We start from the raw sequence: 72,089 nt of genomic DNA on the forward strand, positions 1-72,089 counted from the left end.
GGGTTTAAAGTTTATGATTTAGGGTTTATAATATATTATGAAGGTGATGCAATATTTGTTTCGTAATTGATTTACATGGAATATGTAAGAAACTTTTATTAATGAAGTCAACAAGAGGTTAACTACTGTTAGCGGCTTAATCTTACACATACTACATACTAGTACTTATTATCTTCAACTGAATATTAACTCCTAAATTTTGTACTACAATACTAAATTCAAGTTCAAATAATTGATAGGACGTAACAAAGTTGTCATATATAATCGAGATTTTAAGTTTTATTCTGCATGACACAAGTATAGACGTGTATCGTCAAATGGTAGTTTGCAGGTAAGCTTATTATTTTTTCCATTATATCTTTTGTTGCTTGAATGTTGATTATATGTGCTTGAATATTTTGTTGGTAATCGATAGTTTAATATGCTTTCTAAATTGTAGAATTCAGTTATGTTTGATGGTCGATAAAACAATTTTTGACAAATGATTTTAGTTGTTTTACTAATTTTAAATATTTTTTATTTTTTAAATAAATTTTAAAATTGATCAAACCGAATAAAACCCGATCGAACCGATGATTAAATCGAACTGATCAATAAACTAAAACCGACGGTATGTGATTAGAAAAATCGACCCAACGGTTTGGTGGTGCATTTTGGTTTATAAACTGACCGAACCGAACCACTTACATGCTTAGATTGTATTATCAATTTATAATTTTTTTTACAAATACTATACGATTGATTACCGTTCTAAATCTCACTCTCTCGCCTCTACTTTAGTCTAGTTTGAAACTATAGTTATGTTTATTTATGTTAATTCTAATTTTTGAAATAAATTTTGTTTTTAACATTTATTAGTCTTTAGAAACGTTGGATTCTTATGAATAATATTTCTTTTTGATAATCTTTAATTTTTAGTTTTGTCTAACGTTTATGTATTAACTACACTGAACTGTTTTTTTATGTATAATACGAGACTTAGAAGATGGGTTTCTATCACTATAATTTTCTGGTGGATTATCTGGTTGGAAAGAAATCGGAAAACTTTTAACAACGAAAGTAGGCCGTTAAAGATTATTCACAATGTCATTATCATGATGATGTCGGAGATTAGACCTGGAAAACCTACGGATTCGTGTTGAGATCTTATTGCCCTTCTTAAAGATCTTAGAGTCAATTAATTATTCTAATGTAATCAATTTGTACATCATTTTTTCATGTCATGCTTTTATCATTGTGCTTAAACAATTTTTTAATAAATGGATCATTTTCAAAAAAAGAAAATACCGATACCGTACCAAAATCACGATATATCGTTAATATTTGTATAATCGGTATGTTACTTGTATCATACCAAAATTTCGGTATACCAAAATATCGGTACGATAAAGATATAATTTTTGTTACATCGGAACTTTCGGTAATATGAACAAAAAAAATTACGGTATACCGGACAAATTTATCTTAAGGCGGAGGTGGGCTTAACACCAACGATTTTTATTTTTTATATATAGAATATGACATTATCCTTAATTTCTTAATTTTTTAAATTTAATTCACTATATACTTTATTTAATTTCCAACACGAAGTAGAGATCCATATTAGTCGACTCATCTATAGTTTTTTCTTTATTATTTTCAAACTAAACTAAATTCACTCTGTAAATAATTTTGTTTCATGCCTTATTACTATTAAAAAAAATGAAATGAAACAAAAACAAAACAAAATGGAATGTATATAGTATTATATCATGTAGACAAAGTATAGATAGATCTTGATGATGAGATTTGGATGCCAAACATGAGAATTTCCGGAAGTGGAAACTTTTCTGATCAGCCTATTAGATATACAAGAGAATCTTAATGGTTGAGTTTGGTTGTATGTCTGGCGACAGTGGACGACGTTTGGGGATCAATAATGTAATACATTTGAGCAACAATAACATTAGTTTATGATTTAGTCATTTAATTAAAAACTAATTTACAAAGTGAGGTTGATTTTAATATAATTCAAATTAAGAAAAGTATATTTTCAAAGTTGAAACATTGTCCTCTTGAAGTATAAGATCTTCTTAGAGCTTGTTTGAGAAATATTTTTTAATTTTCTCAAGTTAAAAAAAAATATCTTATTTGATAAAAAAAATTATAATTCTTCCTACCATTTTCACTTATTCCTTTATAGTTCTTTGTTTTGTGTATCAATAATATCTTCATAAAAAATAAAAATAAAAGGCACATCAAATAAGCTCCATGTAATCAATGTACAAAATGGTAAAATAAAAACTTTCTTAGCCCAATATTTGTTTAGAAGAGAGGATGACGACTATAAATATACAATAAGAAAATATAGAAAGTTAGAGATAACATAAACAAAAGTAAATGTTGGATATTAAAAATTTTGACTAGGTGATCGGTAATCGAATAATATCGGTTTTGGCTTGAAACACATGTGTTAAAATCCTCACGATATTCTTTACAATCTAACTAGTTTAGATCTTTGTTTGAACTTCTCTAAGATATTTGTTTGAGTATTCTACTTCAGTGAGATCTTTTATTGTTGTTATTATTTTTGTAATATAGTATTAACGGTTGTACGTCTTTTTTCTCGCTCTCTCATTTTTCGATTTAAAAACATTTTTATCACATCTTTAAGAGTGTTTCGTGCTATCCGAAATTGGTCGGCCTCATGTCTTACCTTGCTCTCGATTCCCGAGTGGGATGTAGAACCGAAATGGTAAGCTTGACATGTGCACTTTTAGAAAATATTTTAGTCGATTACTTTGCTAAGTCTCGTGGCTTACCTTTCTCTCGAATCTTGTAAAATTAAATGAGAGATTAACTCTCTTAGGAGTCGTCTCATCTTAAATTAAGATGATGAACCGAAATAGAACTTAACAATAGTTATACACATTAAAGCACCACTATTATTTAGTATTGAAATACCAATATCAATGGTTAGAGAAAAGAGCTTACCGTCGTCTATATAGTGACGTATAAAGCACCACTATTGTTTAGTATTGAAATACTTCTTGATAAGTAGCTCAATATAAAAATTGTGATCAAAACACATAACACATTAACACCAAAACATGCTCACATTTTTATTAGTGCAATTATAAGAGATTTATAAATATCTCTACCTCAAGAACATGGACATTTTCCTTTACCAATTTAGCAAGTATAGAAACAAGTGCACTTGGTGTTTTTGGTGACATCGGGTGGAGCGAAGCCCAAGTAAGTTCCGTCAAACAACCATTTGCAATTATTCTCACATGCATCTACAGGCCATGGTGCAACGATCCTTGAACATCTTGTCTGTGCGCTACTCCTCTCTGCCATGATCATCATTCCTGCTAAAATTGTTAGAATAAGGATGCAAAATGAGAAGATGTTTGATTTTGCCATATTAATTAGAAGGATGGGTAAATTGTTTTTTTACTCTAAAAGATAACGAAGAATGGTGAAAATATACCCCAAGATAGGGGTGAGCATTGGGTGGATTAATCTGAAATCGAATCCAATCCGAATCTTAAATACTAATTTGGATTGGATATTTCGGATTGGATTGAGATCGGATCGGATTGAATTAAATCGGATTGGATTAGGATTATCCAAATTATCCAAACTATCTAAATAAAAACATATTTTTTAATTTATTTTTCTTTGAATTAAATTTAATCTCAATATAATATATATTTACTTATCATAACTTTGACAACAATATTTATTTTTATTTTTTTTATTATTATTATTTTTTTTTTTCAGATTCAAATTTAATAATAATAAAAAATTCGAAACTTTTAAAAAAAAATTATTGACTTTTTTTTATTTTTTTCAGATTCAAATTTAATAATAATAAAAAATTCGAAACTTAAAAAAAAAAATAAATAAAATTGTTGACTAATTTAAGTTGATATATCTAAATATTTTTTAGTTTGGATTATTCAAACAATTTTCAATCCAATCCGTATTGATCTGTATTAATTAGTAAAATAGTTTGGATTACGGATTGGATAAATTTAGTTTGAATTTAATACGGATTGGACAAAACGGATTGGTTTTACCCATTTGCTCACCCCTACCCCAAGATATGTCCCTTTTTATATTTTTTTTAGAATACAGAGAGAATATTGTATTAAATGATATATAAGTTACATAAATCAAATTTACAAAGAAACTAATAATAACATTGATATGACACAATATTATAATACCGTGATAATATATTACAAATAAATTATTCTATATTATAACATATATTCATATTAAATATGTTATAATTAAATTTTCAAACTTAAAAGATTTAATAAAAATACAAATTCGACTAAAGATAATTTAAATTACCGCTCAAAGATTTTAGTAGATATTCTTTTGTCACACACTCATAATTTTATTAGTTTGTTGGGTTTATTTTACTTAACACTCGTCATTTAAGAACTCAAATAAGTTCGTTTTTGAAGTAACCCTTAACAATTTGCATCATTGTAGATATTTTCTATTGAGAATTTCAGTTTTTTTTAAATTATTAATAAATTTGTATTGATTTTGTTGATATAAAGTTTACATAACTCATATCTTAATAATAAAACCACTAATAAATAAATATTTATAATTTACATATAATTTGTATTATTCAGATGTTAATGTTAAAATAATTAGTTCTAAATTAACGGTTTTTTTAAATCGTCTGTTTTTACGTTTTTATTTTGTGTTTTTTCCATAAAATATTAAAAATGAGTGTGATATTAACGTTTATTCAATTCGGACAATTTTAATTATTATTTGAAAAAAATAGAAAAGAAGTACAACACAAGGACTTCTCATGGGTCACATGTCCTACATGTCCTACTGTATTGGAATCCTTTGAGTTATGACTTATAGTCTAATGTAGATGTGGAGTAAGTGTAGAAACAACTGCAATGATGGAGTTATGGCCAAGTTATTTTTATAGGTAACTAGTTTATTTTCATTTCCAATTTGAAATAACTCAAATAATGGAGTGTGGACCAAGTTACGAATTTTTGAATTTTGCCTTTTATGAGTTTCGATTTTAGTATACTTGTTTTTAACCGAGACTTTGAATGGCTATAACATTCAACTCAAACCATCATTGATGTTGAGCCTAGATGCGTTAGAAAGGTACTTCATTTAGCTACAACATTCGTCTTGCTTTCGAAGTCGAAAACATATTGCAGGTTCATGCAATTTCCGATGGATTGTTAGTGTTCCAAAATTGGGATGTCTGGTTTGCGAGCGACTTAGCATGGAATATAGGTCGAACCACGAGTGTTATTTAATGTCAATGAAAATCTTATTCAAATTTATTTTAAATGGTATCTCACTTCCTCAAAATGATTGAGTAGATCAAAAGATATGATATTTCGAAGTTACACCTAACTTTAGTTCACTCTAGGAACGCAACTAGTGCACTTGCATTGTGTTGTCGGAACGTGTATACCACCTTAACCATCAAATGGCGGATTAAAATAGGTTCCATTAAAATGGGTTGTGTCTTATGTTTCCAATCGTGGGTAGAAGTCCATTTCTTAGGCTATGTGGTTAAAGTTTTGAATTTTAAACCAAAGGCATGTTTGGTTTGGTCATATCCTAGACACTTTGTCTTAATCGACAATTCTTTGCGATCAAGAGATTTAATCAAAATAGGGCAAACTTTGTAGATGACTCTTCCAGCTTTCCAAAACAACCAAAATCATCTAAAATCATCCATTGTAGAAGACTAGAAGTCTTAGTGATTCTTTGAAGTTTGTTGAAGTTATTGGTCTTTCTTTAGTTGTTCCACCTAAATGAAGAACACAAATTGAGTTTTTTTATTATATATTTTAGACATTTGTGAAGATGACGATGTTTCATCGTATAATTAGTCCATTTTGACTGCAATGATTGACTTTGATGAGTATTGACTTGCGTTGCTAAGTAAGTTGACTTAGTTGACTTTTTTTCGAAAACTTTGGTTTTGCTTCTTTCATTTTACATAGTTTACAAAAAAAAAAAAAAAAAGTAAACTATAATTTATAAAATTATATTATATTAAATTGATTTTACATTATTAAATTCCTTTTTCTAATCTTGTTGTCAGGATATTAAACTACGTTAATAAATTATTTGATTGTGAGTCATATTAATTTGAAAATAAAACAATTTGATAATAAAAGTAATAAGTTAATTTATTGTGATAAAAACGTTAAGAAAACGCTTCTCACCAATATCAGAGAAAAGAGCTTACCGTCGTCTATATAGTGATCTTAAAGAAAACGCTTCTCACCAATATCAGAGAAAAGAGCTTACCGTCGTCTATATAGACTATAGTGATCGTATAAAGCACCACTATTGTTTAGTATTGAAATACTTCTTGATTAGTAGCTTAATATAAAAATTGTGATCAAAACACATAACACATTAACACCAAAACATGCTCACATTTTTATTAGTGCAATAATAAGAGATTTATAAATATCTCTACCTCAAGAACATGGAAATTTTCCTTTACCAATTTAGCAAGAATAGAAACAAGTGCACTTGGTGTTTTTGGTGACATCGGGTGGAGCGAAGCCCAAGTAAGTTCCGTCAAACAACCATTTGCAATTATTCTCACATGCATCTGCAGGCCATGGTGCAACGATCCTTGAACATCTTGTCTGTGCGCTACTCCTCTCTGCCATGATCATCATTCCTGCTAAAATTGTTAGAATAAGGATGCAAAATGAGAAGATGTTTGATTTTGCCATATTAATTAGAAGGATGGGTAAATTGTTTTTTTACTCTAAAAGATAATGAAGAATGGTGAAAATATAACCCAAGATATGTCCCTTTTTATATTTTTTTAGAATATAGAGAATATGGTATTAAATGATATATAAGTTATGTAAATCAAATTTACAAGGAAACTAATAATAATATTGATATGATACAATATTATAATATCGTGATAATATATTACAAATAAATTATTCTATATTATAACATATATTCATATTAAATATGTTATAATTAAATTTTCAAACTTAAAAGATTTAAAAAAAATACAAATTCGACTAAAGATAATTTAAATTACCGCTCAAAGATTTTAGTAGATATTCTTTTGTCACACACTCACAGTTTTATTAGTTTGTTAGGTTTATTTTACTTAACACTCGTCCTCAAATTCGTTTTTGAAGTAACCTTTAACAAGTTGCATCATTGTAGATATTTTATATTGAGAATTTTAGTTTTTTTTAAATTATTAATAAATTTGTATTGATTTTGTTGATATAAAGTTTACATAACTCATATCTTAATGCTAAAACCACTAATAAATAAATATTTATAATTTACATATAATTTGTATTATATAATTTGTATTATTCAATTAATGTATTTTTTTTTAAAACAGTACTTTTCACACAACTGTTTTATGTTTTTTTCATAAAAACAATAAAACTACTTCTAATTAATCTGTTTTTACGCTATTTTGCATGTTATATATATATATATATATATATATATATATATATATATATATATATATATATATATATATATATATATATATATAAATAAATATAATAAATAAAATAATTAGTTAGAAATTAACATTTTTTAAGAATTGTCAATTTTAACGCTTTTATTTTGTATTTTTTATAAAACATTAAAACAAATAATGTGACATTAACGTTTATTCAATTTAGTCCATTTTAATCGTTATTTTAAAAAAATAAATAAAAAGGAGTGAGGCACAAGGACTAGAGGAGTAAACGAGCTGAGTCAAGCTCGAACTAGCTCTGGCTCGAGTTCGGCTCGACTCGTTTTTTATTGGCTTGGCTTGAGCTCGATCGAACTTTTAATATTAAGCTTGAACTCGGCTTGATCATATAACCATAGGCCCGAGTTCGGCTCGAAATGCTCAAATTTAATTATATTTAAATATTACTTTTTTATATTAAAAAAACATAATGCAAGTCGAGAGTCCAATCATCGGACCGTACAACCCTCCTTGTATTTTTTTGTTTTACGCCCCGTAACTCTTCCTCAGTCAAGACTTGGTTCATGTAAGAATAGAAGTATTGGTTCGCGTAAAAATACACGTAAAATATCTAAGGGAGTTATTCATGTTCAAACAAGTTTGAGAAGAATAATTTCAAGTCGTGTATTATATTTGAGATGATGTTGAAAACATATTAGACTATACTATGTTTATTTTAAAATATAAAACACTTTATAGTGAAATAAAAATAATTTTATGTCTTATAAAATATAATATATTGAGATTACATATATTAATTAATTTTATAGTTTAATTATATTTTGATTTGATTTTCAAAAATTATGTTTATGAAATTAAATAAATATCAAATCCATTTATTTCCTTCTAACTTATAAGTATTATATAATATATTTTTTATTTTATAAATATTATTTTAGTATATCTTAATAATAATACTTTATAGTGAAAAAAAATTATATCTTATAAAATATAATTTATTGAGATGACATATATTAAATAATATTACAATCTAATTATATTTTGATTTGATTTTCAAAAATTATGTTTCTATAATTAAATTAATATAAAATTTAATTATTTCCTTATAAATATTATAATATATATTTTAATTTATAAATATATTTTAGGGAGACCCATAAACAATAAGCCCATAGATAGTCTTATGGGTATGTTTCAAATTTTGAATAAAAAATAAAATTTAATAAAAACAATTATATGATTAGGCTCGAAAAAGCTCGATGAGCCATCAAGCGAGTCTTAACTAAGCTCAAATTCGGCTCGAATCTTAAACGAGCTGACTCGAGCTCGACTCAAATTCTATTTTATTTGAACTCGAATTAAACTTTGACCGAGCCACTCACGAGTAGCTCATCTCATTTACACCCCTAGAGAGGACTTCCTAGGGGTCAACCATTCTAGTACTACTCTCTCCCAAGCACACTTACTACGAAATTCTGATGGGATCTGGTGCATTAGTGCTGATATGATAAACAATTTATTCATTTGATACATCCTAATTGAAAAAAAGAGAATTTTCTACGAATTTCAAAATAGACAAGTTTGAAACGCTCGAAAACCGTTTACAACCATAGTTTCTTTAAATTGATTCATTTTCACGCTATTTTTTTAAGTTTTTCATTAAACATCAAAAATCAAATAATAAGTTCGAAAATAACGTTTTTTTAAAAAAAATAGTACATTTTCATACTATTTTTATATTTTTTCAAAATTATAAATCTTCTAATTGATCCGTTTTCACGCTATTTTATATATTTTTTTTATATAAAAACATCAAAAATAAAACAATAAATTCAAAATTAACGGTTTTTTTAATCATCTATTTTCACGTTTTTATTTTGTGTTTTTTCAGAAAAATATAAAAAAAATGAGTGTCAAAAACATATAAAAAGGAGTGCAACACGAGAACCTTATAGGGGGTCACCCATCATAGTACTACTCTTGCCCAAGCACGCATAACTAAGGTGTTCAGATGGGATCTGATACATTAGTACTGGTATGATAGCACCCATTATAGAATGAATAAATTATTCATTTGATACATCATAATTAAAAATAATTAAATTTTCTTCGAATTTTGAAATAAACGAGTTTTAAACCGTCGAAAGTTGTTTAAGACCACGGTTTCTTCAAATTGATCCATTTTCAAGCAATTTTTTTTATTAAAACATTAAGAAATCAATTACAAAGTTCAAAATCAATGTGTGTTTTTTCGAAATCGTACGTTTTTACGCTATTATTTTATATTTTTTCGTAAAAATATTAAAATATATTCTAATTGATCCATTTTCACACTATTTTGCATATTATTTTTATATAAAAGATTAAAAATTAAATTATTAGTTTGAAATTAAGGATTTTTTTAATAATCCATTTTCACGCTTTTTATTTTATAAAACATTAAAAAATGAGGGTGACATTAACGTTTATTCAATTTAGTTTATTTTAATCGTTATTTTAAAATATATAAAAGAAGTGTGACACGAGAACTTCTCAGGGGTCAACCATTCTAGTACTACTCTCACCCAAGCACACTTAACTACGGAGTTTTGATGGGATCCTGTGTATTAGTGCTGATATGATCGCACCCGTTATATGATAAACAATTTATTCATTTAATTTGATACATCCTAATTAAAGAGAGAGAATTTTCTACGAATTTCAAATAGACAAGTTTGAAACGCTCGAAGGCCATTTATGACTGCGGTTTCTTCAAATTGATTTGTTTTCACGTTATTTTTAAAGTTTTTTTTTAACATTTAAAATCAAATAATAAGTTCAAAATTAACTTGTTTTGTTTTATAAAAAATCGTACATTTTATACTATTATTTTATTTTATTCATAAAAATATTAAAAATCCACTAATTGATCCGTTTTCACACTATTTTAATGTTTTTTTTATATAAAATCATTAAAAATAAAATAATAAGTTCAAAATTAACGTTTTTTGATAATCCATTTTAAGATTTTTTATTTTGTGATTTTTTATAAAAATATGAAAAAATGAGTGTCAAAAACATATAAAAAGGAGTGCAACGCGAGAATTTCTCAAGGGTCACCCATCATATTACTACTCTTGCCCAATCACGCTTAACTAAGGTGTTCTGATGAGATTCGATACATTAGTACTAGTATGATCGCACCCGTTATAGAATGAATAATTTATTCATTTGACACATCACAATTAAAAAAAATTGAATTTTCTACGAATTTTGAAATAAATGAGTTTTAAACCGCCGAAGGCTATTAGTTTATGTTTTTCATAAAAACATTAAAATTCTTCTAATGGATCTGTTTCACAATATTTTGTATGTTTTTTTATATAAAAACATCAAAAATAAAATATTTAGTTCGAAATTAACATTTTTCAAAAAATTCGTTTTCACGCTTTTATTTTGTGTTTTTTTTCATAAAAATATTTTAAAAATGAGTGTGACATTAACGTTTATTCAATTTGATTCATTTTAATCGTTATTTTAAAAAAATAAAAAATAAAAAGAAGTGTAACACGAGGACTTCATAAAATAATTAAAAAAATGAGTGTGACATTAACGTTCATTCAATTTGGTCTATTTTAATTGTTATTTTAAATATATATATATAAAATGGAGTGCGACGAGAGGACTTCTTAGGGGGTCACTCGTCCTAGTACTACTCCTGCCCAAGCAAGCTTAGTTGCGGTATTTTAATGGGATTCGGTGCATTAGTGCTTGTATAATCGCACACGTCATTTGATGAACAATTTTTTCATTTGATACATCGTAATTTTAAAAAAAAATGAATTTTCTACGAATTTCGAAATAGATGAGTTTTAAACGGATGAAGGTCGTTAAGGACCACGGTTTCTTCAAATTGATCCGTTTTTAGTCTATTTTTTCATCAAAAGTCAATTAAAATATTCAAAATTAACGTATTTTTTGAAATCATAGGTTTTCACGCTATTTTGTATGTTTTTTTATATAAAACATCAAAAATCAATTAAAAAGTTCGAAATTAACATGTTTTTTTTTTAAAATTATACGTTTTCAAGCAATTTTTATATGTTTTTTTTATATATAAAACATCAAAAATAAAATAAATAGTTTGAAATTAACATTTTTTTAAATTGTCAATTTTCGCCCTTTTATTTTGTGTTTTTTTCATATAAACATTAAAAATGAGTGTGACATTAACGTTTATTTAATTTGATTCATTTTAATTGTTATTTGAATATATATATATATATATATATATATATATATATATATATATATATATATATATATATATATATATATATAAAGGAATGTGACATGAAGACTTCCTAGAGGGTTACCCATCATCGTACTTCTCTCGTCCAAGCATGCCTTACTACGAAGTTCTGATGGGATTCGGTGCATTAGTGCTGGTAAGATCGCTCATGTAATGAACAATTTTTTCCTTTGATACATCATAAATTAAAAAAAAAATGAATTTTCTACGAATTTCAAAATAGACGAGTTTTAAACCTCTGAAGGCCGTTTAAGACCATGGTTTCTTCAAATTGATCTATTTCACTCTATTATTTTCATTAAAACATCAAAATTAATTAAAGAGTTCGAAATTAACGTGCGTATGTTTTTTAAAAATGTATGTTTTTACGCTAGTGATTCGTTTCCACACTATTTTGTATATTTTTTTTATATATAAAAATATCAAAAATAAATTAATTAGTTAGAAATTAACATTTTCTAAATCTTCCGTTTTTACGTTTTTATTTTGTATTTTTTATATAAAAATGTGCGTGAATTTAACTTTTATTCAATTTGGACCATATTAATCGTTATTTTTAAAAATATATATAAAAATAAGTGTGATAAGACAACTTCATTAAAACATTAAAAAATAAGTGTGTCATTAACGTTTAATCGTTATTTTAAAAAACATATATAAAATGGTGTGCGATATGAAGATTTCCTAAGAGTCACTCATCCTAGTACTACTCTCGTTCAAACACGTTTAACTATAAAGTTTTGATGGGATCCAGTGCATTAGTGCTGGTATGATCCCAACCGTCATACGATAAACAATTTATTCATTTAATAAATCATAATTAAAAAACAAAATTGAATTTTCTACGAAATAGACAAGTTTTAAACTGCCGAAGGCCGTTTAGGACAACTGTTTCTCAGATTGATTCATTTTTACGCTATTGTTTTTATTAAAACATCAAAAATCAATTAAAAAGTTCGAAATTAACGTGTATTTTTTAAATCGTACATTTTCACTCTATTATTTTATGTTTTTTCATAAAAACATTAAAAAAATCTTTTAATTGATCCGTTTTCACGCTATATTGTATTTATTATATAAAAACATCAAATATCAATTAAAAGTTCAAAATTAATGTGTTTTATCGAAATCGCACATTTTCATGCTACTGTTTTATGTTTTTTTAAAATAAAAAATAAAATAATTATTTAGAAATTAATGTTTTTTTAAAAGGTTCATTTTCACGTTTTTATTTTGTTTTTTTTTCATAAAAACATTAAAAATAAGTGTGACATTAAAATTTATTCAGTTTAGTCCATTTTAATCGTTATTTTAAAATATATATATATATATATATATATATATATATATATATATAAAATAGTGCAACACGAGGACTTCTCAAGCGGTCATTCATCCTAGTACTATTCTTGCCCAATCACGCTTGACTGCGAAGTTCTAATCCGATTCGGTGCATTAGTACTAGTATGATCGCACCCATGATATGCTAAACAATTTATTCATTTGATACATCATAATTATAAAAAATTGAATTATCAACGAATTTCAAAATACACAAGTTTTAAACTATCGAATGTCGTTTAGGATCACGGTATCTCAAATTGATCCATTTTTACGCTATTTTTTTCATTAAAATATCAAAAATCAATTAAAATGTTCAAAATTAACGTGTATTTTTTAAATCGTACGTTTTCACGTTATTTTTTTTTATGTTTTTTCATAAAAACATTAATAAAAATATTCTAATGGATCCCTTTTTAAGTTTTTTGAATGTTTTTTTATATAAAGCATCAAAAATCAATTAAAAAATCAAAATCAAAATGTTTTTTTCAAAATTGTACGTTTTCACGCTATTATTTTATATTTTTAATATATAAAAACATGAAAAATAAAATAATTAGTTCGAAATTAATGTTTTTTTAAATTGTCCGTTTTTACATTTTTATATTGTGTTTTTTTCATAAAAACATTAAAAACATAGTGTGATATTAATGTTTATTCATTATTGAATATATAATAAATCTTGAGCTAATAAATCAACAAATCAAATGAGCTAATATATAGAATTTTCGTAGGATAATACCTTATACATTTAATTAAGTTTGAAATATCTCTATATATGATCTTGATTGAAATTGTTTTTTATACATTTATTTTTGTTTAAAATTGCTCTTTGTACATTTAATTTTGTTTGAAATTGCTCCTTATAAATTTATTTTTGATTGAATTTACACCTAAATATCTAAAATTATTTAAAATATTATAAAATCGTTAATTTGTTTTTAAAGAACAAATTCATCTTATATGTGTTATATCCATTTATTTATTTATTTAAGTACTATTACGGGCAAAACTTTCACTTTCATCTTGAGATTACTTATCCAACGTAACTCTCAAACGACGACGTATATGTTCGGTTCCATTTCCAGACAAAGCTGTTGCAGACTAAAATGACGACGAGATTGTTACTCATTCATTTCCTCCGTATTTTTTTTGGGAAAAACGACTTAGCGTCATTTCATTAAAAATTCCCAAAAATGGGAAAATAACCACGAGTTTAAGAGATCATTCTAGACATGCCTAGAATAATTTTGAAGTCGTAACATTCTGAGTAAAAGCTAAAAAGCAAAAAAACGTAAATGAATTATCTGATTACAATGCTTTCAATTCTAGTGAGTTTAAAAAACGGTAAATTCCAGTTCCTACAGATATTCCAGTTCTACTCTGTGCTTGGAATTCTTGTCCACGTTCCCGCGAGGGCGCTGCAATCCGATACAATATCTTTCCATAACTCTTCAACGCTCCCGCGGGTTCTGTCATATACCCTTGCATTCCGTTCTTGCCAAATGTTATACATCACTGTTCCAAAGCCGCACTTGAACACGCCTGTTGCAAATCTATTTCCCTTGGCTTTGAGTAGTGCTGCATCTTTGATTTCATTCCATTCGCTCGGGAAACTGATCAGCTTCAAGTTTTTATATAATCTGTCCCAAAGCTCTGAAGCAATACAGCAGCTCCCGAATAGGTGATCTATAATTTCTTCATTTCCTCTACATAGAAGACAGTTCGTGTCCAGGATGCTCATATACTCGCTGATACAATCACGAGTGTTGAGTCTTTCCCAAAAGGCGAGTCATATGATGAACTGATGTCTATGGATAATCTTCGTTGACCATACAAGAGGAGCCTATTCTACTTTCTGTGCTTTTTCCCGGGTTATCTCCCATATTTTCTTCGATACCAGCTTCCCATTGTCCCCAGCTTTCCATTCATGAATATCCGGTCTGTCATGTAGTTGTATGTTACTTATATGATCAAGTATCCTCTGTCCTTCTGGATTTCTTTTCAGGAGTGAGTCCCAATTTCCGTCTTTAATGTCTCTGATTTTCGCTTCTGTGCAGTCCCTTCTGTTGCGGGTATTTTGAAACTCCTCCTTGTGGATGATAGGATGGTTTTCAAACCAGGGGTCGTGCCAGAATATAGTGCATTTCCCGTCCCCTAGCCGGATGTCATAAAGATCTGCAATATCGCTTCTTAGTTTAAGAATCTTTTTTAGAGACCATCTCATACCTTCATGAATTTTGCAGGTCCAGATGCTGGTTTCGTATTTCATAAACCTCGTATGCACCCATTTGATCCATAGTGATTCCTGATTGCGCTCTAAAGCCCATAGATGCTTGAAGGTGAGAGTCTTGTTCCACTCGATACCGTTCTTCAAGCCGATGCCTCCCTCGTCCTTCAGTTTGCAGAGAGCGGTCAATTTGACTTTTTTCCTCCTCTTCCACTACTGCCCCAGATAAGGTTCCTCATCAGTGTATCGAGCTCCTTCATTACCTTCTTCGGAATGACCATTTGCTGCGCCCAGTAGCCAACTATGCCCATGACCACTGTTTTGATAAGTTCGATCCTCCCTACATAAGAAAGTTTTTTCGCTGCCCAGCCAGATATCGTGTTTTTTACCTTTTCAATCAGTGGCTTACAGTGTGAGATCTCGACCTGCTTCGCGGTTAATGGAATTCCTAAGTACCTTACGGGAAAACTTTCTTCCTTGATGCCCATGATGTTGAAGATGTCCTGCTTCGTTTTGTCATTTACGCTTCCATAAAATGCCACATATTTGCTTTCATTAATAGTTAAACATGTAACCTCAGAAAAGAACGTTAGTGCAGCCCTAATAGTTTTAATAGAATCAATGTTTGTCTGCGCTAGAATGAACAAATCGTCAGCAAAACATAAATGGGTTACCTCCTCTACCTCACAGAATGGGTGAAAGATGTATGGACGATTCTTTAGGAACATCGCGAAGATGCTCTCAAAGATCGCCATGATAGCTATGAAAAGGTAAGAAGAGAAGGGGTCCCCTTGCCTTACCCCGTTTTCACCCTTGAAATAGCCTCCGTGGACTCCATTGACACTAACAACAAAGTAGGATGATGAAACGCACTGCATAATCTTCTTCTTCTTCAAGTCCGAGATTGATAAGCACTTGAATGACGACCGATCGGTGTGCGGAAGTGAGGAAGAGAGAAGTTTCACATGCTCTCTCGATAGAGGTTGTTGAGACGATGTGTGTTTTTGGAGGACATTAAGGAGTCATTGTCGTAATCGAAATTGAGGCTCGGGCTGGGATAGAGAGAGAAGACTGAAGGAGAAGGAGAAATAGCAAAAATGGTAGGAGATAATGAGACTAGGGTTTGGTGGGAAAGGAGGAGATGAATATAATTAAAGAGGCGCGCTGTTTTTGTAAAAAAAATGATTTTTTTCAATGTGGCAGCCACATGTATGGATGGCAATGGATACCCGTATACCCGATACCCGTGGGTACCCGATGGTCGGATTCGGGGTTGGAGATGGAGAGTGAAAAATGTTACCCAATCGGGTTCGGGATCAGGAGTGGTAGTGTTGGAAACTCAAACCCGATATTCGATACTTGAATATATTAATATTAATATATATATATATATTATTAAAATTTAAATAACTTTTCAAATTCTACTTTTTAACCATCGTTATAATAAATATTGTATTTATTTTCTCTGTACCCAAAATCATAAATCAAGCCAACAACATTATAATAAGTGTTTCCCTCTCATTAGTCATGACTCTTGGTCTTCATTCTTCATTTTTTTATCTTTTTTCAACCTTACTTTTATCTAAACCCTAAACCATAAACTCTACAACATAACTATTCAAGTAAATAATGTTTTCATTTGTATTTTTTAAACTTCGATATTACTAGTTTTAATGTTATTTATTATTTAATAAAGTTATGATCTTGTTCTTTAACTTTTATAATCTTATATTTATTTATTAACTTCTCTCAGTTTTAGCAGCAATAAAGTTGACATTTCTGTAATTTTTATAAGATTATTCAAGAAGAATGTTTTTTTTTTTTTTTGTGAGAAAACTATGATGAATATTTTGATGTTTAAGTATATAGTTATATCCATTTTAAGTTTATTATATTTTGTATTATAGATTCATTTATATTACGATGAATAAATTTATATTATGTAGTATGGATGTTTAACTATTGTTTAATGATAAAATATTTATAATAATATTTTTTGGTCAATTATATTTAGTAATATCATATTAGTTAAGATTTTAGATTTAATTTATTATAATTTTAAATTATTTTAGTTTAAACGTGTTAATTAAAATATATATATTTTTTAATATTTATTATATTTAGAAAATAATAAATATAATTTTACACTTTAATCGGGTAATGGAGTACTCGTCAGGTATCAGGTACCCTACAAATCGGGAATGAGGATATAAATAAAGATACCCGTCAAATTCGGGTCGGATAGTAAAATGACAATCAAGTTCGGAAATGGGTACTTCATTACCTGACGGGTAGGATACCCGTTGTCATCCCTAACCACGTAGGGAGTCTTGGGAAATCGCTCCCGGTATCATTATTATTCTATATATGATATAAAAACATTTACAAAAATGAAAGGAAAACATGCATCATGCATTAGCATTTAGCACCCTAAAAATGCACATAATAATTTTAATATTTATATGCTTTATATATTTATTTATTTTTGAAAAGGATTCATCTATATTAAAAATATAAAAATCATTTAAGTATACAAACAAAAACATGACATTAATATAAAATAAAAAAATTTTACTTAATATGTTTGGGAATGAATTTGATAATAGCAATAATAGTATGATATATATATATTTGATACTTAATATATATTTATGCATGTTTTACTTTATTAGTGAAGTCTCATGATTTTGGGGTGATCCAAAAAAGTGGTAATTCATTCTTTTTCTCTATCTGCAAGTGAGGAACGAAGATTCTCGTCGGTAGGTTTCAATTGAGATGGCGCCGGACGTCAACACCGCTAATTCAAAGGATTTCTCTCTTCAGTCTATCCGTTACCGACCTGGTTCACTTCTGCTCCTCGATCAGGTCCCTTCTCTCTCACTTTTACGTATTAATGGATATCTGTATCGTCAATTCGCTGCTTCTCATGAAATTTCGCATTAATCACTCATTCCATTCCAGATTTCCGAAAGTATATTTAACAATCATTATTCAATGATGATGAACAGAGGAAGCTTCCGCTCGAAACTACTTATATCGATATCAAAGACTCATCTGATGGATGGTAGGTTATTTTTAGTTGCTGTCAATTGCAAATACTTTCCAAGTTTAACTGAAAATCTTTATAAATACATAAAAGTTAGATTTATGTCCACGATTCTCAGGACTGCAATTCGTGATATGGTGGTTCGTGGAGCACCTGCAATTGCTGTAGCTGGTGCACTTTCTTTGGCAGTGGAGTTGTTCAACTTGGAAGATTTTGATGGAAAATCTCAAGATGCAGCATCTTTCATTGCTAAGAAATTGGAATTGTTGGAATTTTTAGGGTCACTTGTATAATAAATAATTGTGCATGTGTAATATTTAATATAAGCCAAAATAATGTGATCTAATGTGAAATTAAGTTTATGGCTTATGGGTGTATTTGTCATGAAAATAAAGTGAGGATACCTAAGTGACATTTCTAATTTTATGAAGGGGCTAAATTAGAAATTGTCAAACTATAATAACTAACTTGTTGTTGGTTATATGTAACGGTAATGGTCCCCATTTGAAGTAACGTCAATTCTCCTTTGCGTCCCCATCAACAGAGAGAGAAACCTATTGACTTACTCATCAAATGGAAGAACCATTCCATATAAGGAAAGTTTAAGGAAAGAATCATTCAATCCATGCAAAGTTTAAGGAAAGAGAAGATTCACAATTCATGCGATTAATTTAGGTAGTTTCCGCAGCATTCAAGATTTTAATTTCTCACACATTAAATTAGGATCTAATTAGGATAATTTTAACGATTGGCATCAGAGCCATCCTAATTCAATTATGTGAGAAAATTATATCGGTATAGATATATATGCATGAAATTTATATATGCATGCAATTTATATGATTTATATGTATGCAATTCATAATAAAAGCATGTTATTAGGAATAATTTTTGATAATTTCAAATAAAGTTGGTATAAAGATATAAAGATTTATTTTATATTTATGAATATTTAGATTCTCTTAAGTTCATAAATATTTAGATTTATGATATTTAGATTCTCTGGATAAGGTCAGATGAACGATTATATATTAATTAAGATTGACGAATAGATTTAAGATATATTATAATTATCTATTTTGACTAGTTATTATATTATTAAGATAAGATCGATATTTGGATTCTCTCTAGAATGTTATATGCATTCATTTATGAATTTATAGATAATTTGAAAGCATATATGTTATTCTGATTATATATATATATATGCTTGAATTATTTATAAATTATTTACAAACATGTTATCAAAGTACGATAATATAAAGATTTTATATTTAAAGAGTAACCATTATATATATTGATTTTGATAATTATATATATATATATATATATATATATATATATATATATATATATATATATATATATATATATATATATATATATATATATCTTAGATTATGAAAATTTTAATCCGAAAGATATATCTATTGAATTTAGATTAAATTTTATGAAGTCAATAAATTAAGGAATATTTGAATTTTACGATTAAGATAAAGTTGAATATTCGATTTTTCTCTCTCATGATTTCAGAATATATGGATATTGATTTCGGAATATATGGATATATTGATTTTTCGATAATATGGAATAATTGAGTAAAGAATATAAAGATTTATGATATTATGGATAGTTAGATTATTGTTTAGATTTTCTCGTTAAAGGTTTAGATTTTCTCGTTAAAGTTTAGATTTTCTCGTTAAAGGGAGAAATTCTTTTTAAATTAACCGTTTTAAATTGACGGTTGATATTTCTTGTTAAGGGATTAAATAATATATAATATATATTATAAATCAAAAGAGAATTAAGAAATAATGTTTAAGGTTAAGTATATATATATATATAAATCAATATATAATAAAATTTTAATTATATCCTTTATTTTAGGATTAAAAGATTAAGGTTAATGATTATTAATAAAGGATTTAGGCTTATATTTAAAATTTGGTCAAATAAATCTTGAAGATTTATTATTTAATTTAATTAATATAAGATATTACAAATTTTAAATTCAAGATGTAAGATTTGGCCTACGGTATAATTTTATTTTTTATAATAAAATAAATTATATGTTTCTTTGGAAAATCATATATTATTGATTTGGATTATACAATAATATAACATTTAAATTCAAATTAATGATATTATTGTTCATTATTTGGATTGTATTGATTGATACAAATAATCACCAAAGTGACAATGTTTGTTGAAATTAATTCAAGACAATTTTGAATGGTAGTATTGTGTAATTCATGTGATTATATTATTTGGCCCAAAGGCTGATAATTTATTGACAGAATTGCATTAATACTTATGATGATAAATATGTAATAATTATAAAGTCTTATTCATGTGAATAATTAATCCATCCAAAGATAGATTGATTATTTGACATGTCTTATTATTAATGTTTGATCATTACACCAAAATACTATTAGCAATTAATATTACTGTCCAAAGACTTGATATTAATGTTGCATTAAGTATTTTGAGATGGGATAATTCGTTATTTGAATTTAATTGTTACTTAAGTTTATAAATGTGAGCAACTATTTTATTAAATATTCTAAGTGATTAAGGGCTAAAATTTTTTTATTGTGTCAAGATAAAAATAGTTTTTTTTAGATGAGACTGCAATATTATTTTTGAGGATATTGAGTTTGAGGGGAGAAATGATTGTGTCTTTAAAAATGATTTAAATCAATAATTCCTATTGTGGAAGATTTGATTTATATCTCAAGTGTTTTTGACATTGATAAGGATTTTAATTGATATTGATGATAATGTTCAAAAATCAAGAGTAACAAGACAATATTGATCAAATTCATTAAGTACAAACTCAACAACCTCAAAATCAAGTGTCTTTATGACAATCCAGTTTAATTGATTTACTCTTAAGGACAATTTATACTACTCGTTGCATATTTTGATATGGAGCTTCACCATAGTAGATGTTAAGGGGTTTTTCAATAGAGACATTGAAAAACAATTTGGTGCAATGAGAATACTTTGTGTCGAGAGACCAAATTAATATGGTTTGCAAATTAAAGAAATTCATCTATAGACTTAAAGAAGCGTCTCGTTGGTGATACCACAAATTTCACAAAATAACAATTCTCTCTTTTGGTTTTGAGGTGAATTTAATTGATTATTTGTGTATCACAAGTTCAGTGGGAGTAAACGTCTATTTATGATTTTATATATGGGTGACATTTTGTTTGTCACAAATTTTGCTTGACATTAAGTAGCCAATACTTACGAGATATTTGAAAAGAATTAAGAATTAAATGCTCACATATAGAAAGTCGGAAAGTCTTGAGATCATTGAGTATTCTGACTCCGATATTACGAGATGCCAAAATAGTATGAAATCTACTTCGGATAATATTTTTCGCTAGCTGGTTTTGTCATTTCTTGAAGAAGTGTCAAACAAACACTTATGGCGTCATCCACTATTGCAGCGAAATTTATGACATGTTACTAGGCATCAAATTAAGTGATTTTGACATCAAGTTTATTTTATGAAATAAATGATACAAAGTGGATAGATTTCTATAAAATATATATGTACAAACTCTATGGTTATGAACCTCATGCCAATAAGTTTATCATCTAATGTCTTTCATGAGGATATTGCTCGTATGTGTGTTGTAGAGATCAACGATCTCTAACTTCAGTGGGAGTTTGTAATTTTGACATCTTCCAGTTTAATTATTTTATAGATATTTATAAAGTTTTTTTATTCTGATCAGAATTTAAGTATTATTCAGTTCATTACACTTTGTATAATTATGTTTAAAGTATGATCTCACTAAAATTAAGTAGGACCAGTTGAAAATTGACATGAAAAGATCACCTTGCATGAAATTTTCATTCCTCACATTCATGATATGATTTGTCAATTAATTGTATTGATTTATGTGATCATTGTTGGGTCTAGTTGTGCTTAAATACAACGACGAGCTCTTTGGTCCTATATTGATATAATTAATTGATAAAATTGTTTATACAACATATGATTAACATGACATAAAACTTCAGGCGCATTATGGTTGATACATTTATTTTTGTACATACGTGACCCAGTGGGAGATTGTTGGAATTTTTAGGGTCACTTGTATAATAAATAATTGTGCATGTGTAATATTTAATATAAGCCAAAATAATGTGATCTAATGTGAAATTAAGTTTATGGCTTATGGGTGTATTTGTCATGAAAATAAAGTGAGGATACCTAAGTGACATTTCTAATTTTATGAAGGGGCTAAATTAGAAATTGTCAAACTATAATAACTAACTTGTTGTTGGTTATATGTAACGGTAATGGTCCCCATTTGAAGTAACGTCAATTCTCCTTTGCGTCCCCATCAACAGAGAGAGAAACCTATTGACTTACTCATCAAATGGAAGAACCATTCCATATAAGGAAAGTTTAAGGAAAGAATCATTCAATCCATGCAAAGTTTAAGGAAAGAGAAGATTCACAATTCATGCGATTAATTTAGGTAGTTTCCGCAGCATTCAAGATTTTAATTTCTCACACATTAAATTAGGATCTAATTAGGATAATTCTAACAGGAATATCTTGTATCAAGGTATAATAGTTCTGATTTGTGACGACGAAACTCTTTTAGCAATGACTGACTTCGTAAATGGTAATTAATTCTGTTTTCAGCCGACCAACTGCTGTTAATCTTTCTGATGCAGCATTAAAACTTAATGAAATTACATCTAAGGCAGCTGCCTTTACTTCAGAATCCAAGACTGTTTTTCAGGTAAAAGTTACAAAAACTTAATAGTGGGACGATTAGTTACTATCGTTTCATTAATGGTGGTAATGATTAGGCTTTCATTGAAGCTGCTGAACTGATGCTCGAGGATGATGTGGTTTCAAATATAGCGATTGGTACATATGGAGCTGAGTTTCTTCAATTTCAGCTTAAAGACTTCACTAAGCTGTCTATCCTTACTCATTGTAACACTGGAAGGTGTAAATTTATGTTCTTTTAAGGGAAAACAATAACGGGTAAATCAATCTCATGTCTTTACATTATATGCAGTCTTGCTACAGCTGGTTATGGAACTGCTTTAGGAGTTATTCGTTCACTTCATACACAAGGAGTTTTGGAAGGCGTTTATTGTACTGAAACACGTCCATTCAACCAAGTGAGTGAGTATATATAACATTCACATGCGACTGTTTTCATCTCATATGAACCAAATCATTTATAGGGATCGAGATTGACAGCATTTGAATTGGTCCATGAAAACATTCCTGCTACTCTAATCATAGATTCAGCTGCTGCTGCATTAATGAAGGCTGGTGGTGTACATGCTATAATTGTTGGAGCAGACCGTGTTGCAGCAAATGGTATTTTTTTTATAATGAATATGTAATGTGTTATGATTATTGAGTGCATTAAAATAAAGAAAGAAATGAATGAATGCAGGTGATACTGCGAATAAGATTGGGACATATAACCTTGCAGTGTGCGCAAAACATCATAGAATTCCGTTTTATGTTGCATCGCCCCTGACTTCGATTGATTTATCAGTTAAGTCGGGTGAAGAAATTGTGATAGAAGAAAGGTCTCCTAAAGAATTGATGAATTCACATGGAGGTCTTGGTGAACAAATAGCTGCTTCTGGAGTTTCAGTATGGAACCCTGCTTTTGATGTTACTCCAGCTTCTTTGATAAGTGGAATCTTCACTGAAAAGGTTGAATTCTTGATTTTCTAATATATATATATATATAACAATTTTAGCAATTTCAAATAAGTTTAATATGTAGTAGCATTTTTACTTATTTTTCTTTTTATGGTATACAAGGGTGTCATCAAGAAGAGTGGAGATGAAGAATGTTTTGACATAAGGGACTTCATACAAAGAAACTGAATATTGCAGGTTACTTGTCAATTTGTCATTATATATGTATTTCTTGTAATAAAAACAGGCATAATATGTGACAATTAATTTTATATTTGGGTATAATAATTAATTAGTTATAAAAGACTTGGTTAGATGCAAAAAAAAAAAAACATTAAAAAAAATATAATACAAATAGAGTGACTCAAATTGTAATAAAACACACCTTAAACAAAACGATAAATAGCTAACGAAAAATGTTTAAATTGTTAAGTGTTTTTATGGGTTATGTGCTTAACTCTTTTGACAACATTTTTATCTTTTTTTTTTAACTTAGCGGTAATAAGAGGTGAATATCTCCAGCCTCATTGAGAGGTCCTGGGTTCGAGCCTGTACGGTGACAAGTTTTACATCTAGTTAAATAGTTAAGTGTGTTTGCGAATTATGTGTTTAACTCTCTTGTGGTCATATTTTTGTTTTCTTAAAAATAACTAAAGAGAAAATAAAAACAACAAATTTTATGAGTTTGATAGTTTTCAATAAGATCAAAATATTTTGACCATCTCTACTAATTTTCTCGAGAAGACATTCTAAATTGTTATAATAATAGTAACACGGAATAATAACACGGAATAAACTAGGGGTGTAAGCAGTTCGGTTCGGTCGGTTTTTTACTGAAAATACATTCCAATCGTTGGTGTCGGTTTTTCAAAATCTCCGTCCGTCGGTTGGCGGTTAAAGGTCGGTTCGATTTGATCGGTTATAAAATCGGTTCAGTCGGTTTATCAGTTTAATCATTAAAAAAAAATTATTAGAATATAATAAACTAAAGAATGAAAAAATTAGTTGAGTTTTATAATATATATATATAATATAATAAAGTAAACTAAATTCTAATAAATTATATAATAAAATAATTGAACTTTTACGAAATATAAAATAATAAATAGGTGTGTGACAAGATAAACCAAATAAATTATATATCCATCCTTTACCACTAGGTTAGAAGGATTTTTTTTCTTTCGGAAAAAAGTAAAATGTTTATAAATATATATCAAAAACACGTATATATACGGTCGGTCGATTAAACCGTGAGTTTTTTATTATATAAACCAACAACCGAACCGGTCAGGATCAGTTCAAAAAATTATAAACCGGCCAAAACTCGATTCGATCGGTTTATAATTATTTCTGTCATTTTTTCATTGGTTCAGTTTTTTAGATTTTGTTTATGCCCTTAAAATAAACACATAGACCAAACATTATACGTTTCTGTAACAATTTAAGTGATTTTTTTATGTGCCATTATTTATAGGATAATGTCTATATTATATTGTTGAATTTTAAATTAAGATTATTTTGTAATTTTTTAGTTTATTAATAATTTTTTTCTTTAAACATTTTTATCTTCCATCTTTATCACTAAAAGAATGATTTAAATGATCCGGAAATGAAAGACTACGTAGAGCTACTATTGTATATATAAAAAAACATTAATTAAACATTAATTTGGTTTGAATTTATGGGTAAATTCGGTTTAGTTGGTTAGAAGATCGGTCCATCGATTGTACGAGAACACGTATACAGAACTAAGAGACGGCAATAATAAATAAAAAAAAGTGTATATTATTATTTTTTCAAACACATATTTTAGTTCAGTGCTGAAAATTTTAATTATTGAAAGAATTTTATATTTAGTGTGGGCTCCAATTTGAATCATGCAAATCATTAGAATATATATATACAAATGATGCTTAATTTTTAAAGTGTCTGGATTGCCGGGTCGAGAGCTGTAGTTAATTTGGATATATGTAAGAGTAAATGGATACTTGTGTCGGATTGTGGGTTGACACGCTCCTAAACTTAAAACGGTTAAAAATAAAATTAAAAATGTTATAGGTATGGTTCGAACTTGCTCATAAACTTAAAACGGTTAAAGTAAAATTAAAAATGTTATAAATATGGTTCGAACTTGCAACCCAACAAAATAAGTACAATCTTTTAACCAACTAGACTAATAACACTTCATATTTTAAATTCAACCCAAAATTTGATAAACGCGTGACATTTTAACAATATAAGTTCAACTTTTTAACTAACTAATCTCTCTCTATATATATATATAATGATGCTTAATTTTTAAAGTGTTCGGATTGCCGGATCGAGAACTGTGGTTAATTTGGATATATGTGAGAGTAAATGGATACTTGAGTCGGATTGTGGGTTGACCCGCCCATAAAAATTTTATCGTAATATTTTTTTTACGGTTTTTTATATTATTACTCGTGCAAATGCACGGGATACATGCTAGTTTTATTTATGATAGTTGGATGTAACAATTCTTTTAAGTTCAATTTGTACATAGCCTCAAGTTTAGGGACTTAATAAATATTAGGGATTCTAAAAAAAAAAAAAAATTCTTCCTCCTGTCTTGGGGAGAAAGCCATCCTCTTCTCTTTCTAGTTAACAGCCTCATTCCCCCCACTCTAAGCTGAGAAATTCGAGTATTCTTCCTTCAAAATTCGTATAATCAATCACATTGATTCTCTCCATATCAATTGAATACGATCAATCAAGATGAGTCGCGGAAGCGGAGCCGGTTACGATCGCCACATTACGATCTTCTCTCCCGAAGGTCGTCTTTTCCAAGTCGGTAAGCAATCGTATTTCCAATATCCTATCTCCTTTTTACTCGCATGTAATGTAATGTAATGTTCCACTGGTTTCTTCGATTACGTAACCAGAATATGCTTTCAAGGCGGTAAAATCATCTGGAATAACCTCCATCGGTGTTCGAGGAAAAGATTCAGTATGCGTCGTCACTCAGAAGAAAGTTCCGGTTAGTGAAATCATCTCAAATAACCTCTTGAATCTAGGTTTTTTCTCAATTATGTTCAAAATCTGTGCAGGACAAACTTCTTGATCAGACTAGTGTTTCTCACCTGTTTCCTATTACAAAGTACCTTGGATTGTTGGCAACCGGCATGACAGGTTATTGATTAACAAATTCTTGTACATATATTTTGTTTATGAATCGTGTTACAATAGAGATTAAAGTATGATTATCCTGATTACTGATCCTTGGAAGTGTGTAGAGTTAAGACTAATATATATAGATTTGATCATGTATCTTGTAATTTACCAGCTGATTCTAGGTCACTGGTTCAACAAGCAAGAAATCAAGCTGCTGAATTCCGTTTCAAATATGGATATGAAATGCCTGTAGATGTTTTAGCCAGATGGTAAGCTTATTTCATTGCAATGTAGTTTCTCTCCAATGGTAGTGTTTTCTCATGATCAAATTTGATTGTGTAATGTGAAAGACTAAATTCTCTACAATAACAAACAATTGATTGCTTTTAATGTGATCTACGTTTCAGGATCGCGGACAAGTCTCAGGTATATACTCAACACGCATATATGAGGCCTCTTGGAGTAGGTTTGTCTCTGAACCTACCCTAAAAAGATTGGATTCATCAATTTATTTTCTTAGATTCATAGTTCATGCTTGTTGTCGTGTAATGGTATTATGAAGTTGCAATGGTTGTGGGAATTGATGATGAGATGGGTCCTCAACTCTTCAAGTGTGATCCTGCTGGTCATTTTTTTGGTCACAAGGTATGTATGTATCTAAATGAAAGTCTTTCCTCTCATGAATACGATTTCGGGTTAAAGTTCTCGAGTCATTGTTATTGTTCTACAGGCTACAAGTGCTGGATTGAAAGAGCAGGAAGCTATTAATTTCCTTGAGAAGAAAATGAAGAACAATCCTTTGTATTCCTACGAGGAAACTGTGCAGGTAATGAATTTGTAAATTATAGGTGTAATTAGAGTAGTGAACGAGTGTTGTTTTGAAGATATTTCTTGTTTGTTTACATATATATAGACGGCTATTTCTGCACTGCAATCGGTTCTACAGGAGGATTTCAAGGCCACTGAGATTGAGGTACTTAATTATTGTCTACTATTATTGTTGTTAGCAAAGTCGGTTAAAAATATGGAAATAATTCGTTTTGGCAGGTTGGAGTTGTGAGCAAAGATAATCCTTGTTTTAGAGTACTATCAACCGAAGAAATTGACGAGCAGTTGGTGTCCATTAGTGAACGAGATTGAACCGGAAAAGGGTAATTGTATGTTCTTCAGTATGATTGAGTTGAATTATATATGTTCTTCTGTTTCAGCAACAACATTCTTTACATTTTCCAGAATTCAATTGAGAAATGCAGATTTTATTTATAAACAATGGATTCTAATAAATAATATATATAAATATGCACATGCAGAAGTTTCAGGAAAATGAAGGTATTTTTCAACTGTATATATTTTGTTTATGTCATTACAAATTCTTCAGTTATTTGGTTAGTGTATCCTGTCATTACATTATATATATATATATATTTCACATACCAAGACGAAGATATTGTAAATTCATCTTGAGAAGTAAAAACTAAAATTTTACTAGATCAAGAGCTTTGGTAAAGAAATCAGCAATCTGATGTTGTGTGTAGATATTTTTAGGGATTACAAAACCTTTCTTGAATTCATCTTGCGCAAGATGACAATCGATCTCAAGGTGCTTTTATCTTTCATGAAACACTGAATTTTTTATGATGTGTATAATATATTGATTATCACACCACAAATGTATTGACAGAGAAATATTTTTTTCAAGATCTTCTAAAATGTAATGTATTCATTTCAATTCACAAACTACAGTACTTGAACTCTTAATATTAAGCTTCTACACTTGATCTTAAAATAGTAGTCAATTTTTTTTTTTTCAAGATATCAAATAATCTCCCATCTTAACTCAAAAACTAGTTAATGATTTTCTTCTTTTTGAACAGTTTATCCAATTATCATATGCAAAACACTTAATATTATTATTATTTCTAAAAGTATAAAATAATTTCAATGGAGGAGTTTCTTTTAAGTACTTTACTACTCTTAGCATAGTTTCCCATTGATGTAAATTTGGTTCATTCATATATTTGGATAATTGTTGTATATAAAATGATATGGATGGCCTAATAAAATTTAGGTATATTAACCTTCTAACTAGCCTTCTATATCTTTCAAGATTATTCATTATTTTGTATCCTTCTTCTAATTTTATACCTTTATACATAGGTTTTTATTTTTTTTCTAGTTTTGCTCCTATCATTCCAGTCTCCCTTAGAATATCTAGGATTTTTTTTCTTAATTAATGAATAAGTCTTTATCTGTTTTGCCTATTTCTAAACTCATAAAATATTTAGCTTCATCTAAATATTTTATTGAAAAAGTTTGATCTATAAAACATTTTACCTTTTCAATTTCATTCATCTTATTTCCACAAATAAGAATATCATCAACATAAATCAATAATATTGTAATAAATGTACATGTTCTAAAAATAAAAAGACAAAAATAATGTGTAGATTGTTTGAATCCATATTCAATCAATCTACATGTAAATTCATCATTCCATTGTCTTAAAGCTTGTTTAAGTTCATATAGATTTTTCACTAATTTGCAAACTTTTTCTTGTTCAATAGAATCAAGTCTTTCAGGTACATCATATATATACATTCTTCTATAAATCTATGTAAAAATACATTATTGACATCTACTTGATGTAGATGCCAACAATTTGATGCAACAAGACTTAAAACTATTTTTATAGTTACTAGTTTAGCTACATGTGCAAAACTTTTTATAAAATCTAAACCTTCTTTTTTATCTGTTTTAGCAATTAATCTTGCCTTAAGTTTATCAATATTTTCATCTTGTTTTAATTGTGTTTTAAATATCCAGTTACATTCAATTATTTTTATATTTTTTTTAAAGATCAACCATTATCCATGTACCATTTTTATTTAAGGAATTTAATTTAGAATATATTGCTTCATCAATTTTAGTAATATTCATAAAGAATTTCTTATCTTTTATATTACTAATATTGGATACAAAAGAATAAGTTTTTGGTACATAATGAGATTTTGAAATGTTCATTATGTAATCTTTTCTCCAAATAGGTTTTTTCTTTTATTCGATCACTTTTCCTCATATGATTTTGATTGTCAACTTCCATTTGTGGTTAGTTAAATCATCTTTATGAATATCTATTTCAATTTTTGATTCATCAACAATATCTTTGATCACTTTCTGATATGAAATTATTTTGTGAATTTTCATTATTTTGCTTATTCAAGTTTTCTGTTTCATTAATTGTTTTAAGACAAATTTATTTGAGTTTCTAAAAAAAATTGAATTATTTCCTATATTAAAAATATTCCGATAAGATGAAGTTTTTTCAATCTTATTATTTTCTTTTAAAATTTGATAAGGAAATATATTTTCATATAAAATGACATCTCTAGATAGGAGCAGATATGTTGTCTCACAAGCAATCCCCTATGTATCCCACACTTCAAAACTTTGTTTATTTTAGAATTAATGTGGGTTCCACATCCACATTTAATGTGTAATTGTTCCCAGTTTTAAAGTTTGAGACACATATAGGGGGACAGCTTGTGAGACAACAGATCTTCCCCCTCTCTAGATATGATAATTTTATCATTTTTATATCATAAACTTTGAAGGCTTTTTTTCATTTGGATGACCTACAAAAATACATTTTATACCTCTTGGGTCACATTTAATTTTTTAAGGTGATTATTTGAAACATAACATAAGCACCAAAAAGTTTTAATTTCATCAAGAATTTGTTTATTTTTTTTTCAAAATTTCCAATTGAAATTTTGGGTTGACAACCTATTAATTAAATAAGTTGCCAATAAAACAGAAAAAACTCCAAAACTTTAGTGACAAATAAGCCTCAAACATCAAAGCTCTTGCCACTTCTAATAAGTGTCTATGTTTCTCTCAACCACCCCCATTTTGTTTGGGTGTGTAAAACAACTTTTTTTTATGAATAATACCTAGTGATTTAAAAAAGTTATTACAGTTAGTATTTACAAATTCTGTCCCATTGTCTATTCTAAAATATTTTGAAATTTGTATCAAATTGTATTTTTATTTGTTTACAAAAATTATTTAAAATACAGTACACTTGAATTTTATTTTCCATCGGAAAAGTCCATATGCATCTGTTATGGTCATCAATTAATGTTAGCATGTAATGACAATCGATATATAAGACTTCTTTGTAAGGACCCCATACATCAACATGTATCAAGTCAAAACATTTTTTGTTTGCGGTAATACTATTTTGAAATGACAATATATTCATTTTAGATCTTTTACAAGCATCACATGGCTGAGAATTAAAATTAACATTCGGAAAAATCTTCTCGATTACAACATCTAAGGGTGTTCATCGGTTCAGATTTTTGGTTATACGAGTTCATCAGTTTAGTTTCTTCAAAAAAAATTTTAGCTAATTCGAAAACCGAACCGAATTCAAATAAATTCTTATAAAACCGAACTCAATTCTAATTTGATACTCGGTTCGAATTTGATTTTCTTTTATCTTTTATTGTTAAATCTTGAATTTAAATTATTCTAATTAAAAACAAAATTTGAATTTAGATGTTGAACGGAGGAGATGCACTAGTAGAAAAGAGGGTATCAGTAAGGACGAAAACCGTTACTAAAAGCCTCAAAAGCCGTTACTGATAACATTCTGTAACGGCGAATAAAACTGTTACCATTCGTTACAGAAACGAGCGTTACTGATACTCTTCTAGTATCAGTAACGACTTTCAAAAGCCGTTACTTATACTCCTCTAACAACAGTAACAGTTTTAGCCAAGGTTAAACCGTTACAGATAAACATGAGTAACGATTTTAGTCAAGGTTAAACCATTACAGATAAAACATTACTAGTAACGGTTTTCTTATTTATAAAACCATTACTGATATATTACTAGTAACGGTTTTCTTATTTATAAAATCGTTACTAATATATTACTAGTAACGGTTTTCTTATATTTAATACAGTTACTAAAAAACATAATCATTTATTTTTATTTTTTTTCCGAATATTTTATATTTGTACTTATATAAACAATAATAATTATCCATTTTACAAACCCATTAATATATTCCAAAACCACAATCATCAATCTAAAGACCATAATCATAATCCAAAAACTACAATCATCCACAAACAGAGAAGATGTTCTTTGATAACTTCATGAAATGAAGAGAATCATCAATTCAATTTTTGTTAATCTCGCTTAACTTAACTCAATCAATTCCTTCTACCTTAGATTCTACGCTGCTGAATTGGTCATAGAATTGGAATATTTACACGGATTAAGATTTGTATACAGAGATTTAAAGCCGGAAAACATAATGATCCAAGAAAATGGTCATCTAATGCTAATCGATTTCGATCTCTCAACAAAACTCCCTATAAAATCTCCACAATCAATCTGTCTTACAACAAAACAATCTCCGCTGGAAAATAACAAGAAGAAGAAACAGTTATTCCGATTTCAGAAATATCGCAACTCCGACATAACACCAGAAGACGATTCAACAACAATAATAACCATACCTGAACTCGCTTCCATCCCTACAAAATCAGACTCGTTCTTCGACACGGAGGAGTATATTGCGCCGGAAATTATACATGGAAACGACCATGATTTTGTCGTCGACTGGTGGTGCTTAGGTATTATTCTATACGAGATGTTATACGGTATAACTCCTTATAAAGGAATAAACAGAAAGGATACCTTTGACAAAATACTTCATAAATCGCCATGTCTAGTCGGAGAGACGACGTTTCTACGAGATCTAATCCAGAAGCTTCTCGAGAAGGATCCGATGAAGAGGTTAGGGATTGAGGAGATTAAACGACATGATTTCTTCAAAAGTGTTGATTGGGAATTGATCGGGAAGATTTCTAGACCGCCGTATTTGCCGATTGAAGAAGGGGTGATGAAAGAGAATGGAGAAATTGATGTGGAGAGATTTGTGCAGAGAGTGTTTGAGGAAGAAGAAGAGATGAAAGAAAAGGAAATGACGGTTATTGATAATATGTATGTATTAATAAGGGTTTTCGAAAACTGTTACTAATACCTCTTGTGAATTTTTTTTAAATGAATGCATATTAGTAACGGTTTTAAGGTTAACCGTTACTGATACCCCTTAGATATTAGTAACGGTTTTAGTATAACCGTTATAAATGTATGTATCAGTTATGGTTTTCAAAAACCGTTACTGATACCTCTTGTGAAAAAATTTAAATGAATACATATTAGTAACGATTTTAATGATAACTGTTTCTGATACCCCTTAGATACTAGTAACGGTTTTAGTATAACCGTTACAAATATTGTATCAGTAAGGGTTTTCAAAAACCGTTACTAATACTTCTTATGAAAAATTTAAATAGATGCAGTAACGGTTTTAAGGATATCCGTTACTGATACCCCTTAGATATTAGTAACGATTTTAGTATAACCGTTACAAATGTATGTATCAGTAAAAGTTTTCGAAAACCGTTACTGATACCTTTTGTGAAAAAATTTAAATGAATGCATATCAGTAACGGTTATCCTTAAAACCGTTATTGAAATTCTCATTTCGATAAAGAAGAATAAAAACACTAGTGTCTGTAACGACTATTCCTTATGACCGTTATTAAAAATCTTTATCAATAATGGTTTTAAATGGCCGTTATTGATATCTTGATAAAAATAACGGATATATTAAACTGTTACTGATAAAATCTTTCAGTAAGGGCGCTATAGCGCCGTTACTAACATTCGTTACCAAAATCTCATTTTCCACTATTGATGGACGTTGAACAACTGAGAACTTGAGCTTGAAGAATAAATGTAAGATATAAAAGTAGGTGGAGATAAGTCTTAAATTCGAAATAGGTGTTGAAGGATGAAGATAGATCAAGATTTAAGAGTCTTGACAAAGAAGAAGCTAAGAGATATCAATATTAGATAGATGGAAGCTTAGAGATGTAGTTGAAGCATAACGACTGTTTCATATCAGAATAGAGATGAAAGAGAGAAGTGACAGTTGAAGATCATGTTAAGAGAATGGTGATAAGGAGGTTAGAGAGATTATTTGATTAAGTTAGAGAATTGAAAGTGATTAGGTTTAGAGAATATATATGAGGTAGGCGGCTCATGAATTATGTTTAGAGGATAAAGATGAGATGTGCTGCGGCTTAGAAATTGGGTTTAAAGAATAAAGATAAGGTGTGTTTAAAAAATAAAGATGAGGTGTGCGACGACTTAGAAATTATGTTTAGAGAATAAAGATAAGGTGTGCGGAGGTTGAGGATGAATTAGGTTTAGAGAATAAAAACGAGGTGTACACAGGAATGAGGAAGAAATTATTACATATTACATATTATATATAATTAATTATATAATATATAATAAAATAAATAATAAAAAATGAATTCGATTTTCGGTTTGATTTTCGAGTTTAGACCAAATATTGAACACCCCTAACAACATTAGAAGGATGACCCATTTTATTATGAACTGTTGTAAAATATATTGAAATATTACAAACATACTCAACATTATTCAAAATACTACTATCAACTAATGAAGAAACTAACAAATAAAAGTCAGTGATTCAGATGCTAGAATTTTATTCGAATTAGGCTATGCATAGGATATTTTCTTTTATCAAAAACATATTCCATATTTTTATGTTTTAAAAGTTTTGACATGTAAATCAAATTATATTGGAATTCTAGAAAAAAAAAATTCAAGAATTAATTATTCTGTTAATTTTACTTTTCCTACAAAATTAACAAATACTTGGTAGGTTTAATGAAATATGTCTAGTTACACTTTTCAAATCAAACATAATTTTTTTTTATAACGAACGTGTTACCCGCAATAGTGTAAATGATTCAAACTTGTTTTCCAACATAATTTTTTATTGTGTTCATTATATTCTATTTAGTTCTAAAAATATTTTATATTTGAAAAGTATTAGTTAAATACGTATTTACAGTGTGTTCTTATGAAAAAGGTGTTCCAATCTTGTTTCCATTCTACAACTGTCTCATCAACACATTCATTGATTGTATTGCTTTCATGAACATAACTTAATTATTCACTCTTCAAGTTTGACTACTTCTAGATTAAATGGAGCTTCTACTATGTTCATCCATTTTTTTCCTTTGTAATCTCTATTTCCTCGAAACCAATCTGGAAATACCCTTCCTCCTTCAGATGACTGCTTATTCTATAGTGTGTATACTGCAGATCATGTTTAGAAGTGTTTCCTTGACAACAGATATCGATCTTTGGATGGATATCAAGATATCAAGAAAACATTGACCTTAGGCCTTTCAAATCCAAAAGGCTATTAGCAATCTTAGGCAAGGCACAATGACACTAGAGAAATATTTCTCTAAGATAAACAAATTTTGGGATAAATTAATGGTTCTCAAAATAGCATGTTGTGACTGTGAGCCTAAATAAAATTGCTGCAATAAGATGAGGAATTTGATAGTTCAATCCGACATATCTAACAAACTCACGAAATTCTTGATAGGATTGAATGAGTACTGTGATAATGCTCGACAACAAATCCTTCTTATGGATCCATAACCAAATATAAATAAAGAATATTTAATGTTGTTAAGCATTGAGAGACAAAGAGAAGTTCAAAGCTTGATGATAGAGCAAAATAAAATTTTTGCTATCCTTATGAAAGATAATTCAGACCAACAACAAAGACATCAAAGAGATTCTAAAATCAAAGGAAAGGGTCAAAGTTCAAGAAAAGGGAGAAGAAATAATAACAAAGACTTATTTTGTCACTGTAGAGGACATCTACAAGAAGGTTTTTTCAATATCATTGATCAAAGAGATATGAAAACAATTAAAAATTCAGCCAACCTTGCCAACACACCCTTCTATAACTACGAAGAGTAGCCTGAGTCTTTCGGTAAACTTACAAATGTAGACGTGATGGCTATTAAGGAAATGGTAAAAACTTGCCTCTCGAAAATAAAAGGAAAAAAAGTATTGTGCAGGTATTTCTAATTCACACTTTGCACATAATTTCTTTTATATCGGTGCATATAGTCTAAATGTTCAAACTAGCTATAAATATAAACCAATTTGGATTATTGATAGTGGAGCTAGTAGTCACATATGCTCAAATTTATTAGTTACGACAAATGTTAGGAAAATTTCTAATATTCCGTTGTTCTTACTTGATAATTCAATAAATTATATCAACACATAAAAAAATGTTAAGATGTCTAATAAATTAGAACTTGTTGATGTCTTACATGTACTGACTTCACTTACAACTTAATTTATGTGTTAAAACTTTCAAAGGATAAAAATATTAGATGTCAATTTTCTTCATATGGATGTTTGTTGCAAGACCATAATGATGAAAGCATTATATGAAGATGACAACTATCACATAATTTATATTTTCTAGAAGAGTTAGAAAAAAATCTACTCCTTGTTGATAAGTTTCATCATGAATCTACAAAATTTGTTAATAAAATACATAATGGATCTATAGACTTTAACATTTTACATAAGAGATTAGGACATCCGTCAGATATTTCTCTTAAGCATGCTTTAGACTTTAATAAAGATGAGAAGTTTCATGGTGATATTTGTCCTATTTCTAAAATGCAAAGACTTCATTTTAGAACTACTATGTTTTGAACTCATTTCACAATGATATTTGGAGTCTATATAAATAAACATCATTCATTGGTTGTCCATATATGTTAATAATTGTAGATGATCATAGTCGGTCTACATGGACATATATGATTAAATTAAACCAAAACTCTTGTTTTACAATTTGTTTTGAATTGCATGTTATGATTAAAACTCAATTTAACTATTTTATTAAAACTGTTAGAACTGATAATGGATGCGAATTTTGAAGTCATGAATGTCAAAAAATTTCACAAATAATGACATATTACATCAAAGATCGTGCACTTACGCCCCCACAACAAAACGAAGTAGTTGAGTGTTAACAAAACGAAGTAGTTGAGTAGTTGAGTGTAAGCATCAACACCTCCTTCAAGTTGCAACTTTGCAAGACCTTTGATGTTCCAAGCACAAATGCCATTAAGTTTTTTACCATTTTCAATATTAATGGCTACTTATATAATTAATAGACTTCCCTCACATATTTTAATTATACAAACAAAAATCTTACTATTCTAATTTAAGGATTTTTGGTTGCCTTTATTAAATTAAGAATAACACACCTTATCAAAAAAATTTGAAAAAGAGAGCAACAAAATTTGTTTTTATTGATTACTCTTCTAGTCAAAAGGGTTTTAGAGTTTTGATACTCAAACTAAAACTATTATTGTCTCAAAAGACATTATTTTTTATGAAAACATTTTTCCGTTTCATAAAAAGGAAGACATACGAGAGAAAACACAGAAGATTTAACACATTCAAAAGACTTTTTTTTTGTATGAAACAGATGAAGAAACAATATATTATTTTTCAAATGAACTACCTGTTCAAAATATTACAAAAGAATTATAAAAAAAATTCCCTTTCCTCAAAACAAAATGATATCTATTCATATTTTATCTAGAACGCAAACTCATCTTCCGGAAATACAAAATTTTGTATGAACAAATAAGGAGTTCAAAACAAAAGAAAACTCCTACTTGGCTAGATATTTTTGTTTCTTGTACCACTAACAATAATGGACTGTCTTATACACTTAAAACATTTCCTTATACATCAAATTGCAGAATGAATGATTATTTAACATTTTTAGGAAATATATCTATTTTAAAAGAACCAACAAATTTTAAATAAACATCTCAAATTAAAAAATGACAAACTGCTATGAATGATGAATTAGCTGCTTTAAAAAATAATAACACATGAGATCTGGTTTCACTTCCAACTGGCAAGAAAGCCATTGGTTGTCGATGGGTCTACAAAACAAAAGTTAATCCCAATGGATTTGTAGCCAAATATAAAACTCGACTCGTCGCAAAGGGCTACAATCAGAAAGATGAGATTAGTTTTCATGACAGCTTCTCTCCGGTCGCCAAAACAGTAACAGTTAGACTATTACTTGCTTTAACATCTACTAAAGGCCGATTCTTGTAACAATTTGATGTTAATAATGCATTTCTCTACTGTGATCTCGTTGAAGATATATATATATATATATATATATATATATATATATATATATATATATATATATATATAAATATGCATCTTTCAGAAGGGCTGATTGAAGCAACAACAAATAAAGTATGTCATCTTAACAAGAGTCTTTATGACTTAAAAAAAACTTCACGATAGTGAATATGGTTTTCTAGACAATACAATAGTTTTGTTTTGTACAATTGATAATTGTCTTTTATTTTTAAAACTGAAAAATTATTTACTGTCCTATTAGTAACTTAGTATATGTTGATGACATATTAATTGCTTAGTATATGTTGATGACATATTAATTGCTGGAGATTGTCTTCAAACCATAAATTATGTTAAACAGTTTTTGAAAAAAATTACGATTAAGGATCTCGAAAATGTAAAACATTTTTTTGGCTTAAAACTACATCGTACTAGCACTAGTTTATATATAAATCAACGTAAATATATTCTTGATATATTAGCTAACATAGATTTGATTGGTTGTAAACCAACTGATATTCCGATGTCAAAAGGGATTAAACTAAACGAAAATAATAACCATATTTTTGCTGAACCAGAAAAATTCAGAAGATTAGTCGCTCGACTAAATTACTTGAATTTCACCCGACCTGACATTGGTTTTAGGATTCAACAACTAAGTCAATTTATGTAAAAGCCCCTCCAAATTCATTGTGAGGTTGCCTTACAGGCGTTCGATACGTCCTAAAATGCACTCTCTCATTGGGCTATTTTACTTTTGTTTATCTAATTGTTCACTTGAGTGTTTTTTCAGATGCCGACTGGACAACTTGTACAAATAGTCGTAGATCTGTTACAGGTAACTACGTCAAACTAGGAGGCTCTCTAATATCTTGAAAAACAAATAAACAAAATATTGTGTCTCGATCGACTGCAGAAGCCGAATATTGTAGAATAACTAGTACAACAGTTTGCGAACTAAAGTAAATTATGCTCAAAGGTAAGGGTTATCAATCTATCTATACTAAGTTGCGATTTCAAAGGTAAGGGTTAGCAATCTATCATTCCTACAGAAACCCTAAATCAATTTATACTAAGAGTAAGCTGCGATTTTAAAGGTAAGGATTGAATAATCACTAAAGTGTTTCAAGGCTGTCAAGACCAGGCACTGTAAATCAAGAATGTAACCAACTGTAACCAGTGTAGATTATTGCTATAGGGATGAATTCCCACATCTTTGGGATTCATTTTCCTAATATAACCTTATTGTGCAATCATTTGTAAACTAACCCCCTCTAATTTTTAAACTTGTTTTTTTATATTATATATTATTATTTTTATAAATTTGATTATTTATATTTTAATATATTAATTTAAATTATTTTTTTTATAAATTTGATAATTTATTTTTTTTATATATTAATTTAAATTATTATTTTTATAAATTCGATTATATATATTTTAATATTAATATTTACATTATTATTTTTATAAATTTAATTATTTATATTTTAATACATCAATTTAAATTATTATTTTTATAAATTCAATTATTTATATTTTAATATTAATATTTACATTATTATTTTTATCAATTTAATTATTTATATTTTAATATTACTATTTAAATAATTAATTTTATTTTAATTAATTATCTTTTAATATAATAACAAATATTAACTTCATCGTCTTCATATAATTAGTAAATACTAATAAATTTAAACCATTGTGTTCATAACAATAACTTAATAATACTAAAAAAAAAAATATTACAATCATTTATTTTTAAATTATTGACGATTTTGTTTTGAACATTATTTGTTACGTCTTGTGTGCCCTTTTTGACCCCACCTCCCAAAATTATAGTTTTTCGTGAATTATCCATCTCAGTTCGAATATGTTGGTTTAAATCTCATTTATTTTGTTTGTTTTATCAAATTTTCATTAGAAACAAATTACCAAATTTCTCCCAATCATATATTATTTGAAACATGATTAGGTATAAGATAAAATTGTGACATAACTCAATGTATTAAGTTCAATTGAGATTAGACATAATACAACCAACAAATATCGAACTTAAATAATGTTATCGGTACAATTTTCTAAAAAAAAAACACCATTACACTATACAAAATGGTTGTGAAAAAACATACCCAAATAAAAAGTTATACTACTTTAAAATAGTATTTCTTTTTTTTAAAATAAAATACAATAATAAATATTAATATTAAAATATAAATGATTAAATTTATCAAATAATAATTTAAATTAATATATTAAAATATAAATTATTTAAAAACGGATTACTTGGGAAATTTGAGGAAATGACCCACTGATATGCCTAATAACCAATAGTGTGGGGTATAAATTAAATAGCGCTGATGACCTTCTTTTTTTATAATAATTATACTCTTGCGTAACGCAACCGGAATTTATTTATTTTTTTGTCAATTTTTTTTTTCGTTTCGGGATTGCGTGACGCAACTGGGGCATTTTCGTCCCAAAAAAATTCATAATTAAAATTTTTTGAAAAATAAAAAAATAAAAAATTGCGTCAACCAAAGCATTTTCGTCCAAAAACAGCAAAAGGGATCATCAACGTTTTTTTTTTTTACTCTGCACTTTTCCGCATTTAAGACATTTTTTAGGGTTATCTCCTCAAATTTCCTTAATATTTTGGGGAAGAATTAAACAAACCAAATTATACTTGAAAAAATGAACCCTTAGGAATTCATCCCGGAGAATCGTAAGATTCGTAACCGAGTTCAAGTTTCAGACCAAAATCCGTTCAATACTGCAATCGAAAACTGCAGAAAAAAAAAAAACAAAACCCTAGAGGCGATTCCGATCTTGGAATATACAGACGTCCGATTGCAAGCAGCAACACGCTTAAAGGAATCCAAGAATGCATTGGCGACATCCAAAAGACCACAAAGGACATCTGACGGGACTCCCAGCGCCAAAGCACGATCGGACTATTTTCGGAAAATCGCGAGGAGAACAGATTCAGATAATATGGAATGGTTATTGTTCTTACTTACACTATATATGATAGAACAAGCTATCATGTATCGAGGGTTTGCTCCTGAAATGGTTATGTCTCGATCCTCCCTTCTGAAATGGATCTTCCAAGTCTCTCTTGTAAGCCCACTTCAACCTTTTATTCATAAATGTAGTAGAAACTGTGGCCGTGGAAATCAACCAAATCACACATACTTAAATATCAATGATTTTACATAACCACTTACTGTCTTATGAAACAACAAACACAAACTCACTGTTTTCAACAAAGAAAAAGACATTTGACATTTATTCAAACTAATTCTAGAACAACAACAATAGCTTTTACCAGATCAATTGCACATGACTGCCTGCCTGCCTTGCTTATTCTTCTTCTTCTTCTTCATAAGGGACTATCTCATTGTTTGATGATGACTGTCGGTAAGGAACTATCTCATTGTTTGATGATGGCTGTCGGTATAAAATCGGTTGTTGAAGTTCTCTTTGTGGATGGTTGTGATCTGCATTGTCTTCAATTGGTGGTATCACAAACTTCCACCAAGACTCCTCTTTGTATTCCCTGTAAGCTGGGGACCCAACTATTATAGATTTTTTCTCATCTATAAATATTATAATTGGATCAGTTTCTATCAATGTCGAAATTTCATGGTTTAGGGTCACCTTTTTCTCAATGGGATTGGTTGACATATTTATCGATATGGCTTTTGTTAGGTTCACGGAACACGCGATTAATATGTCTGCAATCATATGAGATATTTTGTCGAACAGTTGTTGCTCGTTCTCGATCTCCTTCCCTTTCTCGCTGTCCAAGAATTCTATGAAAACCTCAACAGTTTCCTTCATCCAATTCCCAGTCCCGACTCTAAGTTCATCCACTTGATTATCCTTGATATGTTCTTCTGACAACTCTATTAGTTTTTCAAGCTTCGTCTTTAAAGATGATGATCTTCTCCTCTTAATTGATACCATCTTACTGTTTAGTATGTACATAGAATACCACAAATCCATTGCAGCATCCCCTATACCAATGTCATCCTGGTCAACATCAACAGTTTTATCAATGTAACTAACATATCCAAGAATGTTGTTCACCATCGATACAAACTCATCTTCCTCACCGCCTACAAGAAAATGAATAATGCTCTTGATCACCATTTTATGACAATGGAAAACAAATGAACAAAGAGAGATGTTCACCATTGTTTTTACAAACTGATTTTCCCCAGTTTCCTCATCGTATCTACAACATCGAATAATGTTGTTCACCATTTTATGACCCTTTCTAAACAATTGAAAAATAAAGTTCTTCACCTTTGTTACAAACTGATTTTCCCCAGTTTCCTCATCATATCTACAACATCGAATAATGTTGTTCACCATTTTATGACCCTTTCTAAACAATTGAAAAATAAAGTTCTTCACCTTTGTTACAAACTGATTTTCCCCAGTTTCCTCATCGTATCTAAAACATCGAATAATGTTGTTCACCATTTTATGACCCTTTCTAAACAACTGAAAAATAAAGTTGTTCACCTCTGTTACAAACTGATTTTCCCCAGTTTCCTCATCGTATCTACAACATTGAATCATGTTGTTCACCATTTTATGATCCATTCTAACCCATTGAAAAATAAAGTTGTTCACCATTGTTACAAACTGATTTTCCCCATTGTCCTCAGGTTTAATGGCGTATGCAATGATGGAAAGTGTTACAACCCTCAAGGTCCAATTATTGCCATTTGGATGATTAGAAACCTCAGGTAGCGTGATTTTTGTAAGTCTCTGAATAAAGATACTATTGAATTCCTTGGTCCCATCAAATTCCCTTGCTCCCTCGAGGAGTTCAACTAGTTTCATGGATTTTGCCTTGTCAATTCTTTTGTTGATATAATCATCGGCAAGATCATTGATTTCGTTTACTGTACCCTTGGAAATTAGTTCTAACTCCTTAGAATCCAAATTCTCTTTTGCAACATTCGCAGTCGTCTTCTTACAACAAAAGATGCGTATCATCTTGTAGAAAAAAAAGAATGGAAGGAAAAGGACTAAGGAGACCAGACAAAGGATCATGCATAAATTAGTTGTGAACGTATGGAATCCAAGTGAGAAAATCACATAAATAGCTTTCCACCTGCGAATCAAACTGTTGAATTCCGCATTGCGTATATTCAATCCTATCTGAAAATTATTTAATTCTATCAATCTCTTTGACCAATACTTTTGTACAATTGACAAATCTTTGAAGCTCGACTGTTCCAATCCTGAAAAATTTAGCCAAACAACTTTGAACCATCGATATAATGGGGATATCGACCCAACAAGAATCGCCGCCAGCTGAGCTACAACAATGAATTTTGAGGACCACTCGTAATCCGAGTTGGGATGAAAGAATGCGTGTTTCTTAGACAATGGTACGTAGAGTTGAAGTGCAACTTCAGCTAGAACAACAACGGACACTAAACAGATTGCCCCCGAAGCAATGGATGTAACATAACGAGCTATCACAAATTGAGTGTTGCTCGTAATCCAAAGTGACCTTATATACTGGATTTTTATTGTTCGCTCCCCTTGAAAATGATCAAATACTCCCTTGTAGTTCGACTTGAAACATTTCTTCACGGTCGTAGAAACTAAGGCTGTGAAAATCAGGAAGGCAAATTGGAGAATAATGCAGACTATGATGATCACATGTTCAACGACGATAGTTTTGGAAATCACTCCCGTTCCGATTTGGATACATATATTTGAGACCAGAGGGACGATAAATACCGCGAGGGAAATCAAGTTGGCAAAGAGTTCTGCAACGGACATGTCTGCCAAAGACGGCATAAAGTTTGCCATAGATACGGACATGAGGGTGGTGCCACAGAGTTTCATGAGTTGGTCTCTACCGGAGGGCATTAGTGTAGTTAAGTCCACCGGCATCTTCAAGGATATGGCCAAGACTGCGGAAATGGCTGCATTCAGAGTGAAGAACTTGCAAGGAAACCAATATTTCTTGGTACGTAAACCGTTGATGAAGTCGGCCCCCATTAATAGCATGCATACTAGAGAAGCACCTGCCACGTAAAGGCCTATCCATACCAACGGAGCCTGTATTTGCGGTTGTGGCGACTGCGGCTGAGGCGGCACACATTCCAATATGCAACTCTTGACAAGTTCAGTAAGATAGGTTTGGTTAAGCATGCATTTGGAGAGACAATCATGCAAGGAGCTTGTCATGGGTATGCTTGTTTCTTCTTCTTCTCCTTTTCTTTTTATTTGGGGCAAATATATGGATAGGTAATGAAATGAGCAATGTCCTATCTTGACCACTGCTAAATAAATCAAAATGTATTTAAATAAACCCAACTCAACCAGCTCTAAGCCTTCTTTTCCCTGTGATACCTCTCAATGTCCAATTTTTATATGTGATCCAAATTGTTTCTAACTTAAAAATGACCAAGAACTGATTTATTATAAATATTGAGAGAATCTAAATGTACCCATATGGGACAGTGCATTTTCTAGCTTAATAAATGCCCAAAATCTGTGCATTGTTTAATATGCATATGGTTGTTCTTGTCTTTTTTTGCTAAAGCATATGGTTGTTAACATGCTCGTCTGTTGATTATTTGTAATTTACTTGTACAAGAAAATAAATATATTATAAGATTTAAACATTTCAATTCAACATCCATTCTTTTTACATAAAATTCTGAAGAGATCCTGATAATATAAGTAATACTTTTTCTTTAAGGAAATTATGTTTACATGACTTTTACAAACTATGTGAATTGGGGTTTGTTTTTCAATACAAACCATTTGTTTTCAAAAAAAAAAATATTTATATATTTATATATTTATATATTTATATATTTATATATTTATATATTTATATATTTATATATTTATATATTTATATATTTATATATTTATATATTTATATATTTATATATTTATATATTTATATATTTATATATTTATATATTTATATATTTATATATTTATATATTTATATATTTATATATTTATATATTTATATATTTATATATTTATATATTTATATATTTATATATTTATATATTTATATATTTATATATTTATATATTTATATATTTATATATTTATATATTTATATATTTATATATTTATATATTTATATATTTATATATTTATATATTTATATATTTATATATTTATATATTTATATATTTATATATTTATATATTTATATATTTATATATTTATATATTTATATATTTATATATTTGGGAGGTATCATGATCATCCAAAATAAGAAGGGTTTTCATTTTTTCTAACAAAAATGAAGGATTTGAAGACAATAACAACTGATTGCAGAGTTGATTATTCTAACAACTGATTGCAGTGATTGCAGAGTTGATCATTCGGACTTTTCAATTCATAGATGTAGTACTCGGAAATCAAATTACATCCAGTAGAAAAAAGTCGCTTCAGAATATTCTTAATAAGAATTCAAATAATTTTGTTGATTTAGTTTTCTTGTCGCAAGCATATGTCTTTTACAAATTATCACAAACCCCGCTCTTAACTTATACTTAAATTTTAGCTTCTGAATCTTTGTTAATTGAATCTCCTACTCCGGGTATTATTTTGCGACATCCTGTATATGAGCCTATGCAAACGGGGCTTATTGTTATTGATTTGATGATCCTATAAGGGTGCGGTCAAGGAGAATTAATTATTGGAAATAGACCGATCGGTAAAACCGATAAATATATAAAAGTTGAAACTCAATTATAGTAACAACTACAAATTTAAATTCACCACAAAAAAAATGTTTAAGAGTGTGACAATGTGATGTAAGAATTCTAAAGAAGAATGTATGAAAAATAAATATTGAAAAACCCATTATTGAACTCATGTGACTTGCTAACAGCTACAATTTCAAATTCAAGATAAAAAAAAAGTGTTCAAGAATATGGCCATGTGATGTAAAGATTATAAAAAGAATGTTGATGCGAGTATGAAAATAAATGTTGAAAGATAATTTCACCACAAAAAAAATGTTTAAGAGTGTGACAATGTGATGTAAGAATTCTAAAGAAGAATGTTCATACGAGTATGAAAAATAAATATTGAAAAACCCATTATTGAACTCATGTGACTTGCTAACCGCTACAATTTCAAATTCAAGATAAAAAAAAGTGTTCAAGAATATGGTCATGTGATGTAAAGATTATAAAAAGAATGTTCATGCGAGTATGAAAATAAATGTTGAAAGATAATGGGATAGAATCCTGAGGAGGGAGAAAAAGAGTCATTTTCTAAAATAAAATAAAAAATAAAATTACTGTTTTGCCCATGTGAAAGGGAACAATAAACCATCTAAAGTAGCAATCCATTGCATTATTGTAATTCTATTATTATATTGATACTAATCTTAGTAATCTTTTTTTATAAAATAAAATAATCATATTCTTCCAAATTAGATAAAGCATTTAAGGAACTAATTAGTTGCGCCATGCTGCCTTCAAATCATTGAAACATGAAGATAGGGAATCTCATTTTTTTTTAAGGGAGTGACTGGCGGGCAAGACTACCTCTATGTGGCATGCCCTATGTGGCATGCCATGTGAATAAAAAAATTAGTATAATAATGCGTTTCCTATTTTTGTCCTAACTTTTTCTCTCTATAAAAAATTGGACGCTTAGAGACTATCTCTAAAGCTTGCTGAAACTAGAAAAATATTGAATCCAAAAAGGAGAAGAAAAAATAATCTTAAAAAAAAGAAGGATCTCGACCCATCAAAAGTAACAGCAGTAGCTGCTACAAATTCAAAATCACCATAAATAAAGTGTTTTAAGAGTGTGGCCATGTGATTTTAAATTATAAAGAAGAATGTTCAATGCAAGTATGAAAATAAATGTTGGAAGACCCCATGTGACTTGCCTATAATCTTATTATTATATTGATATTAATCTTAGCAATTTTTGTACAAAAATAAAATAATCATATAATATATTGTACCATTAGTTATACTTCCGAATCAGATCAAGCATTCAAGGAACGCCATCAAATTATTTAAGCATGAAGATGGGAATCTGTTATGGTCTGCACACTAAGACATCGGTCCTAACATATTTGTAGCACCCGTTTCTCGGCCCTAGTGTGCATATGGTCCGGTTTATGTTTTTGTTGAATAATTCAGTTTTGTTTCATTTCTTTCTTATTTCTCTTAAACCGAATTCTTTTATTTTGGAAGTTGTTGTAACCGAATACTCTTGGGTAATTCAGCCTCTTTAAATGCTGATGCCCACCCCACTTTTTTGGGCTATGAATTGAAGTTTGTGAAACTTGTTACTCTAAGTTATTCTCTCGGTCTTGGACCCCTATCTTGAACTACTATGTGTATTCTAGTAGTATTTCTCTTCTCACATTTGGCTCTTCTCTCCTTAACCTTGAATTCTCTTCTCATTCTATGTCCGCTACGCTTGAGTATTGAATTTCACCATCGGTCCCAACTATCAAAAACCCGTTTCTTGAATTAAAAAACTCGAAAGGCTCGATTATTGTTTCAAGCGTAACAGAATCCCATATTTTCTTTGAGAAATGATAGAGGGAACTATTGGGGCAGTGATAATTTAACGAAAGAAACGTGACCTTCACTAATAAAACAAAGGGGTAATATCGAACATTATTATCGATTAATTTAAAGACAAATCGGTATTATCAAGATAATAACGATTGGTTTGAAAATTAATCGTTATTACTTTTCTAATACCGATTGGTCTTCAAACTAATCTCTATTATACCATATATAACATTGATGGGTTACAAAACAATCGGTATACCCCCACTAAAAAACCGCGAAAAAAAGGTGTCAAATTTTGCCGCGTTCTGGAAGTAGTACCCCTTAATGTCGATTGGTAGGCCTACCAATCGGTGATTCTATTAGTTATATTACCGATTGGTCTATATACCAATCAGTATTTCCTATAAAAATGTAAAAAAAAACTAAGAGTTTCTCTGCTCCCGATTCAGTCTCCCTCTCATTCCGATGTTTTGCCTTGCCGATTGTCGCATGCCCGATTCGCCATGCCGATCATCTCCGTTCGTCAAGGTAAGTTTCTAATCAGTTTAAACTTCTTCTTTTAGGTCTAGGTAGGTTTCTAATCGGTTAGATATTCTTTGTTTCTTTTAATAAGCCCTTGATACTTTGTAGATCTTCAATGGTAGCGTTGAAGAATCTGAGGAAGGCGAGATCTACAGCTGTGGCACCGAGGTTTATTTAGAAAGTGCCGAAGATTGTGAATTTGAAAGTGAATCAGTGGCCAATTCAACAGTCGCGTTTGGGAAATGATTCAGATATGAGTGGATGATGGGAGAGAAAGATGTAGAGTTTATGAATCATCATCTTTAGTTGTTCATCTTTTAGGTTTGAGTTTGTCTGTAGTTTTTTGTACAATGAATCATTTTATAGACTCTAATATAAAATCCCAGGTATGATCTATGGATTTATCTTACTTTCTCATTGGTTACAAGCTTACAACATCTTTTAGATTATTAGATTTTCATTTATGACAAGGACTGGTAAAAAATGAAAGTGCAATATGTAAATAACAATTTTCTTTATAACTCAACTGGAAGCTTTGTAAATTTCTTTGAAGGTCTTGTTTATGAGCATGTGAATTTCATCGTCCCACTTAACCTAGGTTTGCTCGCTTGTTCGTCGACTATCAAGCCCTGTTTTTTACCAGATTTGTGCTTGTCTTTCCGTAATGGCAACTAGGAAGTTGTTACTTTTTGTTCATAGCCATGTATGAATAAGTTATTGTATGGATTATAGAGATTCAACTTATGGGTGATTTTGGTGCAGGACTTCAATTTGAGAACTCATGTGAAATTGGTGTATTCTCAAAGTTGACAAGTGCATACTGCCTAGTTGCTATAGGCGGTTCAGAAAACTTCTACATGTTTGTATGATCATTCAAAGTTTCCTTGGATTGGATTGACATTAGTATGAGGATAAACCTAAGATTTTTACCTCTTGTTTCTGAATGAAGTATGTTTGAGTCTGAATTGGCATATGTCATCCCTGTTGTTAAGACATCCATTGATGGCACGAGGATTGTTGGACGTCTTTGTGTTGGTATTATATATCGATTGTCATCTCCAATCCTCTTTTATTATCTTTTGCCATAATTCATGACCTATTTCATTGTTCAGGAAACAAAAATGGGATTCTTTTGCCTCATACCACAACCGACCAAGGTAACAAAAACACTGTTTCCATATATCATTCATGACCTAGGTGAAAATGTTAGCATTTCTCCTTTTCAGTTGATTGAGGAGACTATATCTTAGGTTAAGAGGTATGGGCATCCTCCCTTCTAGTTCCCACAGGAAGCTAGGAGGTAGATGGAACATTGGACATTGTGGTTTTCATGAAACTGGGTTGAAAATCCGTTCCACCACGCGTTGTCGCTAAGGATGACAATTTAAAACCGCCCCGCGAAAACCGAACCGAATTGCCCGGTTTGAGACAGTTTTTCCCCGAAACTGAATGGGGATGGGGCGGGGATGGTATTTGTGTCCCCCGCCCCGACCCACCCCGATTTCACCCCGATTCTGCACCGAACACCATAAACATAATCAAATATATTAAATTATCAATATATTTATTTATTCACTATATTTTATAAGAGTATTAAGGTTATTTCTTTATAATAATATAAAATTTTAATATATTACAATATATATTATATTAAAAAACTCGTTTTTATAATTTTATTGTATAATTTTTATTTTTATTAAATAAAAATAATTATTAACGGTGCCCCGCGGGATTCCCCGAAACCGAAAAAAAACGAATGGGGCAAGGATGGTATTAAAAAAATCCCCGAAATTAAAACGGTGTAGGGACAGTAAATGCATTCCCCGCCCCGAACTGCCCCATTGTCATCCCTAGTTGTCACGATGTCAATCAAGGCATATATGTGGGCAATCATGTTTGACTTCCTCCATTTAGAAGTCTCACCGGAGCAGGCTTTGAACTTCTCTTTAGGTCATGGATCGATCATGTTGATCTCTAGTTCAATGTTATGGATCAGGTCCAGTAACACATTGTAGTTAAGAGATGTTTTGTCAATGGTGAGCATATTGACTTTATGATCTAGTAGTGGATTCTCTACTATTTACAACTTGGTGATCACGTTTTGATCGATCAAGTCCTGAAATAGGTGTTTGAGGGCACTACAACTGTCGGTAGTGTGGCTCTTTTCTTGGTGATAGTCACACCAAGCGTTCTCATACTTTCCCAAGAAATGTCTGTCTATTCTTAGAGAAAGTGGTTTGATAAGATTCTTTTCCTAGAGAATCTTCATTACTTGACTTAAAGGCATTCCTAGGTCGTCAAAACTATAGGGGTTTAAGTCTCTTTGGAGGTGTGCCCTTAGTAGGAGTAGTTGTATCTACTTTGAGTTGTGGGGGCTTACTTGGGATCACCTTTTGAAGTGATTACTCCTTCTAGGCAGCGGTGACCTAGTGTACTTGTGTCTTTTCCTTTCTCGGGAAACGACTTGAAGGTAGGGTAACTTTACCGCTTTTCCCTCTTTACCTTCCTTATCGATAGCGTCATCGAGGTTAATGCCAATTTGTAGCAATTTCTTCATTGTTTGGAAAGTTTTGACGACGAGTCCAACATAATATCGTCCGTTAATGTTTTCCAAGATCATGTCAATTTGATGTTGTTCGCTCAGGAGGGAATCGATTTCCTCGGCAACAGTTTTCCATCATTCGATAAACACGGAGAATTTCTCATTTTCCCCTGTTTGATTTTCTTCCACCTCTTTTTTGGTCATTCGAGGTTGAGAAGCGTTCTATGAACGTTACAGTCAATTCTTCTGTGCTCTACAGATAAACTATCTTTTGTTGGTGATATCAGCGTAGAGCAGCATCATCGAGATACTAGGGGAATATGTGGAGAACGGTTGGTTCTCCAAGTCGCAATAGGGTCATTACGGAAGCGTACATTTTGAAAAATACAAACGGATCGTTTTTTCCTATGTACTTAGAGAGAGCTAGAAGTTTGGCACTTATTGAAATGACTGCTCGTTCGGAAGCTTTCATAGCACCTTTCCAGTCATTGTGTTATTTAGTGATTTTGCCATTGGCTAACTTGTTTAGTTGGGTTTGCATTTTTGCCTGCATAGCTTGAACTTGATCCATTTGACGTTCATATATTCTATTAGCGGTACGTGGTTGGTCAGCCGCTCGAATTTGTTTTTCCTGTATACCTAGGGGGTTGATTACTTCCTCATGTTGTACCTGTGTAGTTAGGTCGATATCCTCTTCGGAGTCTTCGTAGAGAGAGACTTCTTCTTGAGCTTTTTGACTAGTAGGACGAGGGGTTAATGGGAGTGAACATAATTGGGATTGCCTTGTTGGGAAAACGAGGAGGAGGGATGTTCAAGGATGTAGACGAATTTTTTTGATTAGCTAAAGAAGTTGTGATCAACACGAGTTGCTCTATTACATGTTGTAGAGTTTTCTTCATTTCTTTGAATTCGGTTGTTGAGACCGATTCAGGTGCGGAGTGTTCTTCGGCTATCTAGTGACGTATAAAACGTCCGGATTTTGGATATCTCTTTCTTAGGGCTGTGTCGGCTTGTCGCAGTCGTGGACTGTTTCAAAAAGAAAGAGGTGAGGGTTTCCAGTTGTAACAAAATACAAATGCAATGCATATGCATATGCATATGCACATAAAATGAATCCTAGAGAATAAGCATTTATTTTTGTGATTCGATTAAACAAACATAGAGTTGTATATAAACATATTCGCAAAGTTTATTATAGACATGACTCTCTTGTTGATACTTTACAGAGAGAGTCTAAAAGGGAAAAAGTGGGAGATTATAGACTAGTAGTTCTATTATAGCCTGTTCCTACTCTAAAAACCTCTTCCTCTTTGCATTTCTTAGACCTTTTGTATTCTTCAAGAATGACAGTTAGGTAGTTCTTTCGCTCTTTCGGAATACCCATTTGAGAGACATTATGTCATTTCTCGAGGTACCTCATATAGGCCTTGTGATCGATCGATATGTCTATAACAATGACGTTTCCCATGTAAGGGGGCATAAAATCAAAATCACGATCGAACTGTTTGTAGAGGTCGTGAGTCGTGACTGTAGTAGAACGTGATCCATTCCAAGCCCATAAGCATGATCATGGATATATCGTTCATCATGTATGCCATTCTTTTAATGGGGTTCCATGTGAGCAAATCCATGACCTTCATCGTCACTTATCCGGGTGAAGCTTTCCTCATTCTTTGATATTGAAGAGAGTGAGATAATACGTCTCTCGGACATACTGGTGGCAGACGTCCAAGTTTGTCAAGCAACCAGATGTAGAGGACCAGAGGTGAGCCTCTTTTACTCACAAAAGAGGTTAAGAACGAGTCGTTCAAACCCATCAAAGTTTCAACCAAGATTATACCCGAGGGGTCTTTGTTTCCATACGCATGTGGTATGCTGCTTTTAGGATTTTGGAAGATGGCTTATCATCATCTAGGGCCATAAAGAAATGGGCCAATAGAACTTTCACTATTATTAGGGAGGATTCCATGGTTCAATGGACTTTGATTCTACACTTGGTTTGAGGTACTGAATATTTGTGTTGTCTATCATCAAGATAGCTCATAATTCTTTTATGGTTGGGCACATGGCCCTTTCTCCCATATAATTAACCCATTTGTATGGACCCACCTTCTTTGCATTTACATCATGAAGGTGAGGCTTATTTTGAAGTTTGTAAACTTCATGATGGGGGTTAGTCCGTAAATCCCATGATTTCACTCGTTTTCATGGAAATTTTCAACCCATGGGATTAGCTCAACATCCGTCAGCATGGATATCGTCTGTGACTGGAAATTCAAAACATTTACAAACATGTGTTTGTTTTGAAAGGAATGAACATGCTCAAAATGCTCACTTAGACTATACATGCATAAACATAGTACATATATAGTAGTCACATAAGGGTTGTAGTGACGAGGTATTTTGGTTGTTTGTGCACGACAAACAACCGACTTGGTGATAGTAACTAGGTTTTTTGTTCTAAATGTAGAATAGGTAAGAGAGTTTCATTCATCAATAGAGGAAGGGGTAAACCCCCGCCATAAACCAGGGAACATTAAATCAAATGGGAATTTACCCCAACCTCCATAATGCCTACGCCCTATCGGATGACTCATCGCCAAAGGGTGGGTCAATCCCGGTTACCTAGTTTTTTCCCTCACAACATCACTCGGTTTGTAACAAGTTGTCATTCCACATCGACAATCTTTGCACATAGGTGTAGAACTACCGATCCTGGTCGAGTATTTCTTTACAAGAAGAGGGTGATGTACTCTTTACACATAAAGGATAAAGGCTTTTAAATAGGGCAAAACCTATACGTCTTTTAAGGTGTTGTACCTTGCAAGACAAACATATTAAGTGTTTGAAAATATAATACAAACATTTCAAAAACTAAGTTTATGTTTTTGAGTTAAACATTTTAATCCCTATTGGAGTCGCCAGAAAAGTTGTAACCTTCGAGTAGATCCTCCCAGTAGCTTATCACGAATCATGGTGACACGTGGCAATATGGGGAGCCCGGGGTGGCTCGAGGTTCGATGGTTTCAACATTGATTTGTGTGTCAGGTATCTTTTAAACTTAATGATGTAAAACTAGTTAATTTTATTCAAATTTTAATAATCCGTGGATTTATTTATAATCAAATGACGATTTGATCTTTTACTAAATCCGATTTAAATTAATTAAACATAATTAATTTAAGAAAATATTATTTATTTAAAGATAGAGTCGTCAATTGATTTTAAAAAAATTAATAAAAAGATGTACATGTATAAACGTATTTTACACTAGAGTTTTGTTTGGTTCGAAGTTTGGTGATACTCGGGAAAGAACTTTCGCGCTTCATCCTCCGTACCCATTCAAAAATGGTCTCTATTTATAATTTTGACTTTTGAAAATCGGTTGTATAACGTTTTGAGTTTTAACAAATTATTTTTCTAGTCCTAGTCATGCTTCTAGGTTTTAGCATTATTTAAAATATTGAAACAACAATATTTAAATGTTGGTACTTGTTGCAGATGATAACTAGTGTGGAAATACCTGATGAATATTAGTCATTTTTAAATGCATTAGTGTTTAGAAATAATCACCAAACGAGCCCTTGTCGAAATATTTTTGCGGAAACATCCCAAAAATATTTAAAATGTATTTTCTAATTTTTTGGGATTTTTAGAAAATGATTTGGAGTTTTTATTTGTTAGTTTGATTGATCGATTTTATCTTATCCACATATAGTATCTAAATAATCCTAGGATCAATATTCAATCATAAAATCATATAAACAGCAAGCATACAAGCTTTTATAATTTGAATTATAAAAATTTCAAATTTAAATTGTAAATATGAATTTAAGGATGATTGGAACCTTACCAAGGATTGAAGAACACTATTTGATTCTTATAAAAGCTTTCTAGATGCACAGATCCAAGCTTGAGGGCCTTAAACAAAAAATTTTAAAAATCTGAAGCTTTGAAGCTTTAATGGCAGATTTTGATTTTTTTATTTAAGGCTTCTGTGTTGGTAGGTTGGCTTCGGAATTGCTTAGGGAATGTATTTATACTATTTCTAAGTTGGTTGAGGAAGCCTAATGGTTTGAATTAGCCAAAATTCATTAATGGTATTTTGGTTGTTCTTCAGTCAACTTGCCGGAGTAGGCCGTGACGAGGCCTACGGTTGTAGGGAGAATAATCACCATCGTAGGATGATCATTATGGCTTTTGAATTAGTCAAATCTTTAACAAATGGTTGAGTTCTAAAAGGCCAAAATCATCACGCCTTCTTCATGCTTATCTTCACGGCGTCGAGATGAAAAGGGTGATTAGAGCAAAAAACGGTATCGTTTCGTCTATTTTTGGCGTTCCGTAGGCGATCTGTCAGCGTTCCTTCAACCGTTGGCATTCTGTTAGAGTTCTAGTTAATGATCCGTTTCTTGATCCGTTGCGGCCCAGGCGCGCTTCTGCTCAGCTACAACCGGTTGTGTGGAAGCACCTAGAGCGTTGAATGAAAATCCAGCGCTGCTCCAATGCGCGTAGTTGAGGTTGTAGCTTCTTCTCCCGGTTTTGGCTACACCCGATTTAATTTATTATTTTATTAAAACCTCAAGGATTTGTTTGAATTTGATTTTTCTTTCCCCCTATTAACTTTAGTTTTGATCTTTTTAAATATACAAAATATTAAAATAAATATAACAAATATTTTATCAATTTATTTTATTTATATTTTTAGGATTTAAATAAATAATTCTTTTAGGTGAATTGGATACAAAATTCACTCTAAATGATTTATTTTTGTCTTTTAATTTTTTTAAAATTATTTTGAGATAATATGGGTATAACATTTATCCTAAACAATTTTATTTTTTATTTTGGTCTTAATTCTTAATTAATTTGATTGATTAATACATTAATTAATCTTAATTAATTATTTTAAATTAGTTTTTGTCATAGAATTAATTAATTTTATCTTATTTATTTTAAAATAATTTAAAATAGTTATTTTAATATTATAAATTAGAGTGTTGATTTTTAGTGTTTATAAAGGTTATTTTAAAAAATATATATAAACAATGCTTTTTTATACTTATATTTTATTTAAATTTATTTTATCATCTTATATTATATAAAAAAAATTATATTACCAAAAAAATAAATAAAAAGCTTGTCTATTTCACCTAATTTGAATGCTCAAGAGGTTATTATTAAAGTTTAATTGTTATTCAAAGAATAATATAATAATATATTTTATTATTATTAAATTTTAAAGTTATTATTAAATGATATGCACAAGCTACTTTTTATATATAATTTTTTGTTTATATTTAAGATGTTTTTGTCATTTAGTTAGTTGGAATAAATAAAAAAAATGGAAAAATCGTTACTGATGACTTCCTATAACGGTTTATAGTGTTGTTAATATTCGTACTGAAATGTTCGTTATCGATATAAAAAAATATATGTAACGGCATTAGAGAGTCGTTACTAATACGCATATTAGCAAGGACTATAGAGTCCTTACTAATATGCGTATGAATAAGTGCTCTACAAATGCAATGTTGTTACGAAATGAATATTAGTAACGACTCTCTTAAAGGCAATGTCGTTACTGAAAGTTAATACTAGTAACGGCTTTTATTTCGTATTATTAATATTTGACCCTATAAATAATATTAAATAGTTATTTTTCACAAACATTTATATAAATAAAAATACTGATCTAAACAATATTCATAAATAATATTTATAATATCTCTACAATCAATCAAAAGCATCTTCCCCACAATAATTTAAATAAATTAAACAACCCCACACACACAATATATATTTATAGGAGGTGGCTTCTTCCATCCAACCTCAATATTGCATTGTCACTCTTATTTGTATCTGAATTCTCCAAAAAAAAATTTATAAATTTTTTCATTATTTTCACAAAAGGAAAACCGCATATTCTCCCTTTTTATACCAATACGTCTTGTGTTGGACGGCTATAATCCACAGGATCTCGTCCAGTGATTGTTTCCAAGAGAACAACCTCAAAGCTATAAACATCACTTTTCTAGTTTAGGGGACCACTATTAGCATATTCAGGAGCAACATACCTAAACAAACCAATATGAAAGTATGTCCATCAACACTTGCAAGAAACATGAACACTTTTTAAAAAACAATGCTAGTTGCATACCCGAGAGTACCCATTACTCTAGTAGAGACATGGCTCTTTCCGGTAAAAAGCAATTTGGCAAGGCCAAAATCGGAGATCTTAACATTGAAATCGTCATCTATTAGTGTATTGCTTGACTTGATGTCTGGATGAACCACTTTAGGCTCAATTGTTTCATGCAAGTAGGACAAACTGCAACACATAATATATTCATCAAAATGGGTAAGAAACAAACAAACAAAACAATATCAAGGTGCTTTTAGTAGAAATCGAACTTGAAACGTGTTCTTATGCCTTAGCAGTTCCAAGTAAAGCCTTTATTCGTGCCTCCCAAGTAAGATATTCGTGATTCGACATTGCACCGTGAAGCCATTGCTCTAAGTTACCGTTGCTCACATACTCATACACCAACAACCTTTTAAAAAAAAACAAAGATTGAGAATGATTCTTAATCCAAAGAATCCAATAAGGCACTATTCAAATAAAGTACATATGAGTCGCAATAGACGAGAAGTCGAACCAAGTTTTTGTGTCAAACATTACAACATGGCCTCAACTCTGAATTCTTTCTCAGCATGATCTCTATATATTTTACAAATGATTTTCGAGTAAAAGTCATATTTCTAAGAAATATACTAGAAAATAGTTAAATTTTGAACTTACAAATTATTAAGAAGTCTTTTGACTACAACAGGAGTACCATTAATCAGATGGCTACTATAAACATCACCATATATATCCACCTTCATTTATGACATTTTCCTTTGAAAATCTCTTGGTAGCGGTTTCCAGATCTATAAGCGTAAACCAGTTACCCCAACTAGGTGAGAGACCTCAAGCAACCCTATTAAAGGGCAAGGAGCTGTTATATTGTTTTGATTCTCACTCGAGTGAGATTTATCGCTATCTTTGCCTAAATTGTTCAAAGAATTGAGTTGTTTATCTGAGTCCTTATCATTATAAGGGAAATACTTGTTGGCAGAATTCTAATCAACTCTTATTTCTCAATTTCCTTTGTTACAGATGGAATCTGAGTAAGGGTATCGAGTCTCATGTTCTTTTCGAATTCTTTTGCCATATAAGAATGATAAAAAGCATCAAAAAGTATTATTAAAATGAATAATGCCACGGATATCCCAATCACAACCCACTATTTTCTTATTCAGCATATAGCAGCAAATGGGATCATCAATTTTTCTTTTCAAATAATTTAACATAAATAGAATTCAATAATCTAATATAGAATCTAATAATCTAAAACTTGTGAGATCGAGGAAGAAAGACTAACCCGAGCAACGATAGACGTCGAACGAAGTGAAGGACGGCAACAGCAACGCAAGACGGCAACGGAGCGCAAGAGTGTCGGTGGCAGCGAAAAAGAAAGAATGAAGAAAAAAAAAAGAAAGAAGAAAGGCTAATTATAGGAGTATTAGTAACGACTCTATCGTGATGCTCATTTAATGAGTATCAGTAACGTCTCTAGGTCAAAGTCGTTACAAATTCTCATATAACGGAAGACGAAGATCAAAACTAGGTTACAGGTTTCTTTCCCGCCGCACTAATATCCGGTATCACGCTTTTTACAGAGCCGTTACTGATATATTATCAGTAACAACTTTATAAAGTCGTTACAGATACTAGATATTAGTAACTGCGCTAAAGGACCGTTACTGATATCCATTGTCTGTAACGGTCCTATAAGATCGCTACTAATATTCGTTACAGATTGTCCTTTTTTTACTAATGGTTACATGTTTGAAAGATAAATGAGGTTTGGATATTAGAGATCTTATTTCTTTTAATAAGGTTTTTCTATCAAAATGGTGTATAGATTTGCAACGGAACTGAAATAGTCTTTGGGTATCGATGATTAAATGTAAGTATGGTTACGATTGGTTTGGTTGATTCACAAAATGTCTAATTATCTAGCGGGGTGTAACATTTAGAAGGGAATTTATTCTATGTGGAAAATTTTACGTGAGCAATCTAGATTGATTGTGGAGGATGATTCTTCGATCAATTTTTGGGACAACGGTTGGTGTGATGTCAAAAGTTTAGCTACGACGTATCATAAACTTGCTTACATTACTATATGTAGAAGTGTCATAGTTAAGGACATGTTGGATCCTAGATTTAGTAGTTTCACTAGCCGAATTAGATATAGAAGAAGATTAAATATTATGGAGAGTTTGTCTCATAATAGAATTTTACTTTTGGTAACACGCAAATAAGTGTCCCCGTCTGAACAAGATGTTATGCGTTGGCAATGTATGGATAGTTTTATGTGGGGCATTGTTACAAGTTGTTTTCTAAGATTAGTTCACATAATTTTTGAGAAAAAATTTGGGAGTCAAAAATTTCATCCAAGATCTTGTTTTTTGGATGGAGCGTTATTCGCGGTGGAATTCTTACGGATGATATGTGCATGAAAAATGTTGTATTTTGGTTAGTCATTTTCGTATATGTCACGAGGAGATTGAATCAACAACTCACTTATTTTTGTATTATTGAGGGGTGACTAGTATCTGATGTCTTTTTGTGGAGTATCATTGGGATTAATTAGGTGGTGCCCGAGTCTTTGAATTGATGCGGATAATATGGCAGGCCTAAATAATTGGGTTATCATCCCAATTATTTTTTGGTGGAGTATCTGGTTGGGGAGAAATCGTAGAACTTTTACTAATCGTAGTCGTCTAATGCGTATCATTCATAATGTTATTGTTATGATGCTTTATGAGATTCATTCTGGAATGTTGGTAGAGTCCGTCATGGAGTTAATTATTTTTTTCGAGAATTTATGAGATCGATAACATATAGACTAACATTTTTTATTTTTATTTATTTTTTATTTTCTCTTAATATCTGTTTTTGTAGAACTTGTTCTACAACGATTTTTATCAACCTTTTTCAAAATAAAATAAAAAAAAAACCTCCACACTCTTTCTATGATATGTGTAACTTCAAATGTGATAATAATAATAATAATAATAATAATAATAATAATAATAATAATAAATAACACCATATAATGTAGGACTCTTTGACATATATATTTCATCATGATAAACAAATTTCAATAGAATAATTGTAATACTTTAAAATTGTTTTTATGTTCATTGTAAAGGAGGATATAACCACAAATGTATGCAATTTAAAAAAGTTTCTTAAATTAAAATAATTTATTTTTTTTTATAAAATAAATTAATTGTTGAAATTATTAATTATGATTGATCCCAATTGTATTGCTGGTTTCAAATCCACAAGTTTCCAATATTCTCAAACTGCAACAGCAATCATCATCACCTGTCAATGGCTTTAATCAATTTTAATTATCCTCTTTCGATCATCATTCATATATATATATATATATATATACTCTTGTTTGATTTTCAGTTTTCTGCTGTTCCGTTTTTTCTATGACCTAGCTAGCTAGCCATGATTCGTTTAAGCTTTCATTATTTCATACTCTGGATACAGCTGAATCAGAGTTAGGTTTCTGAATCAGTTAATGCGATATAGTGCAATAGATTGGTTGATGAGGATTAGTGATACATCTTCAATATGTTCCAATAAAAAGCAAAGTTATATATAAAGTATTGGTTTCTTCTTCGGATAGATCATTCAAGGCATATGTGTTTGAATTGATTATTCCAAATGAAATATCATGTGGGTATATTCCTAGATGAGACCTTAAGTGTGTTTACTTCAATCAAAACATTTTTATAGTGCTTGCATGGCTCATTTTGTGTGTGTGTGTGTGTGTTTCTTATTGATATTTTATAGAATTGTTGAAGTTTGGTCGATAATATTTCTTAATGTTGTGATACATATGACATAATCAAACTTTTTATAGTGTTCGGGTGAAATTGAGACAGATCGGGACGATGACACAAATATCATTCTCAGTCAATTACCGGAAAAAAATCGTTGGAGAAATTCAATTTGATTACTATGTACGGTTTAAAATGTAATCATCCTTGATTGGAATAACATAAACCAATAATTCATATCTTATCAATCTATAAATTAATGAATGTAATCATCCTTGATTGGAATAACATAAACCAATAATTCATATCTTATCTTTCTTGTCTACATCTATAAATTAATGAATGGATTTTTGTCTGATTTTGTCCAATAATATAATTAGTTTAATATTGTAGTAAGAGACGTGTGAAGAATTTTTAAATTAAAAGAAGAAAAAAAGCATGATATATGTTGTGACACGACTAAAGTAAACATTTATATCTTAAATTATTTAATAATTAAATGAATGTTTGGTTATTATTTTCTTTTAAATTCAAAATTAAAAGAGATGAATGATTCTCTATAGTTTTTTTTTTTTAATTATAGAATTTGAATTTGGGTGTAATTTGAATTTGTATGTTTTTATTACAACATTTAAAATTAAAACTCTTAAATTCACTATTTTTAATTCAAACTTTAATTTGAATTTTTTTTAAATAAATTATTTTATTATTTAAAACATGAATAATGTACTAAATCAATCTTTTATTTATTTAATAAATTAATATGTGGAAGGATATTCTTTCATTATCATGTATTATTATAATAAAAAAATGACAAACAAACAAAATATATAAAATAAAAAACAATGTCAACAAATCATCAAAGACATTTCAAAAGAAATTGACAAAATCAATTATGATGTATATCTCTTTTCACTTCAATTACCATGTTCAAAAAGAATTGAAAGAATACTATGCACTGAGTTATTCAAGAAGATCTATAATTCAAAAACAATTAAAAATAGTATTGTATCTTTACAATTATCGACATCATATGATAGGATAATATAAGAAAAGCTTAAAAAAAACTAATCGATGTTTGTTTAAAAAGAATTCTCTTATTTCTTTCTCGTCATAGAATCCATAAAATGATGATTAGATGTAGAATCAATTTTGTTAACTCAAAGCCCGACTAATATTTTTCAAAATCTCACATTGTACTTTGTCACAACACATTCTAACAACAAGAGTCCTCCAAATTAGATCTCAAATTGGACATTGTTAAAACAATTACTATTCATTGTAAGTAAGACCCAAGAGCTCACATACATGGGTGTTGACTTTTTCTATTATCCAAAAATAATTGGTCATATCTAGACAAATAATCATCCTCAACATTTTCAAAACTCTTTTCTAATGAACCCATATTGTTGTAATTTTAACCACCATATCATTTCATGACTTTATATATAATACTTTATTCTTACTTCAAAAATAATAAAATCATTTGTTGAATGTATTAATGATTTTTTTTAAATTAAAATGTTGACACGACCCAAATAGTAATAACCTAATTTCAACCTTAATATTTTTTTAATAAAATCGTCATTTACTTGGACTTATGGTATTTTTAATGAAAGCAAATTGTTATAAACTAATGAATTATTATTTTTTTTTAATTTAAAAAACTAACATACCTAATCTAAAGTCATCATTTTCATCTCAATGTAAAATGTTTTTTTTTTTTTTTTTTTTTTTTTTTTTGTTAAAAAGGAACTCTTAATACCAAACAAATAAATATCATCATTTACATTAATATTAATAAATTATAAAATCATTGTGAAAATTCGAATACATTTGTATGTTAATCGAGTTATAAGAACTTATTCTGACCATTAAAAATCATTCACAGACTCAAATTAATTTGTTAAAGGATTTATTTTTAAATAATGTTAGAAATCCATCTTAACAAGATAATTATCAGTTTATTTAAAACTCTAATCTTCTTTAATTTGCATATGAATTTACTTGTATAGATCGTGTGTCTTAACTTGCATATTCTACAAAAACAAAATTGCCGACAATTCTAAATTGGATTATAAATTCTAATTAAAATTTAATTTTTTTAAAAATTTTCTTCAATATTATATATTCTTTTTAGCCGTCTATCAAGCCAAAGTGGACATTATCCACCCTGGCTAAAAAAACATTTCTATAGTCAAGACACTTTTTTTCCGTATGATATATTACAAAAATTAGACAATAGATTTGAAATAATATTTTTAAATAAAGTCAATTGTGTCAAACGCGTATCACTTTGAATTAGAGATGCCAAAATCTTGAATAATTCTATATATCTTAACATATCATAAAATAATAATAATGCCAAACTGGACTTTTGACTAGTCTTATATATATATATATATATATATATATATATATATATATATATGCTGGATAAAGCTATTTAAATAATTCAAAATCTAACTATTAATGTTAATATATATATATTTAAATTTAGAAAGACAACCAAAAATTTAGAATGTGTAATTTTAAGGGGATATAAGTCAGAATTTTTAGGTATTTGAATTTTAATACTTAATCAAAATAATATTAACACTTAATTTACATCTTAATACATTTTTTATTTTTTATGACCTAACACTTAATTTACATCTTAATACATTGATTATATAAATATACCCAAAAATGTTTAAGAAAAATTTACATTAATAAGGGTAGTAAACTTTAGTAAACATCGTGTAAATAGGATTATTTGTTTCGAATTTTTTTTTATTTTTGATAATTGTCGAAATTTCTTGATAACTGTCGTTATGATATTGTAATAATACATTTTCTTTTTAACTGTATTAAATTGTAGTTATACTTTTCATAAGTCTATTCAATATTAACTTTGACATAGTTTGATTTATTCATGAAATTTAATTTGGAATAAAAAAAAATTGAATGACTTATGTTATTAATCTAATCCAAATCTTTTAAATTATTTTTCCTTTGTTAATTAAGATTTTTTTTTCATGATAAATGTTACAATTATAAATAAATGAAGCTAAAAACTCTATGAAAATAATAAATATAATAATAATTAAGAAAAAAAATCATGGCCAATATATTTGTTATGACTTTTAGATATGAACTGCTGGAGTGTTGTTCCATTACATTTCAAATCCCTGGATTCTAGGAACAACATGAATAATAAAATGTCAACAAATAATTAAACAAATAGAATGAAATCTAAATAAATAAGAATCTACTCTTTTAAATTTAGAAAATCAAATAAAAAATTAAATCAGAATCTCATTAAAATAATAAATATATATATTTAAATTTTGTAAAATTAAACTTGTGACAATATTTATTATTAGGAATTTTTTTTTTTTTCTTTTAGTTTGCTTACAAACATGTATTAAAAGGAGGATTTCTCTTTTATCCTTATATTTTCTTTATAAACATATAGCTAATCAAATTTTATATTAACACTTGAGAAATAATTTAAAATATTTTTACCTTAATTTAGAAGTTTACATAATTTACCAAACACAATATAGAAAATTTACTATATATTTATGAATAAAAGAATAGGGTTTTCAAATGAAATTAACTTTTTGTTTCTTATTACAATTTTCTTTTAAATAAACAATATTAACTAATCAATGCTTCTAATACTATTATATATGCATTTTTTTCACATAAACATGAAAATATCTCTAGTTCAACTACTCATATCCTGTGGTGCCTTGGAGAGCTTATTCCATTCAAATTTCGTTCAATGGCGGTCTCCGAGTACACGATATGTGGCTTCGAAGACTTCGTTCGACTCTTATGATTCCCATCATTCATGTTTTGGCGACGATGTTCCCTATTCTGATGGCTATCTTGACCACGATTTTGATTATCTTTCTTTGCAAACTCCTTTTTCTCCCCGGAGTTCATTTCTTTGCGCACATCGCTTTGAGGAGACACGGTGAATACAAATGTTGTACCCACGGTTAGGTCATTAAAGTCCTTAAGTGGCTCAAGAATCTTGACAATGTGGCTCATGGTTGGCCTATTTTTAGGTCGATGGCTTAGACAATCGTAAGCTAATGCAGCCGCCTTTATGGCCCCCGACTCTGAATATTGGCCTTCGAGTTTCGGATCCATTACCCTCCTTAACCTCCGAGCATCCTTCAACATTGGCCTTGCCCATTCCGCCAAATTTTGTTCCCTATTAGGTCTACTCTTGTCAACCTGTCTTTTCCCAGATAACAACTCCAAAAGTACAACTCCAAAACTATATACATCGCTAGCCGCAGTCAAATGACCTAAGACATAAATAACTCGAGTTAGAACATAAATAAATATATAACATGCATAATTAATTATAAACCCTAATTAACTTTAGAAGTAATTATACCGGTCATGATGTATTCCGGAGCTGCATAGCCTTGCGTGCCCATGACTCGTGTCGAGACATGCGTATCATCCCCCTCCGGACCATCTTTCGCTAGCCCAAAGTCAGATAGTTTTGCCGTATAATCCTGAAAACCAATAAAAAAAACATGTTAGTTAACAATATCGAATCAAACCAATCAAAAAAGAACGAAAACTAAGATTAAAAAAAAAGTTACCGAATCAAGCAAAATGTTTGCAGCTTTGAAATCTCGATAGATAACTGGCTTCTCAGCATCATGTAAAAATGCAAGTCCCTTGGCAGCACCAAGAGCAATTTTCATCCTTGTTGACCATGGAAGTGAAACCGAATACCCTATAATATAATTTTTCCCAAAAAACATTAATTAAAAATAATTAAAAAAATAAATCTCAATTAATTAATATTAGCTAGTGACTTCTACTTTCTTTATTTATTAATTAACTAATTAATTCAAACTTTTCTATCCTATGACTTTTTCCTTTTCCTAAGCCTGCCAATTGTCAAACATTTTGTTGTATAATCATTGTCAAGAAATAGTCTTCCAAATTGTTCTTGTTTTTTTTAATCAAACCGTATTTTAAATGTAAATTGAACCCGTAATTTTTATCTTGAATCGAAAAATGATACGAAAAGAAAAAACTTACTTCGAAAGAGTTGATTTTCCAAGCTTCCTCGAGGCATATATTCATAAACAAGCAATCTTTGTTCATCTTCACAACTATAACCAATCAATTTCACTAGATGGGGATGTCTCAATTGTCCAAGATAGATCACTTCTGTCTATAAAAATTAAAAAAAATATATTAAAAAAAACATTTTAAAAAAAAACTTACAAAATTTATATATGATTAGTACATACCAGCCACTCTTTATGACCTTGAAGACCTTCTAAATCCAAAAACTTAACAGCAACCGGTTGAGCATTCAAACCAGGTCTAAGTCTATCATCAATAAACCCTTTATAAACCGGACCAAACCCACCTTCTCCGATGAAATTACTGGTCGAGAAACTCTGAGTTATTACTTTCAATTCCGCAACCGTGAACGCATGTAGATTAGTTCCGACCAAAGACATTGAAAGATCTTCTGAAATAGTTGAACCGCTCAAATCCATCATTCTTTGAAAAGATCTTTGTTTTGTCACTGTTTTCTTAACCGGTTTTTCGGTTTCTTTGTAGAAATCGTCGTCTAATTTGCCGCCGCCGCAGCAAATGTACGATTTCCATTTCGCCGCCGTCGTCAATTTGGACTTAACTGTTGTCATTTATATAATTGCTCCGATCAAATTTAGAGAGAGAAAGAAATGGAGAGAGAAATGATGCAAATTGTATGGATTTATGGTTTGTTTATATAGCAGATGCTTTTTGGTCAATATTTGTGAAAAGTATGATATTATTTAAATAATTCAATAAAGTCTACAAATTTTGTTGAATGAATAATTACAATACTAACCCTCTTTCTTGACTTTTTTTTTGTTAATGGAACGTTGTTTCTTTGATTGTTCTATAGCTAGGTCCAAAACCGGGTTTTAGAACTTAATTGACCATTAATTCGCATATGGTACACTTTTGGGACTTGTTTGATAATGGTATTTTTGGGGGGTTTTTTTAAAAAAATTGTTTGATGCGAAAATGGGTTATTTGAGTTTTTAAATTATTATTTAATTAATATGATGATATTTTAATATTTAAGTTCAATAAAGATAAAATAAGAATATTTTTAATTGATAAATTAAATGAATGAAAATAAATAAGATGAGATATATGTTTTTTTTTATAAAATTTCTATAAAAAAAAACAGTTAACAATATGTATTTCTATTAATTTTAATAAAAATAACATTGTTTATTTAGGCCTTGTTCGGATTGGAGTTACTCTAATAACTTAGAGGGGGAAATGAATAATGATTGGTGATGATTTTGAGGAAATAAGAATATTTTTGGTAAAATTACTTAAAGGGTATTGATATATAATAATAAAATAATAAATAATAATTTAAAATAGAGAGTATTTTAGTATTTTGAGTAATGAATTGGGTGATGTGATTGATAAAAGTTGAGTGAAAAGATGTTTGAGTGAGTTGGGTTATTTAAATAACCCAAACCGAATAAGGCCTTAGTTAAGTCTTACCCTAGAGTCAGTCGGTCAGGAGGCCGCCTAGCTGGTCTTACCCTAAGCCGGTTTTACCCGGCTATGACAGAATAAAGATAAGTCTAACTAAAATTGATTATCTACTAAATTTGTATATCTTAAATTTTTTAAAACAATAATAATATTTATATTAGTTTTCTATTGGCTAATGTGATTAAAAAAAATCTCATTTCTATTTTATTCAACTCCATATTAAATTTTTTTACCTTCATTTTTATTGTCTCCATTTCATTTCTAACTATACAATAATATTAATTTCTGAATTGCTTTTACAAATATATATGACCACTGTCCCTAGTCTATTTTAAAAAAAATTGAATTCATTTACTTTATCACTTTAAGCTTATAATTAATTTTGATATTACACTAATTTTTCATGACAAGTATATCAATCCAATGATCCCAATTCCCAACCCACAAAAACTATTAGTCTCTATTTAAAATTTTATTACAAAAACTATTACTTTATCCATTAAAATATATTTTTTATAAAACAACATTTAAATAATTTATTTTTTTATCAAATAAGATTTTTCAAAACAATCTATGAACAAACAAGTCCCAAGTTGTGTATATAAAGATAGAGATTGGTGTAAAATTGTATTAGTTTGAAATATGAACACGGTTTCACATAAAGACTGTTTTATATTTTAATTTGTTTCATTAATTATTAGATTTTAATGTATGTGTGGGGTTGATTCGATTGCTTGTTGAGCACATGATTACAATAATAATAATTATTATTATAATTATTGTATCCTTCTAGAAGGTAATTAGTGTATGCTAATTATATTCCATTGTTAGGGCACTTACTCTTAACTAACTAAGGTCTAGTTTGTTTATCATTTTAGTGTTTATCATATGGTTTAGTACATAATCATTTGATGTATATAATGATATGGCATGATAAATTAAGGGTTTAATTAATATATTTTATTTATTAAAAGGTTACACAAAAGATCATTAGTTAGTTGGTGGTGCAACATTGCAACATTATGTTTTTTGCCCAATTGGAAATGATTAATAATATGTATTAATTAATATTAATTATGATTCATTATTCTTTAATTAATATCTTATGGAAGATTTTAAGGTTCTAAAAGGAAATATGTTATTATCAGAGAGTAGTAGGTAAGTGGACCCATCTTTTATTTAAAATGTCAACTATATATATATCATCATTTTGGAGGAAAAGAGTGGGATCCAATGAAAACGTCAACGTTAAAGTCAGATTTCATTTTTATCATTAATTAAATTAAATTAAATTGTTCATTATCTTATAAAATCACAATTGGGTCTTTAAAATCAAAATAAATTGAATTTGAAAGAAAACAATATTAAAATATGTTTTATGGATAAAAAACGTCGCATTAATTCGAACCGAAAAAATAAGTGAGTTTTTGTCAAATTTAAATAAGGTTATTTTTATTTAAAATATTCTTATTCAAATTTAAAGTTGATTACTTATAACGTTTTTATGATAAAAAAAAAAAAACTTAAAATATATTAATATTTAGCTTAATTTGATTTAGGAATTTATTTAATTTTAATTTAAAAAAATATAAAGATAAATATATCACATCATTGTCATTCTAATTTTAAAATAATTAATTTATTAATTAAAATATTAAAATTTTATTATTTTAATTTTAAATATAAAATAATATTTTAGTAATTAATTCTAAAAAAAAAATCTATACCCATATTTTTATTAAACAACATTTCTTTTAAAATCTCATAAAATAAAATAAAATAAAAAACAAAGATCAAAACAATCTGGCATCAATTGCTGCCAAATCCAAATTGAGGTTTTTTTTATGGATCACCATGAGAGAATAAAAAACGGCCACGTTAGAGTTTTAAGAGACAAATTAAAAAAAATATTGATTATTTTATACATGAAATTGGATTGAAAAGCATAAACATAATTAGGAAGTGTTTGCAAAAAAAGGGCATTAACATGATTGATGGAAGTGACCATATACCAACCAATCAAGATTAAACTCAAAAAATGATTAAAGTATGGAATTTGAAAGATAAAATTTGAGAAAAAATGACGTGCCGTAATTTGATTGTCTGAAAAAATAACAAATTTTTTCTCTCTTCTCATATTTTATTATTTTTCCAACCGATGATGTAGTGACATATCATTTTTTCCCTCATTCTCTCTCAAATTTCCTCCCTTATCACTCATCGGTAATCTATGCCTAATAATTTGTCAAATAAAACACACACAAACGTTCATAAGTTTATACGATTTGTACCATAATAACTTTAACCTCAAATTAATACATTTTTATTGAGAATAGAAACGTAACCTTACACGAGATTTATACTATTGCTTTTACATAGTATTTTATTTTATTTTAATTTATTGGATAGTTAATGAATGAAAATTTTAGCCTCCAAAAAAGTCAATAAATTAGGAAGAAGTAAGAAATCAAACAACTAACCTTCACCTTATGATTAATGTAATTTTACCAACCACACCTTAGAAATCAAAATACCTATAATGATTCTAAGGAAATTAATGTTCCATTATAATTACATAATATTTAATGCACAATTATCTTAGAACATAGTCATATGAAATTATTTGAGCATAGAATATTGTTTGCCTATCCATGAATGAACAAATTAGTAAAATGACACTATCAAACAAGTGACCAATGTAATGTTTAATTTTGACATATATAAGATTAATAGTAAAAAAAAAAAAGCATCCACCAAATATGAAAGACTATCATATTTTGCCTGGAAAAAAACTTGTAATAAGTTGAGACTTGAGTTGCACAAATAAATTAGCAAATCAAAAAACAACATTAATATAATTATTAATTAAACTCTATCATTGTCAAACGTTACTATATGATTAGCTTACTGAATAAGCAATAAAGTAACCTAATAAGATGAAATTAAACTACCACAAAAAAAAATTATTTCATGTAGTTGAGTGTTTACTAATCTTTCTCGTACAGATTTTGAATCAATTAGTACATAATTAAGTACTTAAATGTAAGTATATATATAGACTACATAATTAAGTATTATGTACTTATATATAGACATTAATACATTATGACCTTTCGGTTTGAGATTTTTAAACCATCCACAACCAAAATCAAACATCATTTCATTCATATCTTATCCATGACATTACTTAAATCATTAAACAAAAATACTAAAATACTCTTTATTTTAAATTATTAATTTTATTTTATTTATATATATCAATACCCTTTAAGTCTTTTTACCAAAAATAATCACTAACTTCTCAAAATCATCAACAATCAATATTTTTTCTCCCTCTAAATTTTTAAAATAATCCTATCCGAACAAGGCGTATATATAATGTTAGATTAAGTTAAAAAAAAATGGGAACTAATTAAAAAGGAAATAATTAATTAAGTTCAATTAAGAAAAACGCTTTAATTAATTAAAATGAACTTAGGATAATAAAACAAGTTTTAATCAATACGACGTAGTTTTGATGATGCGTTAATAATTGAATAAAACTAACAGCATTTTTGAGCTAGTAGCAGTCTGAAGTAGCTAACAGTAGTGTTGTGTCAACAACTATATTGCGCTAACATCATACTGTCACATCAGCTTAAGACGACAAAATGTACAACCGCCACGATTCCAACGGATATTATTTATGCGTAATATCCCGTACACCTGACATACAACCATCAAAAAGCTGACACGTATCTACGAATGAGATTCGACCGTTACTACGCTTCAATATAAAAGGGCATCAGAGTACAACGACAAATCCTTTTGGTCAATTCATGATCCCTGAATATGATCTGGACTCTCGGCTAATTCACGATCGCTAAATATCTGGACTCTCGATCAATTCAAGATCCCTAAATATATGGACTCTCGGTCAATTCACGATCCCTGAATATTTGGACTCTCGGTCAATTTACGTATCCAAGAATTAGATTCAATTGTTGTTACGCTCCAATATATAAAAGGCATCCCAACACACATGTATAATGCAGAAGCTCTAAGTCATTTTGCTAGTCTATTGGTGTTGTTACGCTTTAATATATATAAGGCATCCCAACACACATGTATAATGCAGAAGCTCTAAGTCATTTTGCTAGTCTATTGGGGAAACCATTATATATGGACTCAATTACAGTGGGAATAGAGCATCTTACTTTTGCTAGAATAATTTTTGAAGTGCATCCTCAAAGTACACTGCCAAAGAAGATAATAGTTGTTGATAGGAATGGAAAACCCATAGTCATGTAAATCTCATATGAATGGAGGCCAAATAGGTGTGCTTTATGCAATACTTTTCAACATGTTAGTATTAAATATGCAAAAGTAATTGAGGAAAAACAGAAAATCATGAAAGCCCAGGAAGCAAAAAAGTAGGAAAATGAAACGGAAGAATCAAGAATGGAAGAGCATATTGTGGAAGTCAAGGATAGTGATAAAAAAATACAAAAACGAGGAAAATGTAGAAAAAAAAATAGGATTGCCAACAGAAGCGCTAACAGTAGTGTGAAGAAGCGCTAGCAGCAGTTTTCAGCTAGTAGTAGTCTGAAGTAGCTAACAGTAGTGTTGTATCAACAACTATGATGCGCTAACATCAGACTGTCACATCAACTTAAGACGACAAAAT

At 29.4% G+C, this 72,089-nt stretch overlaps 6 protein-coding genes and 5 pseudogenes across 6 annotated transcripts; 4 read left to right on the forward strand and 7 right to left on the reverse strand.

Annotated features, from left to right (window-relative positions):
* Window positions 1-9,410: 9,410 nt before the first annotated feature.
* On the reverse strand, window positions 9,411-9,529 carry LOC124916947 (annotated as a pseudogene).
* Window positions 9,530-9,991: 462 nt separating this feature from the next.
* Window positions 9,992-10,109, reverse strand: LOC124916934 (annotated as a pseudogene).
* A 1,693-nt stretch (window positions 10,110-11,802) lies between these two features.
* Window positions 11,803-11,921, reverse strand: LOC124916952 (annotated as a pseudogene).
* A 1,209-nt stretch (window positions 11,922-13,130) lies between these two features.
* Window positions 13,131-13,249, reverse strand: LOC124916946 (annotated as a pseudogene).
* Window positions 13,250-23,257: 10,008 nt separating this feature from the next.
* On the forward strand, window positions 23,258-23,785 carry LOC124916009 (methylthioribose-1-phosphate isomerase-like). The gene is made up of 3 exons (XM_047456747.1): window positions 23,258-23,376; window positions 23,449-23,554; window positions 23,621-23,785. The coding sequence occupies exons 1-3, from the start codon at window positions 23,258-23,260 to the stop codon at window positions 23,783-23,785; spliced, it is 390 nt and encodes a 129-aa protein (XP_047312703.1).
* A 21-nt stretch (window positions 23,786-23,806) lies between these two features.
* On the forward strand, window positions 23,807-24,128 carry LOC124916010 (methylthioribose-1-phosphate isomerase-like). The gene has a single exon (XM_047456748.1). It carries the CDS (start codon window positions 23,829-23,831, stop codon window positions 24,126-24,128), a length of 300 nt encoding a protein of 99 aa, XP_047312704.1. The 5' UTR covers window positions 23,807-23,828.
* Window positions 24,129-26,720: 2,592 nt separating this feature from the next.
* Window positions 26,721-28,466, forward strand: LOC124914720 (proteasome subunit alpha type-6-like). Its single transcript, XM_047455320.1, has 9 exons — window positions 26,721-26,907; window positions 26,999-27,093; window positions 27,164-27,245; window positions 27,400-27,496; window positions 27,635-27,693; window positions 27,790-27,872; window positions 27,958-28,053; window positions 28,141-28,200; window positions 28,275-28,466. Exons 1-9 carry the CDS (start codon window positions 26,832-26,834, stop codon window positions 28,365-28,367), a joined length of 741 nt encoding a protein of 246 aa, XP_047311276.1. The 5' UTR covers window positions 26,721-26,831; the 3' UTR covers window positions 28,368-28,466.
* A 3,892-nt stretch (window positions 28,467-32,358) lies between these two features.
* LOC124916011 (serine/threonine-protein kinase OXI1-like) lies at window positions 32,359-33,284 on the forward strand (the record flags this gene model as incomplete). Its single annotated transcript, XM_047456750.1, has 2 exons — window positions 32,359-32,394; window positions 32,466-33,284. Coding segments are annotated over 2 exons (855 nt in total), but the record flags the coding sequence as incomplete, so codon positions are not given.
* Window positions 33,285-43,554: 10,270 nt separating this feature from the next.
* Window positions 43,555-44,578, reverse strand: LOC124916012. The gene is made up of 2 exons (XM_047456751.1): window positions 43,676-44,578; window positions 43,555-43,617 (listed from the first exon to the last, which is right to left on the reverse strand). Exons 1-2 carry the CDS (start codon window positions 44,576-44,578, stop codon window positions 43,555-43,557), a joined length of 966 nt encoding a protein of 321 aa, XP_047312707.1.
* Window positions 44,579-53,172: 8,594 nt separating this feature from the next.
* On the reverse strand, window positions 53,173-58,194 carry LOC124916013 (annotated as a pseudogene).
* A 6,373-nt stretch (window positions 58,195-64,567) lies between these two features.
* Window positions 64,568-66,574, reverse strand: LOC124914435 (serine/threonine-protein kinase RIPK-like). Its single transcript, XM_047454980.1, has 5 exons — window positions 66,160-66,574; window positions 65,945-66,080; window positions 65,497-65,633; window positions 65,283-65,406; window positions 64,568-65,190 (listed from the first exon to the last, which is right to left on the reverse strand). Exons 1-5 carry the CDS (start codon window positions 66,562-66,564, stop codon window positions 64,607-64,609), a joined length of 1,386 nt encoding a protein of 461 aa, XP_047310936.1. The 5' UTR covers window positions 66,565-66,574; the 3' UTR covers window positions 64,568-64,606.
* Window positions 66,575-72,089: the final 5,515 nt, after the last annotated feature.

The sequence above is a fragment of the Impatiens glandulifera genome, chromosome 9 (genome assembly GCF_907164915.1).
Source record: "Impatiens glandulifera chromosome 9, dImpGla2.1, whole genome shotgun sequence".
In the NCBI taxonomy this organism is placed as follows: domain Eukaryota; kingdom Viridiplantae; phylum Streptophyta; class Magnoliopsida; order Ericales; family Balsaminaceae; genus Impatiens; species Impatiens glandulifera.

Coding starts and splice junctions, on each gene's coding strand:
- LOC124916009 (XM_047456747.1), top strand. CDS start 23,258: ATGCTCGAGGATGATGTGGTTTCAAATATAGCGATTGGTACATATGGA. Junction 23,377..23,448: donor ACTCATTGTAACACTGGAAG/GTGTAAATTTAT, acceptor CATTATATGCAG/TCTTGCTACAGCTGGTTATG. Junction 23,555..23,620: donor AAACACGTCCATTCAACCAA/GTGAGTGAGTAT, acceptor AATCATTTATAG/GGATCGAGATTGACAGCATT.
- LOC124916010 (XM_047456748.1), top strand. CDS start 23,829: ATGAATGCAGGTGATACTGCGAATAAGATTGGGACATATAACCTTGCA.
- LOC124914720 (XM_047455320.1), top strand. CDS start 26,832: ATGAGTCGCGGAAGCGGAGCCGGTTACGATCGCCACATTACGATCTTC. Junction 27,694..27,789: donor TATGAGGCCTCTTGGAGTAG/GTTTGTCTCTGA, acceptor GGTATTATGAAG/TTGCAATGGTTGTGGGAATT. Junction 27,873..27,957: donor GTCATTTTTTTGGTCACAAG/GTATGTATGTAT, acceptor ATTGTTCTACAG/GCTACAAGTGCTGGATTGAA.
- LOC124916012 (XM_047456751.1), bottom strand. CDS start 44,578: ATGACAAGCTCCTTGCATGATTGTCTCTCCAAATGCATGCTTAACCAA. Junction 43,618..43,675: donor CTCAGCTGGCGGCGATTCTT/GTTGGGTCGATA, acceptor TAAATTTTTCAG/GATTGGAACAGTCGAGCTTC.
- LOC124914435 (XM_047454980.1), bottom strand. CDS start 66,564: ATGACAACAGTTAAGTCCAAATTGACGACGGCGGCGAAATGGAAATCG. Junction 66,081..66,159: donor AAGGTCATAAAGAGTGGCTG/GTATGTACTAAT, acceptor TAATTTTTATAG/ACAGAAGTGATCTATCTTGG. Junction 65,191..65,282: donor TCCGGAATACATCATGACCG/GTATAATTACTT, acceptor TTTATGTCTTAG/GTCATTTGACTGCGGCTAGC.